Source organism: Pongo abelii, chromosome 15, assembly GCF_028885655.2.
Source record: "Pongo abelii isolate AG06213 chromosome 15, NHGRI_mPonAbe1-v2.0_pri, whole genome shotgun sequence".
Lineage (NCBI taxonomy): Eukaryota > Metazoa > Chordata > Mammalia > Primates > Hominidae > Pongo > Pongo abelii.
In genome coordinates, this window is record NC_072000.2 from 88,495,477 (window position 1) to 88,567,565 (window position 72,089).

Sequence of the window (72,089 nt, forward strand, 5' to 3'; positions counted from 1 at the left end):
AGATTGAAATCACTGAAAGAGAAGCAAACTGTGTGAAAAGTAGGTTAGTTCAGATTGGGGTAAGACTTTAACCTATAGAAAATAACTGAAGGCTTATAACCCTAAAATAAGAAGAAATGGTTGAGCATGTTCCCAGAGTAACACTAGCATTTAGATAAGATAAAGAAACCAAGTCAGAAAAGGGACTGTCAGTTAGGGATGCTGTAACAAATAACTTAGGTGGTTTATAAACAATAGAATTTTATTTCTCATTAACAGATACATATGTACGCAAAGGATTTTATTTTGAATTCTTAAGCAAGTGGTACAGTGTATCCATTTTATTGATGCATAACAAATTACCAAATATTTGGTAACATAAAACAAGTTCTGGAGGCTGGAAATGTGCCATCAGGGCACCAGCATGGTCGAGTTATGGTGAGGACCCTTTTCCAAGTGCAGACTTTTCCCCTTTCAGTCTAGGGTCCTTTTATATTGCACTAACCCCATTCCTGAGGGTTCTACCCTTATAACCTAGTTGCCTCTCAAAAGCTTCATCTCCTAATACCATCACATTGGGGGTTAATATTCAACCTATGAATTTTCCAAGGACACAAATATTCATACCATATAGCAAAGAATAAGAAGGGGCATTTGGAGAGAAGAGGATATCTACACACAATGATACCAGTGGATAATAGTGTTTTGAGAGAGAGAAAATATCAAAATTGTTTGTTATGACTGAGATATAAGTAAGACAATGAATGCAGAACCCATTGTTCTACCAATAAAGACATTTTACATATACTTGATTACTGCCAGTTTTTCTTAAGTTACAGCTCTTTGGCCCCAAGGGCCTTCTAAAGTTATTTATAAGTATAAAAAACTAATATTGCAAATTAGTTCTTTAAAGTGCTAGTTACATTCTACTACTTAAGATGAAAATCCACTTTAGGATAATTCCATCCAGCATTGAATCCTGAAGAAATACAATCTGCATTGGCTCTTTGAAAAGTAGTAAATGCTGCACAGCATTTTAGGAAACAGAACAATTGAAACAAATTATTTGTTCATTTAGAGATTTATTTGGGATTGAAACTGCCATTTGTTTTGTAGTGACATGGACATGTCTAGCATTTCTCTTCAGATTCTCTTGTGCGCTTTTATTTAAGCAATTGCAATCACAGTACAAGGGATTTCTAGAGATTAATGACTGCCTGGGAGGGCTTGCTCCTTAGTCCATTAACCCCAACCAGGCATTAATTTCCTTGAAAAGTGCTGCATGAAAGTTATTATTGCCAATATGAACTGAAAATGAAAGAAACATACAGTATGCATATGGATTTTACTCACTGCCCCAGAATGATGAAGTTAATTCATTTGTATGAGGATATTCAGGAAAAACGAAACCCTTGTATATAAACCACTCACTTTGCTTAGTCTTATTCTTGGCAGTCTAGTTTTGTCTATATTGAAACAATTAACTTACATGGACATTAGAAGAGCACGAGCACCCAGATTTAATCCAAAAACCTTGACCCAACCCATATATGTTAATCTTAAACACAATATGTTATACATAGTAGATTGTTAAAATTTTAGCCTACTTTATAATGAGAACTTTCCTAGTTTGACAGAAATAGTTCTGTAAGGTACAGATATTGGCACCTTATAGAGACATAAACTAATCATTTACTCAGCTTAAATACAGAAATATCGAATTAACCTACCAAGAACAAATACAGACTTTTCTTCCCAAATATATTTAAAATGCTTTCCAAGGTACTTATCACTAGGTTGATTTCTTAATACAGGCTGCTATTAACAGAATACTCTGGGCTGAGTAGTTTAAGCTATACAAATGTATTTCGCACGTTTCAGAGGCTGAAAAATTCAAAATCAAGGTGCTGGTGGTTTTAGTGTCTGGTGAGTTCATTCTTTGTGGTTTGCAGATGACTGTCTTCGTGTTTTGTCCCCACGTGGCAGACAGCAGAGAGAGAGGAAGCAAGCTCTCTTGTGTGTTTTGTATGTCATTGTGTGTCATTGAGTGCCCACACAATAAGGGCAGTGCTTCCATGTAGGATGATGCCACTCTCATGACCTAAGTAGCTCCAAAGGGCCTGATAAGTATATCATACAGTCAAATTGAGGTTTAGGATTACAACATATGAATATTGGAGACACAAATAGTCCACAGTAGTCTATCATGAGTAGAACAGTGCTTCCAGAAGACCCAGAATGTGATCACGAAGTTACGTCAAAACATACTTTACTTTTTGGACCAGGAAATATTTTAAGATTTATTATTTAAGACCCATGAGCAAAAAATTATTTTATCTCTTATACATATATTTGTGAGAATAAATAAGGTTGTTAAATCTTATTTTTTTCTAAATAGGTTTTTAAATATTTATTCAAATTATTGTCTTCATCTATTTCAATTTATAAAATGTTTTACACTTTTGACCATCTCTTTACAAAAAAAAAATACCATTATAGGCTACATCTACTCTCTTCCAGGCCAATAATTTTTAGCAGTATATGATTTTCTCTTCCATCAAATAGAATGAAAATTTGATTATGGGACTTCATAATAAAAATGGCAAATATATGTATATACACGCATATACATACAGGTACACATATGCACATGCATGCATATGTAGATAGGTAAAAATACACTCATGTGTCTGCATAAATTCATATGCATACACACTACACACATATGCATGCATATGTGTTTGTATGTGCATAAATATGTATACATGTACACATGTATGGTAATTAGTCCCCAAATGCCCAGAACATGCATAATACACATTTACCGAAAAAATATGCTTTACATCATACTTTCACCTCTTTAATAACTCACAACTATAGCTACACTTTCATTGACATTATAAATCAAATAAAAATAAATATATGTTCAGTAATTTATTATGAAATCTGAAACTAATTCTCTAACTTAAGTTGAATACTTTTCGTAATCTATATTATAAAATGTGTTGTGTGTATTTAAAAAAATGCTTATTCATGTGTTTATTTCAGTTGAAATATGGAATCAATTGTTCTTTAGGAGAAAAAGTAAGCCTGATTTGTCTGATCAGCTTGACCATAAAGATTTGCTTAAACATGTGGGTAATGTAATAATTATTCCTATATATGTACCGACCTAAATCTCAAACTTAAAAGTATTGGCAAAAATGAATTTAACATCTGTGATAAAAGTATTTTGTTAAAACATATCATGATAATAAAAATTTATTAAAATTAATATTTAGATTTTAAATGCTGAGTTTATTAGATTAAATGAGGTTCTTCAAAATAAAAGTGTCACATATATAATTAAACAGTCATTTGATAAATCTTGTTAAGCAATTTGGTAAAATTTCCAGACTCTGAGGAAATAAATGCTACTAAGGACTTGATAACAAATCATTTTGAAAATAATATGGTTAGCATTTCTTTTCTTTCAACACTATTAAAGGAGAATCTCATTACTTGTTGATAGATCATTACAAAGGATTTTTGATGATAAATCATTCATTATTTTAGCTTTTAACAGAAAAATTCAAAAACTTCATTGTCATTGTTATAATAACATTTATTCAAATTACGTCAGTGTTTTCTGATCATCTATAAAAATAAAAAATAATCTTATCAGAAAATATATTTCACAATCAGTGGACACATTGATAAATGAAGTCAAGAACACACACACGTACACAGAACAGCCCAACCTCATTGAAATGCATTTGAAAAAGTATCTTTTTTAGATTTAATCATAATTTGTTCATATTTGCATTATATGTTTTAAAATCAATTGTGAACTAGCAATATTATACTTAAAGGCCTTTTAAAAGTAGCACCATTATTTCACAAAATATTTTAAAAATTAATTTGTAATTTTTTGCAGTAAAATATGATATGTTGATTACAAGGGGCTTTTGATCATTAATTTGTGGAATAATAAGATAAAATTATATGTAAATATAAATATAATAATGTAAGCCAATAAAAGACATTTTAAATGTTCTTACTGCTTTAAAGAATTTGCATTTTTCTCACCATCACTGGCCATCAGAGAAATGCAAATCAAAACCACAATGAAATACCATCTCACACCAGTTAGAATGGCAATCATTAAAAAGTCAGGAAACAACAGGTGCTGGAGAGGATGTGGAGAAATAGGAACACTTTTACACTGTTGGTGGGACTGTAAACTAGTTCAACCCTTGTGGAAGTCAGTGTGGCGATTCCTCAGGGATCTAGAACTAGAAATTCCATTTGACCCAGCCATCCCATTACTGGGTATATACCCAAAGGACTATAAATCATGCTGCTATAAAGACACATGCACACGTATGTTTATTGCGGCATTATTCACAATAGCAAAGACTTGGAACCAACCCAAATGTCCAACAATGATAGACTGGATTAAGAAAATGTGGCACATATACACCATGGAATACTATGCAGCCATAAAAAATGATGAGTTCACGTCCTTTGTAGGGACATGGATGAAATTGGAAATCATCATTCTCAGTAAACTATCGCAAGAACAAAAAACCAAACACCGCATATTCTCACTCATAGGTGGGAATTGAACAATGAGAACACATGGACACAGGAAGGGGAACATCACACTCTGGGGACTGTTGTGGGGTGGGGGGAGGGGGGAGGGATAGCATTGGGAGATATACCTAATGCTAGATGACGAGTTGGTGGGTGCAGCGCACCAGCATGGCACATGTATACATATGTAACTAACCTGCACATTGTGCCCATGTACCATACAGTCTAAAGTATAATAAGAAGAAGAAGAAGAAGAAAAAGAAAAAAATAATAAAATAAATTATTTTGATTAAAAAAAATGGGACAACAGACACTAGGGAATACAAGAGGAGGCAGGGAGGGAGGGGAGTAAGGGTTGGAAAAAGCCATTTATTGGGTACTATGCTTACTACCTGAGGTGACATATTTATTTATGCTCCAAATCTCAGCATTGTGCAATACACCTCTGTAATAAACCTGCACATGTGTGCCCTGATTCTAAAATAAAAGTGAAGAAAAAAAAAAATTTGCATTTTTTTCTTGTTCACAGGTATAATGAGGATACTAAGCCCAAAATTTATCTTGTATGTGGGCAGGACTATTTTGCTTACAATTAAAAAACGGAGCTTTACTTTTTAGAACATTTTTAGATACAGAGAAAAATTAAGAAGATTGTACACAGAGTCTGATGTGCCCCACACTGAGTTTCCACTGTTCTTAACATCTTACATTAGTATAGCTCATGTATTACAATTAAGAAAACAGTATGGATCTATCACCATTAACTAAAGTTTACAGTTTAAACCAGTTTTTTTAAATTTCACTTAATGCCCTTTTTTTCTTCCAGGATTCTATCCAGGTTACTGTAATACATTTATTTGCCATGTCTCCTTATGCCCTTCTTGGCTGTGACAGTTTCTTCATTGCATTTGATAAACTTAACATCTTTGAGGGGTACTGGTTGAGTATTTTGTAGAATGTCTCTCTCTTGGAATTATTCTGATGCTTTTTATTTTTTTGTTGTTTATTTTGTGTTTTCCATGGTTAGAATGAGGTTAGGGGTTTCTGGCAAAAAGAGCATATAAAAGAAGTGCCATTTCCATCACATCACACCAAGGGCACTTTCATAGTCTGTGCTGCATTAAGAGACTGTCCCAGGCTGGGAATTTATAAAGAACAGAAATTTATCTCCCACAGCCCTGGAGGCTGGAAAGTCCAAGATCCAGGTGTCGGCATTTGGTCTGGTGAGGGTCTTCTTGCTGTGTCCTCACATGGCAGAAGGCAGAAGGGCAAGCTAGCCCAACACTGAATGAAGCCTCCTTTGTTAAAGTCCTTAACGTCATGAATGGGAGAGATCCCTCATAGTCCAATCACCTCTTAAAAGCCTCACCTCTTAATATTATCAATTGGCAACACCTGGATTTTGGAGAAGACACATTCAAACCATAGCAGGTACATACTACAAACATGATTTATGGCTGTTGATGCTGATCTTGTTCTTTGGCTGAAGTGTTTTGTCAGGTTTCTCTACTGTGTAGTTTCTGTCTTATTCCCATTTCCACGTTGTATCTTTAGAGGCAGTCACTATATCCATCTCACACTTAAAGAGTGAAGAGTTTTGTTTCATCTCCTTAAGAGCAGAGTTTTTTACATAAATTTTTTGGATTCCTACACAGGAGATTTGTCTCTTCTCTTCCATTTATTTTTGTATTCAACCACATTTAAGTCAAAGTAGACTTCAGTGGATATTTATTTTTTATGTTGGGTTATAATCAAATATCTCTTTATTTATACTACAGCTCAAATTTTTCTAGCTTTGACCAATGGGAGCTCTTTCAGTTGGCTTCTCCCTTTGATATATCCCCACCAATGTAAGAGTGTCTGTGTACTTTGAGTACTACTTTACCAGGCTGCTGTTGTATATTTTCTACCTTTATCCTGCTTGTCAGCCATTTTTCTTCCTTTTATTGCAGAATGGTATTAGTAATCAAGATCTGGGTGTTGGGTGTGTTCCTTGATACTGATTTCACTGCTTTTATATAAACAAAGCTGATGGAGGATGAAAATGTATGTGTGCATAATAATCCTGCGTACATATCTATTTTCCCAGTATTTTGGGATGTTGCCCTCTGTAGCTACATTGAACCAAATATTAGTTCATACTGATGTCTTCAGCTGTAATCCATTACCACATTGATCATTCTAGACTTCTCCCTACCTATCCCAACTCTATCTGTAAACTTTCTCTCCAACAATGAGAAACATGGCTCCATGTACCATGCATATGCTTAATTGCTCACTTTTAGTATACCAGTATGGCAGTATCAGAATTGTAAACCCACCCCAAATGGAAGCAAATATACCAACTTGAGTAGAGTGATTATGTACACTTTCTTTTGCCTTCACTCATACTGACTCCACTAATTTCCAAAGTTATTTAGGTTAGCATCTTTTCCCTGGACCCCTTCAGTGAAGTTGTTTTAATTATTTGTAATGCAATTAGAACATTTCCTCACAGTCTGCATTCAATCCTGAGGGCCTACAACCTCCTGAATAGTTTTTTCCCGCATTGTTTCTTTGTGCTGTAAAATTCTGCAGATTTTGACAAATGCATAAACTCATGCATTTGCCATTACCATATCACACCTAATACTCCTTCATTCTGAAAAATTCCATATGTCTCATTTATTTAACCCTTCCCCCTTTTCCTGGGATCCCTAGCATCCACTGGTCTTTTTAAGATCTCTATTTGTTTGCTCTTTCCAGAATGTCATATTATTTGAATCATACAATCTGTAGTCATTTCAGATTGCTTTTTTTCACTTAGAGATAGCTCTTTAATATTTATTCATGTCTTTTTAAGATATGAATTGGTGTATTCTAAAAATTGCTGAATAATATTTCATTGTATGGACACACCACAGCTTATCTATTTAAGGACACCTTGATTATTTTCTGTTTTTGATAATTATGAATAAAGCTGCTATAAACATTTGTGTGTAAGTTTTTGTGTGGACATAAGCTTTCAAATCAATCTGAGTACAATTTGCTGCATTGTGTGGCAGGACTATGTTTAGCTTTGTAGGAAATTGCCCAGCTGGCTTCCAATGCTACTCTCCCTTTTTGCATTCCCAGCAGCAATAAATGGGAGTTCCTGTTGCTCTGAATATTCACCAGCATTGCTACTGTCAGTTTGTTTATTTGTTTGTTTTCTAATTTTAGCCATTTGAATTGGTACGTGATAGCAGGTGCACTAAAATCACTGTGATCTTCCTTCTTGTTCTTTCTTTAAACCTAGATACAAAATTCCCATGTGAAATATGCACCATTTTGACATACAAGTAGGATACAACATATGTACACTGACCTGTAGATGAAGATATGAGGCCATCCAGATTGGAATCTGCCACCTCAGTGTGAATCACGCTACTTGATAAAGGTAACATTTTCTACTACTATGTATAATTTTTCATCCATATATATATGTATGTATATATATATATGGTACTTCTTAAAATTATATATATAGATATGGATGAAATTATGTGTATATATATAATATATATACATAAAATTATGTATAAACTAAAGTATGTATAATATGTATATACTATTATGTACATAGTATTATGTATATACTATGTATATATTAAAATACATAAAATTATATGTATACTAAAAAAATGTATATATATACTTAAAATTATGCATGTACATACTATATGTATATACTAAAATACATGAAATTATGTATATACTAAAATTATGTATAATATACACTTAAAATTACGTATATATATAATATACACTTAAAATTATAAGTTCATGAAGAAGAAAAGCCATTGAATTGTCTACAGTATTCACATCATAATAAAATATTTCTTTTTAAATGTATCGTTGCTATATTTCAAATTTTTTGATATGTAAAAGGCACTGTACTGGGCTCTCAGAATTGAATACTGTATGTTTGCTTCTCTGAAAGATTTTAAATTTTGAATAGAGCATTCGTATAAAATATAATTTCAAAAATTATATTTTTATATTGATTAATTCAATCAGAAGGCAATTACAGAACACTAACCAAGTGGCAGTGACTATGTTAAGGTTGAGGGTTAAAAAGAAAATTAAAATGTGGCTATTCAGATGCAAGAGTTAATACTCCAGCAGAGGAGATAAAAGTTAAGTCAATTCGCACAATAAGGGAAAAGGATATTTAAAAGCAACATTTTATCTCATTTAAAATATAGTATGTGCTCTACTTAATAAATTTGCCTATCAAAATTATACTTCTGGGTACCTTTAAGAACATGCATCTTTGTGCAAATAAAAATTGTATTCATTTTCAGTATATGAATAAAAGTCTGTAAGTACTACATAATCAATATTCTGCCTTATTGTGACAATTCTAAAATGCTTGAAAATAATATAAAGATAATTAATTGACATGTGTGAAGAAAAAGGAGGAAATAGTACATTGGAAAAAATTACTGGAATATTATCACTTTACCAATTTTTAAATATTTGGATAGGTTTATAAATTATAGATCATGCAATGTAACTTTCTGATAAACAAAGTAGAATGTTTGGAAGCAGAAAGCTCACCAAATTTCCTCTTTTTTAATATGTCCATTCTTTTATGTTTAATTATAATAAAATTTATACAGGCTAGGTATTCATTAAAAAGTACACTTATAACAACTATATTTTATTGTACCTAAGATTCCTTCTATTATGTACTACTAAGAAAGAAAAACAGGCTCTTACAACTCAGGAAGCTTGCTAGTTTTAAAGGTAGAGCTTCCATTAGTAGTCCTGTGATGTAAAGTAAATTATTTAACTTCTCTGAATCTTATTGTTCTTATTAATAAAGTAATGCAATAAAATAGGTTTCAATTAATATGTATTCTGCAGACCTATTAAACAGTGTGTTTTAATGTAGCCCAGACTAATGTTTCCCTCCTAAAACATCAACATCTAGGAAACTAGGGAGAGAAAATAAGATTCGGGAAAAAATAAACAAATAACTGGAAAAAAGAAAGACTGCTTTGAAATGCTGTCTGTGGTTGCTGTAATTGGAAGAGTGGCATGGGGGCCATTTTGGAGTGGTCTGAGTTTTTCCCTTTCCTTTATGCTCTACTTAGCTTAGGAAAAGAAATAGCTGTCTCCTCACTGCAAAAAACCAAGGCCAATGTCTCAACCACTGGTGTAGTTTTCTGCAGGGGTAATTTGTGCACAACACAAAGGCTTGAACTTATGAAGAGATGAAGAAACACCTGTCTATGACTAGCCTCTAGATTTAAATCACCCATTCTTCCATTATTAAACTCTTGATGCTGATATACTGCAAAGCCTTATAACACTTTCCCTACAGGCGAGAGGTTAAAAAACACACCTGAACAAAAAGAGATAAAAACGAAGTGTTTAGTTGCCTGGGGATCTACAACATGGGGACACCTCTTCTCATTCTTTGAGACCACCTGGGTTGACAAAGACTAGAATACAGCTTTTATTAGATACATTATCACACAAAAATACTGAGAGTTCCCAGGGAAATATGAGCTCAAGAGGACTTCACGGATTTAAAAAACTGGATATCATCAGAAGCAAAAGTATTAAAAATTTTGAGATATAGATTAAAAGCACAGTAAAAATACAGAAATATATTGGTAACATAAAATAAAAATGTATACCAAATAATTAAATAATTAAGTATGAAAATAAAAACTTAAATAAAGAACACAAAAGATGAGATAAATGATATGTAGAAAAAAGCTGGAGAGTACATAATTGATTGGAAAATCACATTTAGGAACTCTCCCAGAATGAAGTGGAAGAGAATATAAAAATTTATAAAAAGAAAGCTAAATTGTAAAAGATAGAATAGGAACAGTCAATATACAGATAACAGAGAAACCTAAAGGACAGACAAATGAAAATAGAGGCAATAAAATATTTGGAGATATAATGAAGATACATTTCTCAGAATTAAAGACAAAAACATTAAGTTGAAATGGAGTAAAAAATGCTAAACCAAACAGATAATAGCAACAAAAATAATAAATGAAACCTAGACAAATTCAAAACAATTTCCAAAAGCTTTTAAAGAATAATAATGAGCAGTCCAAAAGGGAAAAAAAAATAACTAGCTTGCTCTTCAATAGCAACCATGGATTAAAGAAGGTGATAGAATAATATTTTTTAAGTAAAAACGAAAATATGACTCTGAGCTTAGAACCTATTTAGCAAAAATTTATTCAGAACTATGGGTATAATTTCTGAAAAACTGTCTCAGGCACGTAAGTCCTTAGAATGTCTTCTCCTAAGTGTATGTTATAAAAACAAGTTTGTAGTCAAAGTTAAAAAAATTCTGCAAGACAATGCAAGAAAAGATGCTGCAAGACAAATAAGAACTTAGGATAATCTCATAGCATGCTCAAGGTAGTTATATTCTAAACAATCGCTAAGACCAAATAAAGAAATATATAAATTCTACTTATAGTTACTAAGAATTAAAATTCTAACTAGAACCTGTACATATGAAGGAAATTATTGTGAGAAGAACAAAACATGTTGACTGGACGGAAGTGAGACTATAAAAATAAATTTCTTAAAGTGAGATTGGATTGTAAGGGAAGGAAAATTTGGCAAATTGAAATTAAAAAGTAAAATGGAAAAAAATGCTGCTCAATTGTATTAACATAACAATAAACATAAAAGGACAAAATGCGGTTGCTAAAAACTAGATTTGGATTAGATTTTTGAAAGTAGAAAATGAGAAGATCCAATTATAAGATGTTAAGAAGATATGCCTAAACATAGAGGATAAAGTTATACAAAGCAAAATGAAAGACAAAAAAAAAATTCAGGATACTGTTAGGCAAGATAGTTCATGACACTAGCAGCCAAAATTGTTTTAAAAACAAAAATCATCAGCAAATATTAATATTTTATTATACTATGCCATTAGGCTTAATTTGTAAGAATACATAAAATTAATAGCATGCATGCACCTCATAAAACTGTCTTCAACTATATAAAGCAAAATTTGACATAATGACAGAGACATAAACAAACCCAGTGTCAGAGTGTCAGAGTAGGAGATTTTACTATGCCTCCTAATTATTATAGGTTGAATATGAAAGTTGTGAACAATAGATTTATTCAACTTAACTTGAGAGAGGGTGAGGAAAAGGAGAGAAAGAGTATGTGTTATGTAAAAAGCGGTGCATTCAGTAAATTAGAAATTATATATTCTCAGGTATGCACTAAATATTTAAATTAAATTATGTATTGTGCATTAAAAATTACAATAGTTCTCAAAGAACGATTTATAATTCCCATCAGCTACTTTATAATTCTGATTTCAACAGAATTAAATTAGAACTTAGTAGCAAAAAATAAATTTGAAATACGGCTATTTGAAAAGAGTAACAAAATAGACAACCTCCAAAAAGGGTCATAGAAATAAAACTAAAGAAAATGCAGACAAAAATTATTGCAAACAGAAATTGAGACATGATTACAGATTGACACTAGAAGTTTGTATTCAGTTAAATTGTTATCCAATATGAGGATACAATAAAAAACATTCTCAAGAATATAATTACAGATGAGGCAAAAAATGTAACCGGGTCATAATTACAGATAGCAAAGGTTAAAATATAACAGGTATTCTATATGTAAATTTATTCCCCAACTTTTTAACATTTACATATGATAAAATAAAAATAAAATCTTAGAAAAATGTAACTTACCAAAAGTGACAGAAGAAGAGACAGGATCTATCGATAGTACTATGCTTAAGAAATGAAAGCTGTACTTTAATATCTTCCCTCGAAGAGAACTCACAGTCCAGAGGTTTTACAGTTGAGTTTTGGCAATGTTCAAAAACTAATTCATACCTTATAAAAACTCATCCAGATTATACAAAAGGAAGAATTACTATTTATTTTATTCTGTGAAACAAATATAACATTGACACCCAAATAAGAAAATTTCAGAAAAAAAAGTCACAGATTCATTACACTTACAAAAATAGATGCAAAAACCCCAAAGAAGTATTAGCAAACATCCAACAATACATGTAAAGATTATACTCAATGATCAGTGACTTTCTTCTGAAAATATAAATATAATTTAGTATGATAAGTCTGCAGATATCATGTCCTACTTTAAATAGATAAAATTCTTGATTTAATAAATTCTAGTATATTAGAAATAGATAAAAATTCTTTGATCTAAAGGGTTTATCTACAAATATACAACAAACAACGACCTAAGTGGAAAAAGATATACATATTAGAATATTATTCTAAAATAAACATGCTTGTTATTTCTTTTATTAATCACTACCTGGGATTTCTTAGCAAGCCAAATAAAATAATGAGAAATAAATGCCATAACATTAGAGAACAATTTTTCTATGGCTGCTGTAAAAATTACCGCAAATGTGGTGGCTTAAAACAACACACATTTGTTCTCTTTCAGTTCTGGAGGCCAGAATTCTGAAATCATTTGCAGTTAGTCAAAATCAGAATGTCAGTAAGCCACATTCTCTCTAACTATTGCAGGGAAGATTCATTATTTGCCTCCTCCGGCAGCTGTCAGCATTCCTTGGCTTGTTACTTAAATTACTTGAATTATTGATCTTAACACCTTACTTTAATCTTTGCCTCTGTGATCACATCACCTTTTCCTCTTATATCTGTGTAAAATCCCCCTCTGCCTCTCTATCTTATAAGCACAATTGTGATTGCGTGTAAGACCCACTTTGATAATCCAGGATAATACTCCTATTTCAAGATCCTTAACCACATTTACAAAGACTTATTTTGCCATATAAGATATTATTCACAGACTGCAGAGATTAGAATGTGGATATTTTTTGTGCAACCATTGTACAGCCTAGGAGAAAGAAGAAGAAATATAAAACTTTAACTTTTTGTAAATAATATTACTATCTACTCATTACCAAAAAAATCACAGACAAATTATTATAAATAAGTGACTGGATCTGAGTTTAATATTCAACACTTTATTTCAATTATATAATATGGCAACAAATAACAAGAGAGCATCATTTAAAAAATATAATATATGGTATCAACAAAAATTATCTTAAGGTAAAATACTTAGTTGTAAACATAACCTGAATATCCAAGATTTACAAGGGATAAATGATAAATCTTTACTGAAAGAAATTAAAGAAGACAAAGGAAGAGATGTATAATGTTTATATATGGGAAGACTTAATAGAATTAATTTAGTAAAGATTACATTTAATAAATATATCAAGTTTCTTCAAATTTATCTTAAATTTTAGTGTAATTTTGATAAAAATCTTAAAATTATAGAACTTTTCTGAGGTGAATTTACAATTTACATGAATTACCCAATGGCCAAGTATAACCCAGATACGTCTGGAGGAAATTTTCTTTAAAAAGATTAAGGTAGGATATTTGCCCTGTATATAGCAATATTTATTATTAAGCGATGAATGGCACATAGAAGCACAAATTGATGAATGGCATAGAATTCCGAACCCAGAAACATATATATATATGTAAAATATTGCTTTATCAAGGAAGAGCCATGTTGTATCAGTGGAGAATGGAAAATCTATTCTAAAACTGAAGCAGGACAAAACAGCTACTCATATGAGAACACAAACAAAGAAATAAGATTTTTATCTTACAAAATATATCAATTCCAATTATACTACAATATAATTGTAAAAAGCAAAAATTTTAAGTACTTGGATTATTTTAATCCAAATATCTTTTTAGCTTTTGGGTAGGAAAAGCTATGTTAACAAAAAATTAATAAATGATAAAGAAAAGATAAATTTATCTATATTAAAGCACAATATTTGTGTTCATAAAAAGGCACCTCAAATAACTAAAAATATAGGTCATTGATATGGTTTGGCTATGTCCTCATCCAAATCTCACCTCGAATTGTAAAAATCCCCATGTATCAAGGGTGGGACCAGGTAGAGATAATTGAATCATGGGGGTGGGTTCCTCCATGCTATTCTCGTGATAGTGAGTAAGTTCTCACAAGATCTGGTCGTTTTATAAGGGGCTTCTGCCTTAGCTTAGCTCTCCTTTTTCTGTCTCTTGCTGCCATTTGAAGAAGGTTGTTTTCTTCCCCTTCTACAATGATTGTAAGTTCCTGAGGCCTCCCCAGCCATGTGGAACTGCAAGTCAATTAAACCTCTCTCCTTTATAAATTAACCAGTCTCGGAAATTCTTTATAACAGTATGAAAACGGACTAATGCAGTAAATTGATACCAGTAGAGTGGGGTGCTGCTATAAGGATATCTGAAAATGTGGAAACTACTTTAGTACTGGGTAACAGGCAGGTTTGGAACAGTGTGGAGGGCTCAGAAGACAGGAAGATGTGGAAAAGTTTGGAACTTCCTGGAGAATTGTTGAATGGCTTTGACCAAAATGCTGATAGTGATATGGACAATGAAGTCCAGGCTGAGGTGATCTCAGATGGAGAAGGGTAACTTCTTGGGAACTAGAGCAAAGGTCACTCTTCCTATGCTCTGACAAAGAGACTGGTGGCATTTTTCCCCTGCCCTAGAGACCTGTGGAATTTTGAACTTGAGAGAAATGATCTGAAATTGGAACCTATGTTTAAAAGAGAAGCAGAGCATGAAAGTTTGGACCATTTGCAGCTTGATGATGTGATAGAAAAGAAAAACTCATTTTCCGGAGAGAAATGCAAGTCCCCTGCAGAAATTTGCATAAGTAACGAGGAGCCAAATTTTAATCACCAAGGCCATGGGAAAAATGTCTCCAGGGCATGTCAGAGATCTTCAAGGCATCCCCTCTCATCACAGGCCCCGAGGCATAGGAGGGAAAAAAGGTTTTCTGGGCCAGGCCCAGGGATCCCCTGGTCCATGCAGCCTCAAGACATGGTGCCGTGTACTCCAGCTGTTTCAGCTCCAGCTGTGGCTAAAAAGGGGCTGAAGTACAGCTCAGGCCATTGCTTCAGAGGGTGCAAGCCCCAGACCTTGGTGGCTTAATGTGGGTTTGGCCTGCAGGTGCACAGAAGTCAAGAACTGAGGTTTAAGAACCTCTGCCTAAATTTCAGAAGATGTTTGAAAATGCCTGGATGTCCAAGCAGAGATGTGGTGCAGAGGTGAAGCCCTCATAGAGGACCTCTGCTAGAGCAGTGACAAAGGGAAATGTGAGTTCACAGCATCCACCCAGAGTCCCCATTGGGGCACTGCCTAGTGGAGCTAAGAGGGCCATTGTCCTCCAGAATCCGGAATGGTAGATCCATCAACAGCTTGCACCATGTGCCTGGAAAAACCACAGACACTAAACAGCAGCCATGAAAGCAGCCTGGACATGGGGGAGTTATAACCTGCCAAGCCATAGGGGCAGAGCAGCCCAAAGCCATGGGAGCCCACCTCTGGCCTCAACGTGACCTGGATGTGAGACATGGTGTCAAAGGAGATTATTTTGAAGCTTTAAGATTTGACTGCCCTGCTGGATTCTGGACTTGCATGGGCCCTGTAGCCCCTTCATTTTGGCCAGGTTCTCCCATTTGGAATGGGTGTATTTACTCAATGCCTGTACCCCCATTGTATCTAGGAAGTAACTAACTAACTAACTTGCTTTTGATTTTTCAGGCTCATAGGTGGAAGGGACTTGTGTTGCCTCAGATGAGACTTTGGACTTGGACTTTTGGGTTAATGCTGGAATAAGTTAAAACTGTGGGGGACTCTTAGAAGGGCATAATTATATTTTGAAATGTAAGAACATAAGATTTGGGAGGGGCCAGGATTGAAATTATATGGCTCTGTGTCCCCACCCAAATCTCACCTTGAATTGTAATAATCTCCATGTGTCAAGGGCAGGATCAGGTGAAGATAATTGAACCATGGGTGTAGTGTTCCCCAGGATATTCTCATGATAGAGAGTAAGTTCTCAGAAGATCTGATGGTTATATAAGGGGCTTCCCATTTTTCTCTGCTCTCCTTCTTCTCTCTTTTGCTGCAGTGTGAAGAAGGACATGTTTTCTTCCCTTTCTGCCATGATTGTAAGTTTCCTGAAGCTTCCCCAGCCATGTGGAACTGTGAGTCAATTAAACCCCTTTCCTTTATAAATTACCCAGTCTCAGGAGGTTCTTTATAGCAGTATGAAAATGGACTAATACAATTATAAACTGAGAGAAAATATTTGTAACATATATAACTAACACAAGTGTTAGAAGAAAAATTTAGATGAGATAGAGAAAGAGGAAAAAAAAAACAGGCAAATGCACTATTTCACAGAATACAAAACACAAGTGGCAAATAGGACTATAAGACTGTAAGATGTTCAGTCTTTATGAAGAAATGTTCAATCTTAGTAATCAGGGAAATGTAAATTAGGACCACAGTATGATACGCTTTTATAATTGTTCAACTAGCCTTGGCAAATATTAAATTTGACAAGATGAGAGTTGGAGAAATTGTGAATCAAAGGCCCTTTTCACAAAGCAGGTAGAAGGGCAATTCAATACAGGCATTTTGGAAAAGTATTTGACATTTTTTAAGCAAAGATCTATGACTATATGTCTTACAAGCTAGCAATTCCACTCAGAAAAAGTTTTGTAAGGTGCATATTAGGAGAATATTTCAGAAAGTTCACCAGAATGATACAAAATATGGAAAAAAAAAAGCACCCCATAAGAACACATTGGCAATGCAATGAATAAACAAACTGTGATATTTCAAACAAGTAGTACCCAACCTCTGGTGACTTTTGCTCCCAAGAGGACATTTGGAAATGTTTAGGGACATTTTTTAGTTGTCACCACTGAAGGGATGCTGCTGGCATCTTGTGGGTAGAGGCCAGAAGTACTGCTAAATATCCTATAATGAACAAGGACACTCAGCAAAGAATTGTCAGCCCCAAACCTCAATTATCCTATCAAGGTTGAGAAACTCTGTGTTAAAACAATGAAATATCTAGAAAAGAAATTAATGTGTACAACTATATGTCATAATATGGATGAATTGTAACAGTTTAGTATAAAGTGATAGTAATATGGTCCCAAAGATTATTTACAGCATCTTACCTTTAATGATAAAGTTAAAAACACCTAAAACTAAATAATATATGCGTACATATTGGCAAAATGTTTATGCCAAAGCTATATTAAGTAAAATCACAGGAATTATGAAAACAATAAAAAGACACATTACTTGGCAAAAGCAGAGATATGAGATGAGAGACAGGTTGATATAATCTATTGTGACTATTCTAGCTCTCATTTTCGACTGTTGGCTCACAGGTGTGTGTGGGTATGGGTATGGGATGTGTGTGTGTTTGTGTGTGTGTGTGTGAGAGACAGAGAGAGAGAGAGAGAGAAAGGGAGAGGCAGGGAGACAAAAAAAATGAACCATTTGTGGACCAGTTACGAAAGTGTATTATGAACCAAAGATTATGACTAAGTATAATTTTAATTTTGGTATTTCATTAATAAACTGCTATTTTCACAATAAATTTATACATTTATTCACCATCTTTGTTATCTTTGCTCACCATCAAAACACAAAAACCTTAACATCAAGAGTACTTTGCTACTTCAGAAACAAAATAAACATTAGTGAGATTTTAGATTCTTTCAGCCTCAAATGCTGCATCAATTAGCTTTTCTGATAATTGTCTACTGTAGTTTATTGTATGTAAGTTATTTTTGGAAGCAAACATACTAGCTAGTAAGCAGACTAGCCATATATAGAGATTTGTCTAGCATGTTTCCCTTTAATAATATATTTTCAAAACTGTATAATTTATAGTTTAAAACAGTATATAAAAATACACATTTTTAATGGCCAGGCGCGGTGGTTCACACCTGTAATCCCAGCACTTTGGGAGGCTCAGGCAGGCGGATCACGAGGTCAAGAGTTCAAGACCAGCCTGGCCAACATGGAGAAACCCTGTCTCTACTACAAATACAAAAATCAGCTGGGCATGGTGGCACATGCCTGTAATCCCAGCTACTCCAGAGGCTGAGGCAAGAGAACTGCTTGAACTAGGACCCGGGAGGTGGAGGTTGTAGTGAGCAGAGATCGCGCCACTGCACTCAAGTCTGGGCTACAGAGCGAGATTCTATCTCAAAACAAAACAAAACAAAACAAAACTTTTATATATATATATAAAATTATATATATAATTATATACATATAATTATATATTTTTTATATATTTATATAATATATATTTTTATATAAATTTTATATATAAATATATAATATATAATATATAAATATATGTAATATTTATATATATTTAGATTTATATTTATATATTTATATATAATATATTTATATATTATATATTTATATATTTATATATATTTATATAATACAAATATATTCTATATATTTATGTTATATAATATATATTGTATATAATTATATAATATATAATATTTATATATAATATATTATATATTTATATAATATATAGAAAATAATATATATTTTATATATATTCATATATAATACATATATTATATAACATATATTATATATTATATAAATATATATAATATTATATATAATATATAATATAACATATATTATATATTAATATATAATATATATAATATATATTAATATATAATATAAATAAATATAATATATATTATATTTAATATATTATATAGAATAATATATATTATATATAGTATATATATTATGTATTAGATAATATATAAGATATATAATATATAATATATAATATATAATATTATATATTATATACATATTATATTATATATTATATATATCATATATATGTATAATATATATGTATAATATAATGTATAATATATATTATATATTATATTATATATTATACATTATATAATATATAATATATATACTATATATAACACATATTATATATACTATATATACTATATATGTTATATATAATATATACTATATATAAAGATATAGTATATATTATATATAAATTTATATATATTATATATATATTTTATATATAAATTTATATATATTTATATATAATATATATTTATATGTTATATATAATTTATAATTATAAAAATTAAATATAATTTATAATTATAAAAATTAAATATAATTTGTAATTATAAAAATTAAATGTATAACTTATAATTAGAAAAATTAAATGTATAATTTATAATTATAAAAATTAAATGTATAATTTATAATTATAAAAATTATATATGTAATTTATAATTATAAAAATTATATATATAATTTATATAATATATAATATATATAAATTTTATATATATAAGTTTTTTTAAGATGAAAATATTAAAATTAGAACGACATTTTGGTTTTCCACCGAGCTAAACTGGTACTGTATCAGATAAGTTTTCTCACCAGAATTGATAATGAAAGATCTCTGCCGAAAGGGCAGTCATACAATTCACAAAATAAACATACCCTCCTTGGAGTGAACAGATCTAGCAGCACCAATGTTAGGATGCATAAAATAGATTGTTTGAATACAGCTCAGAAGAGAGGCCTGTTGGCCATTGAGAACAATCTTGGTAGGATTCAACATTCAATTTTATTTACTTAATGACACCCAAAGTATTAGTATATATTTAATCTTTTCCTATAACTAAAAGTGATGAGGTTCTCAAAATGAGACTAGAAGTGTGTTGTTTTCCCTGACTTTACTAATCTCCAGGTTTTATTTTTTTTGCTTGTCTTGCAGAGGAAGTGAGGTGTAGGGTATGGCAAAAGTTAGGAATAGTTACAAAATACTAAAACTACACAGATGAGAAATGCCAGCTAAATTCGTGTGTGTTCCAGATGTAGAATAAAAAACAAAGATACAAACAATGTCAGGATTGAGACAGAGATGGCCTTCTTCTTAGAACAGGGTGAGAAGTCTCTGATGTTGAAATACATTCAGAGGCAAACTCTTCCAATTCTATTTCATCGAGGAGGTGGAATGAGTGGGCTGCCTACCTTATTGCATTTGACTAGTTCTACTCAATGACTCTAGTAACAGAACTAGGATCAGAGAATAATGCTACCTAATCCTTCCACATTTGAGTCAACAACTAAAATATCTCAGAAGTTGTTTCCTTGAGACACCAAACTTGCTATTTTCTTTATAAGCATATGTACAACAAACCTATTTTTCTTAATATTTATAGATCATGATTTTTCTTTCTATTGAAAGGTAAAACATGGTCTTAAAGTTTACATATAAATTGTTCAAAACACACTTTAGTGGAAAATAATTACTCCCAGTAAAGCAATTTTTCAGTGACTTGGAGAAACGTAAGTAATTTTTGAATTATCGTGGACATGAAGTCATGTCTTCATAAAATTTATTTATAATTGAAATAGGAGTCTATCACTTAATCCATTTATTTTATTCTGAGATTCCCCCCACAAACAATGGAAAAGGCAACATATAACTGGGTTTTATTTGATCTCCACTTTTATTATGGTACACAGAAGAAAAATATCAACTCAAAATTGGAGTGAGAGAGGCACTAAGGGGACCTATGTGCTGAGACCATAAACACAAGGATTCTTATATTTGTGAATTATCATGGTCATGCTGCCAAAGGCATGTGTCCTTAATATGGTAAGCTTAGGTTCTGAGTCACCGGAAGGGAAGTTTTCAGCTCTGATAGGGAACTTTCAAGATGTCTATCCAAGGAAGAGTTAATTCACATATTTTCTCAAATTGTTGTAGAGGAAAATCAAGTTGTTAAAGAAAAATTCTGAGGCTCTCTTCCTTGATTCGCACCTACAGTTTAATTTTCTTTATCATGAAAACCAAATGGGATTTAGAGACTACCATCTGCAATGGTCTATTAAGCGAAGCACAACATCATCAAGATCTTACCTAAATAAGATGTGTATCTACTTAAGCGATATCTGTAAACTTTCTATTAAATGGCCTTCTTCGGTTAGAGCTCTAAGTTTGAATTTTGTTGTTGCATTTTCTGTTGCCATAAGTCAAGAAAGATTCATGTTCTTGCATGTGCTCAATCAGGTAACAGAGTTTTGACTAGATGTGCCCCTGGGTCTGGACATTCTTCCCTATGGAAGGAAATTCGTAGAGCGGAGAAGTCTCCACACAAATACAAAATGACAGTCCCCACAAGTTTGGTCCAGGCTTCTGGCAAAATCATCAATGTTCATCTTATCCAGATCCAGATAATCTCTTGATTTCATTATTGCTTAAAATATTTTTAAAAACCTGTCCTTGGCGGAGGGCTGTAGGCCTTAAATTTGGTGAGGCAATAGCACACATCCCCAGTATGGGCTATGCCAACTCATAAATGAGATGCTTTTACTCTAAGAAAAAAACATGTTATTAACTATACAAAGACAAAAGTTATTAACCTTTTCACATATCAAAGAGAGATACTTAGTCACCTTGAATCTTTCAGATTATGGAAGTCCATAAATCCTTTAATTTCTGAAACTTCTAAACTAATTTTATCATTTTGTTATAAATTGTATTAGTTTCCTATTGCTGTGATTATCACAAATTTAGCTCAAAACAACATGCATTTATTCTTTTACAGTCCTGGGGGTGAAAAGTCTAAAATGGGTCCAAAGGGTTGTGTTGCATTTAGAGGCTCCGGGAGGGAAACTTTCTCTTTTCCATTTTGGCTTCTAGAGGATGCCTGCATTTCTTAGTTCCTACCTCCCTCTTCTCTATGTTCACAGCCAGCAGCATAGAATTTTTCCCCCTTTCTAGTCTCTGCTTCAGTTTTCTTTTATTCTCTGTTTTGTTTTTGTTCTTGTTTTGAGACAGTTTCGCTTGCTGTTGGCTAGGCTCCAGTGCAGTGGTGCAATCGCGGCTCACTGCAGCCTTGATCTCTCAGGCTCAATCTGTTTCCATCTTCTATCTAGGAGTTTCTTTATTATAAGAGCCCTTGTGAATACATTGGGCATACTCAGATAATCTAGGATAATCTCCCCATCTCAAGATACTTAATCACATCTGCAAAGTCCCTTTTACTGTGTATAAAGTACATATTTACAGGTTCTAGGGATTAAGAAGTAGATATCTTTGGGAAGGGGCATCATTCTGCTTACCACATAACCATATTAGAAAGCTATTCTTTTCAAAACTCATCTTTAAACAATGCAAAATAAAAAGAGCTAACAACATTGTTAGATTACATGTGGTCAAGATGTTTTTACAGATGTAAAGTGTGTCCTCAATGTAACTGAACTGTATTTCTGAGTGAGAAAACAAAATATCAGTGACTCTAAATATAGCAGCCTGGAAAACTCTTTAGGGGAATATAAGTAATCCACTTGGGGAGGGTACACGGCATGAAGGAAAATGATTCTAAAAAGAAGGAGCTAGATTTAAGTTGCTGAGTGCAAAGCATTGTAGGAAAACTTGGAAAACAACAATTTCATGGTGAGGCCACCATATCACAATTGCCTTTAGGTGCTGTTCAGCTAGTTATCTGTAAAAGGGTGGTGGGGGAAGGGAGAAAACAGACTTGAAAATTGCACAAAATAAGTGAATAAATAAATAAAACTTAGATAAAATGCGTAAAGGAGTAAAGTCATGCCTGTCACTATGAGCCCCTTTAGCATTTTATGTAACTGTTCCCTTGCTTCTTAGTTATCCAGGATTTTGCAGAAAATGTTTATATTAATGTTTTTATTTAACCCATGACAGACACATGGACAGATATGACAATAGTGCAATGCCATATAAAGGAAATTTGTGCCTAATGCTTATATTGCACTTTTAATTTCTTTCCCCTTGAAACCTTTTTACAAGATGGGTCCATTTACCACCCCTGGCTATTAAGCAGATATGGATATTAAACATCAGTAAGAAAAGAAACATTATTGTAACATCTCACATATGTTTTTACCAGGGTAAAATGTGTTCCCCCGGTAGTTACCGGTTTCCTAAAACCAGCTGCTCTGAGTATCAAAGCCACAATAACTATTCGTGGTTTAGTAGTTCCAAGCAATTTGTAGGATGTTTTATATCTTGACAGTGGTCTCGAATCAGAGAATAAAGTAGTGTATTAGCTGTCTATGTTGCATAACTAATTACCACGGACTTGGAAGCTTAAAAAAAAAAACACTCATTTATTTTCTCACAGCTTCTGTGGGTCAGGAGCCCAGACACAGTTTGGGTGGGTCGTCTGTTTAAGATATCACAGGGCAATCCAGGTGGCAGCCAGGACTGGGTCCTCCTCAGGATCTCAAGTCAGTGAGGTTACAGATTGCCCTTGAATTGCTTGCAGAATTCATTTATTTGTGTCTGTGGAATTCATGGCAGTTTTTTTGGTTGTTTTTGTTGTTGTTGTTTTTGTTGTTGTTTTTATTTTATCTGTGAAGGAGAGAAAGAAAGAGAGAGACTGGGGCAAGTCTGCTGTCAAGACAGAGTCATGTGTAATGGAATGAAATTCCTGGAATGCCATCCTATAGCTTGTGACATGTTCAATTAGTGGGAAACAGGTCACTAGGCCCACCCACACTCAAGAGGAGGTAGAAAGTGGGTGCAGACATACCAGGAGCTGGGATAATATGGCCACTTAAAGTCTGACCTTCACAGGGAGAAAAATTCAGAAAGAATGAAAAACAAGATCCTAGTAGCATGGCTCATGTATCCAATTGGAGACCTCATATAATTTGTATAACATGTAAAAAACATTGTTAAAAATGCAAATTATGATTGCGTATTGTGGTTAGTCTATACCAGAACTAAACCTTCCCTAAGGCTACCCTTATATATTAAGAAGTATAGATATACACCTAGAAGGAAGAATTCCAGGAATGATGAGAAGGCCCAGCTATTCTTAAAAAAATCATTAAAAGTGCATATTATGATTGCATATTGTGATTAGTCTATACCAGAACTAAACCTTTCCTAAGGCTACCCTTACATATTAGGAAGTATATGTATGCTCCTAGAAGGAAGGATTCCAGGAATGATGAGAAGGCCCAGGTATTCTTCAAATGATGTCTCTTGGGTAGATTCTGATGATCTAACTATAATAAATTAATTCAATTTGAAAGGTTTTGACTCAGTCTAACACACTTCCAGAGACTAGTATGATCTTCAGTTGCTCTTATTCTTTTATACATTGATATGAATGGTGGATTTGATTAACAAGTTCCAGTTAACCTGGACTGAACCAGCAAGACAGCCTGAGGCATAAGAAAGAGTAAAGAGGAAAAATAAGGAGTTTCAAAATGTCATGATGTTTTTCAGCTTTTTTTGGTCTTCATATAGAAGATTATGATGCATATGGGTAGTTACTTCTGATTATCTCTAGGCAAAATTCCAGGCCGCATAAAATATGATTATCTATGTATTAATTTACACAACAAATGAGTTTAATGGTGGGATGGGGAGTATAGTAAAGAAACAAGCATATTAAACATAACATCTGATTTAAGTACCATGAGGTAATTCCTATCGCTTCTAGCGTCCTTAATGTGGACAATGGGATCAAAATGGCAAAGTGTCTAAATCCTAATGAGGGAATCAGGAAAGGCCTCAGAAGGTGAGGACATGAAGAATGGTCCAGCTGTTCATTCAGACGAATACAAACAAAATGAACCAATAGTAAGTTTACACTTAGTCTTTACTAACTTTGTACTTACAAGTCTGTTTTTCTGGACTGGGAAATAGCTCTCTATCCTGAGCACTCGAGGTACTTTGTATGAAAAGCTCATAGTGTCAGGTTCAGATGAAACTTTTCAGTGGAGCAAGCGATGGAAAACTTTATAGAGCTAGGAATCTGGAATAAATGGAATCTTACAACTAGAGTTCCACTGTGCTGCTCCATTCATCAAGTTCTTAAATACTTGAGGCAAGGTCAGGGAAGCATGTATAATATTTTTGGTCAGTTAACATAACTTGAACATCATTTCTTTCAACTGTATAAAATTATTTCTGCTAATTATCATGTCCTCTGGGATTAGTCTTAAGACTAATAGTTGAACAACTGATAGTAGCCATCTCTAGGATTTATCCAGACAATATAATAGTTATAAAGGCATTGGAGCTATTTGTTTAAGGTTTTGCTTTAAAAAAAAAAAATTATTTATTTATTTTTTGAGACGGAGTCTTGCTCTGTTGCCCAGGCTGCAGTGCAGTGGTGTGATCTTGCCTCGCTGCAACCTCCACCTCCTGAATTCAAGCAATTCTCTTGGCTCAGCCTGCCTAGTAGCTGGGATTACAGGCACCTGCCACCATGCCCAGCTAAGTTTTGTGTTTTGAGTAGAGATTGGGTTTCGCCATGTTGGCCAGGCTGGTCTCAAACTCCTGACCTCAGGTGATCTGCCTGTCTCAGCCTCCCAAAGTGCTGGGATTGTAGGCATGAGCTACTGTGCTCTACCTAGGTTTTGCATTATTTATCAGAAAAAATAAAACACCTGATTTTCACAATTTTGTAAAAAACTTCTATTATTTAATATAACGATATATATTTGTAATAGAAAGTAACATTTGAAATGGTAGTTTCCATCAGTACGAAAGGTTATTTTTCAAAGTGTGATTCAGCAGAAACAGTTGATGACATTGAAACAATTGTCTCAACAAATTAAAGTAAGTTATACATTTTATCAAGGGTTAATTGGCATATTCATCATGAGAAATAAAAAAACAACATAAATGCATACACACATGCACACATTTAACTAAAATGTTATACAAACTATCCTTTCAAAGCATTAGTTTTGGTTTAACCACTCACGTTGTATTTTCACTAACCTGAACTTTTAAATTTCCGAGAAAACTATATCACCTTTTGATGTAGGCGGCCAGACAAGACATGGCCCTGATATTGGCTGGTGATTGTTTGGTGAATTGAGAAATTTTATTTACTTATTTGATCAGATAAGCTAAAACTATCAAAATTGGGAAAAGTAGTCATACTTCAACGGTTAAAAATTTACCTATAGCATTTTACTATTGAATAGTGAATTTGTTTACCTTAATTGTGGCCATAAAAATGTTTTAGGAAAACCTCAAAGGCAGAGAAGAGGAATTATTTTATTTCCTGCTTCATTTTCTTTATCCCATTCCTTGCCTACTACAATTACCATTACTGACATAGTTCTGTTTGGAACTTAGCCATGTAGGGAACAATAAATCTGTGATTGGAACAGAATCTTTGGAAGAAAACATGAGCAATATTTGTAAATATATTAGGACAGGGATAAAGTGAACAGCATCTTAAAATACTTAGGAAATGACCCAGGTATATTACTAAAGGGGAACGAGAGAACAAGAATGAAACTTGGGTAAGCAGAGAACCTGATAAATCAGATAAGATAGCTCTGTGCTTTTATCCCTGGATCCATATGTTCTTTCCAAAGGAAAACAATGTGTGACAATTTAGCATTATTTTACACAGCTCAAAGAGGGCCTGAGAATTCCCTATAACAGCTAAATAAAAGCATTTACGAAATTAATGTTGATACATTTGGGTTTTGTTTTCAAGTTTTGTTCAATTTTATTTAAAAACTAATTTATTTTAAATTTTTTTCAAGAAATATTCTGATATTGAGGATCAGGGGTAAGAAATATTAAAATGTTTTATCTATCAGAAACAAATTATTTTAGTGTTTTTTGAAATACCCTCTTTCAGTAAACTGCAAGGACCTTGAGGACAAAGAAGAGTAAATTTTCTTTTTACAGTGTGCTATATCCCTCTGCCTTATCTGCTCAGTAATTATATTATACATATATAATTACGATATTATATAGTATATAATTATATATTATATAGTATATATAATTATATTACATATACTATATAATTATTTGTATTATATATTTCACATAAATCTCATGAACATGTTTAAGAATATTCGTAACACATCTTTCAACATCATCTGTCACATGCTAAGCAACTCAAGCCATCAGATCCAATTGTTAATTACTCACATTCATCACTAATATTTCTGTTTTTTCTTCTTCTAAGTACAGGATAGAATTAGATTTTTTTCACTCACTTGAAGTTAAACTTGGTCATGGTCCTTGCTTTGGGCAATGATATGAGAGCAAAAATAGCACGTGGTACTTATGGACAGAAATGATTGAACAAGCATGTGATTCTCCATGTGCTCTTTCCCCGACTATAACAATCAATGACATTTAAGATGGCAGAGGCTTTGTTAGCTCGTCCTTGGGTAAAGAAGACATTGATCAGAGCCCCTGCCAATCTGAGATCAATTGGTAACAAAATTGATAATTATTATACCCTTTTCACTTTAAACCTCTGAAATGTTGGCTTTGTTACTGCATCACTCCATAAACCATCCTGACCAATAGTCCAATGATTAGTACATGCAAAAAATACCTAACTAACCAGGTTTACAAATATATGAACTTAATTTTGTTAGATTCCATAGACATTACTTGATTATCCATTTTCAATCTACTATTATTTTCTGAAAGCTATTAAGGTTAAAGCAAAGGGCATAAAGACAATTTTGAGGGTTAATATCTAGAAATGTTTACCAATACCAATAGTCAACAATGTTTCTGGTGAACTTACTATATGTGACTAGTAGTTTGATACATTTATTCGTTCTTTATTCATTCACTCAATATATAATTTTCCAATGTCTATCATTTACCAGACTCTATTCAAAATACTTGGAATATCTCAGTGAACAAAAGATCCTTGCTTTCATGGGCCTGCCTCTACCTAAGGGAGGCAGATTTCCAAGAACAAATGGGTGAGTAAACAATATTATTAAAGATAATATGTGCTATGGGAAAAAATGTGGGGCAGGATGAAAGGATCGAGGACGCTGGGACAGAAGGCATTGGTTTGCAATCTTTTAAAAGGTCACTTGGATGGGTTTTCATTTAGAATCTGGTCAGAAAAGGTACACTCATGTAGGCTTCTTTTTTTTTTTTTTTTTTTTTGAGATGGAGTCTTGCTCTGTCGCCCAGGCTGGAGTGCAGTAGCACGATCTTGGCTCACTGCAAGCTCCACCTCCCGGGTTCACACCATTCTCCTGCCTCAGCCTCCCGAGTAGCTGGGACTACAGGCGTCTGCCACCACACCAGGCTAATTTTTTTGTATTTTTAGTGGAGACGGGGTTTCACCGTGTCAGCCAGGATGGTCTCGATCTCCTGAGCTCGTGATCTGCCCGCCTCGACCTCCCAAAGTGCTGGGATTACAGGCATGAGCCATCGTGCCCGGCCACACTCATGTAGGCTTCTAGAGGGAGTAGGATGAAGGAGCTATTTGCAGAAATGTAAGCAAGGTTAAGGAACATTAGAGCACTTGGTGTATAGCAACAGCAGAAAACTGGCACTATCCTAAGGCCTGAAGGTAACAGGTCAAAATATTGTTAACTAGAGCCTTGGGAGGGCTGGAGCCATGTAAAAAGAGTCAAGCTGCAGGAATTGTAGTTAGAGGAATACACTATCAAAACTACAGGTAGAAAAGCAAGGGAGAGAGAGGAAGAAATGCCCCAATATCTCTCTCCTGATCCCCAAGCCATAAAACAAGCAGTAAAGGGCAAAGGACATATCCGAGAGCTGGAAGTGATAGAAAATAACTAGCATTGTGGGCTTTATGGAGAAGGTGACATTTGAGGAAGATTCGAATGAAGTGAAATAATAAACCATGTTTATATCTGGGGGACAGAGTATTCTAGGAAGTGGAATTAGTCCATGTAGAGATCCTAAAGGGGAAATAGTTTTGACAAGTTTGAGGAACAACAAAATGAGGATGAAACAGAGAACATAAAGAGGAAGGAAATAAGAAGCAAGGTGAGAGAAGTAGCAGCAGTCCAAATCATTTGTGGCCTGATTGGATTTTAGGATCCACTCCAATGAAATCAAGAAAGAGTTTGCCTGGCCCAGAAATGGGGAGAGACTGATCACAGCTTGCAGAGTCTGGGAATGAAGGACTCTAAAACTTGATTGACTAACGTGCTGATGACTTGAAACAACATTTGATTAAAATACTAGAAACTCAACCAACATGTAAATGGCAACAGATAAATGACACTGTAAATTCCTACTGTCTGCCTCATGTCCCAGCACCATATTCTATTATCAAACGTTTTACTTTTGGGTTTTTTTTTTTTTTTTTTTTTTTTGGTTCATAACGTGGCTTTTTGTTCAACGGTGTCAGTCCCTTGAAGTTAGTTTAAGTTCTGTCCTTTAGGGTGTCATTCTCATCATTGAGGTTGTGTTGACTGAGTATGAATTCCTAATTAATTGATTTTTCCTAGTCATCTAGATCATCTATACCTAGTCAAACACTGAAGTTAACATGACTAAAATAGTATTTAGTCCCTAAATTTATCTATTTATTTATTTTTATTTTTTTAATTTATTTTATTTTGAGATGAAGTCTTGCTCTGTGGCCCAGGCTGGAGTGCAGTGGCGCAATCTCGACTCACTGCAAGCTCCGCCTCCCGGGTTCATGCCATTCTCCTGCCTCAGCCTCCTGAGTAGCTGGGACTACAGGCACCCACCACCACGCCCGGCTAATTTTTTGTATTTTTAGTAGAGACAGGGTTTCACCGTGTTAGCCAGGATGGTCTTGATCTCCTGACCTTGTGATCTGCCCGCCTCGGCCTCCCAAAGTGCTGGGATTACAGGCTTAAGCTACCACGCCCAGCCCTATTTATTTATTTTTATTAAACGTACATGTCCTATTCCATTGTACACAGGCAAGAGGAAAGCCGGAAGTACAGATTTTATCAGAAGATGTGATACTAACTACTTTCCCAAACTTACTTCCTTTCTTCCTTCTTCCTTCCTTCCTTCCTTCTCTTCTCTCTTTCCCTCTGTCTCCCTTCCTCCCTTTCTCTCATCCTCCCTTCCTCCCTTCCCCCTTTTCTCCCTTCCTTCATTTCTTCCTTTCTTCCTCCTTTCTTAAATACTTTAGAACATTTTCATCGTGCCAGCATAGCGTTAATAGCTGACACACTCTGTACCCTAACGGTACCACCTGGGGAAACGGCGCAAGTTATTTTAGCATGATCATTCTCTTACTCTCTTATCAATGTTTTATTAGTAATCTTCAAGAATATAACTACTCTTTCTCTAAGTCAGCCAGCCAGGTAAATGGCTCTAACATTGCTATTATTAGGCTTGAGGTAGACCCTCTAAATTGTCTGGAGATGCCAGAAATATTTCTTATCTCCATCTGCCACTCCAATTACAGTTGTCTCCTCAAAAGCAGGGGCTGCATATCTCAGAAGCCCGTCTTATGTAATTAAGAATAAAGTGAAGAGAGTCAGAAGTCAGATTTCTTATCCTAACTGGGTGTATTAGTCTTCTGGAGCTGCCATAAGAAAATACCACAGACTGGGTGGCTTAAAAAATAGAAATTTATTTCTCACAGTTCTAGAGGCTAGAAGTCCAAGATTAAGGTGTTGCCAACGTTGGCTTTTAGTGAGTTCCCTCCTCCTGGCTTGTAGATGACCACCTTCTTGCTGTGTACTCACAATAGGCTTTGTTTTGTGTGCGTGGAGAGAGACTCTGTTGTCTTTTCCCTTTCTTATAAGGACATCAGTCCTGGGGTCCCACCCTGATGACCTCTGACCACCATAAACCTTAATTACCACTATAAAGGCCCCATTTTTTAATACAGTTACATGGCAGGTTAGGGTTTCAACACATAAATGTATTGAGGGGAACACAGTTTAGTCTATAGCATTGAGCCTCAAGCTAGTCTTTCATTTTATTTTCTCCTGCATAGCCTTTTAACATTAACACAGTTGGAAGCTCAGGTAGGTGAGTTAGCTGGAACCTCACCAATACACCATGTCTAGTGGAGGCTCCTGGATTTGGTGGTGGACCTGATGTAAACATGACATACTGCTCACATTCCAAGCTCTGAGTGCTGGGTTGTTCACTCTGTAGAGGTTTTATAGCTTTTCAAAACCTTTTTTTGTTTTACTAGTCTCTATTTTTAGTATATTTTCTTCTGATCTTGAATCCTGACAAGAACTCATTCAAACTACTAAGCCATATATACAATGGAGGTTTAGAAACGTTGGCTTCAGAGAGCTTCGTTATTATTGTCACTTGATCTCACATGTCTTCCCTCAGGCTTGACTATCTGTAACATGATAGGGGCTTTAGGATCCTCTCACCACTATTGCCATTATTTCCTTCAACAGCTACCATTTTATTGTATCCTACTTTTCTATTTTGTCTTTTTGCATTCCTCAGCTTTTTGCTTTCAATAAGCTCTTCACTTATTAAAATTTCCTTAAACCTCACTGTCACATCCACTCTGCCTTCTCTTTCATCCTGTTTATGATTATACAGAAATTCAAAGGATAATCTAATTTTACCAGATCACCTGAGAGGGTAATTATTGTAGACAATTGTAACTTATAAGAGAGAGTAAACTCTGATGCCATACTAAATCTTATGATAGTCCAAAAAAAAAAAAAAGAGAGAGAGAGAGAGAAAACAAAAATCCAAGGACACATAAAGAAATTTAAACATCCATAAATTGGTTCAGTATCATGAAATTTCTGGAATTTCCTCTTCTCCCTAAACTGTCTGGAATTGTGAGTTACTCACAATGTCTTTGATGGTATTAATCATGTGATACAAGGATTTCAAAATGTTAAAAAATTGGGAGAGCCACAGGAGATGGTCAGTTGCCAGAAGGAAACTTCTGAGGAATAAAATAAGAAAACCTAAGGTGACCATAGCAAGTATATCAAGATAGAAGATACAGATATTTGAGTCAAAAGATCAAAGACTTAGATAAGAATGTGATTAAGAAACATTGACCCCCCAGTGCCACTGAAGTTGTTGGAGGTGTGGAGAGAGAAATGGTTTTGTTTTCTTGACTTATAGTAAGCAAATTGGAACTTATTTTTTCCATGCCTGAAAATAGGTCCAAGGTCCTCTAAAAAGGAGTAGCTATGGGGTGAAGGAGAAGTTTCTAAATGAAGTTTACACAAGAGGGATTATTTTATCTAAATTTCTGTGTTTGTTGAACTATCTTTGCTGTTGCCATTGGAAAAATAAGCAAACAAAAAATAAATGCATTTCATTCTGCAGAAAGAGCTCTGAAGTGCTTCCCTCATCAAGTAATTTAAAAAATGTTTTCCAGGCCAGGCATGGTGGCTCACGCCTGTAATCCCACCACTTTAGGAGGCCGAGGCAGGTGGATCATGAGGTCAGGAGATCCAGACCATCCTGACCAACATGGTGAAACCCCGTCTCTACTAAAACTACAAAAAAGTTAGCTGGGCCTGGTGGCAGGTGCCTGTAGTCCCAGCTACTTGGGAGGCTGAGGCAGGAGAATCGCTTGAACCTGGGAGGCAGAGGTTGCAGTGAGCGGAGATCATGCCACTACACTCTAGCCTGGAGACAGAGTGAGACTCTGTCTCAAAGAAAAATAAATAAAATAAAAATAAATAAGAAAAGAAAAGAAAAAAAATGTTTTCCATTAGCTCAGGGCTCACTCCCATTAATAATAGTAATTTGGTTTGAAATAGTGCCTCTTACTCAAGGAGGTCAAAATTTTTATACATATGAGTTAGTTCATCCCAGGGCTTTGCATATAACCACTGAAAATGAATGTCTACTGGAAAGAGAGAAGTCACCATCTCTTGTGACCTAATTACAGAACTGACAGTCCCTCGATGTTGCCACATTCTCTGGATTAGTAACAGATTATTTGAGGATAGGAAATTATACAAGGCTGTTCATACCAGGAGGCAAGGTCATTGAACACAATCTTACAAGACTGCCAGAGGTCGTCTTTAAAGTCATTCATGATTATTTCTCACAAGTAACATAATCTGATGTCTCGGTGAGACATTGGTAAGGCTTTCTTTCTTCCTGTTTTTATTTTTCCCTATTGCAATTAGCCAGTTTGTGGAAAAAAAGAGAGAGAGAAAACCAGGGAAGAAAAAGAAGACAGGGAGAAAGAATAGAAAGAGAAAAGGAAATACGGAGAAAAAAAGTTAATGAAAAAATATTAATTTCTGGCCAGGCGTGGTGGCTCGCGCCTCTAATCCCAGCACTTTGGGAGGCTGAGGTGGGCAGAACTCCAGGTCAGGTGTTCGAGACCAGCCTGGCCAACATAGTGAAACCCTGTCTCTACTAAAAATACAAAAATTAGCCAGATGTAATGGCATGTGCCTGTAGTCACAGCTGCTTGGGAGGCTGAGGCGGGAGAATCACTTGAACCTGGGAGGCGGAGGTTGCAGTGAGCCAAGACCATGCATGCCATTGCACTCCAGCCGAGGTGACAGAATGAGACTCTGTCTCAAAAAAATAAATTAATTTCTATGTATTTCAGTTTTCATAACCTGATTGTGTCTATTTGAATGAGCAACATAATAGTTACTATGTGGATGTCAAAGCCCTGAGAGGGGATGACAGGGCAGAGCTGGCTTAGAAAGCTGGAAGATTTATAATGTGAATGTTTACATTGAGAGTTATAAATAGCTATGAAGAGAATAAGAAGTGGCACTTTAGTAGCAATCGAACAGAATGTGAGTGAACTATTTAGGAGTATAGTAACAATACATCAGATCCTGAGAGTATTAGTATACGATCTTGTCAAATTATTATGTGATTTTTTAAATTGCTCTAATAAATCTCACTTGATGTCAACCTATTCTAATGATGAGGTCTGATGTGTGTGAAATAGCAATGCCTAAAATTTATACAGAATTTTATAAACTTCTTTCATATGAAGGATCTTATTTGATTTTCATAAACTACCCCCTTTTCAAGATATACAGATTCTTCATGTAACCCCACTATTAAAATCTTCCTTGGCTGGAGGATAAAGTCTAGACTCCTTAGCCTAACCATAAAGCTATTTATGAGTGATATAGAACAGCCTCACCATTCTCCTTCCTCCCACTCAATCCCACATCTAGCCTCCTGAAACTACCTGTCCCCTGTACATGCTGGTTCAGGCATTTGTATGTGCTCTAGATTAGAGTTTCTCAATATGAGCACTACTGACATTTTTTTATGGTAATCTCTTGTTGCAAAGTCTGTCCTGTGCATTGGAGGACATAGAGCAGCATCCCTGGCCACTACCCACTAGATGCTAGTAGCAACCTCTCATAGTTATGACAGGTAAAAATGCCTCCAGACATCACCGAATGCCCCCAGTGGGTGGGCATCATCCCCCCTTGAGAAACAATGCTCTATGTATTTTTAAAATTCTGTTTTCTTGGTCTGAAAAACCATACTCTAGTTTCTACTATTGACTAACTCTGACATATTCTTTAGAAGTTACCACTGTTGCAAAGTGTTATGGACTTTGTGCACCCCTCCTCAAATTCATATGTTGTAATCCTAACCCCAATGTAATGATATTAGGAGGTGGTGCCTTTGAGAGGTAATTATGAAACAGTAGCATTGCCTGGCTCGCAGGACATGCGACAGGAGTGTGGCTTGCCTGTTTGGTCACCCCCCCACCGCAGCTCAAACCTTTATGGGAAGCATGTAGATGGGCAGGTGCAGATGCTGGGGCAAGTGCTTTGGGCTCTTGGCCCTGTGGTAGTGTCTAGGGGTGGGTACCTGCAACCCTAGTGTTAGCAAGCTCTTTCAGCTTTGATGTCTGCAGATGACTTGTGGGTTAATCAGCTAGATGGACACTGGGCCTTATTGCAAGGGCAGAGGGCCAGTGTGACAGCCTTCTGTATCCCAAGCTCTTGCCCAGTGTCACAAAAGAATTAAATCACATGCAGACTCAAAGGATGAGTGCAATGTTTTGTTGAGTGGTGGAAGTGGCTCTCAGCAAGATGGATGGGGAGCTAAAAGGGGGGATGGAATGGGAAGGTGGTCTTCACCTGGAGTCAGGCCACTCAGCAGCCAGATTCTTCTCTGACCACCCCCAGCAGAACTCCCCTCAGCGTCCAGACATCACTCCTCTGTTTCTCTACTGTGTCATTCCACCATTGCTGGTCTGCTGAACTGCTGGTCTGCAGCCTGGGGCTTGGGATTTATATGGTGGCAGGATGGGGTGTGTGGCAGGCCAAAAGGCAACATTTTGGGCATGAAAACAGGAACGCTTGTTCTCATTTAGGGCCACGGGTATCCAGGCTTGAGAGTTGGGCCTTTGCTGGGGAACCACCCTCTTCTACTCAGCATTTTCCAGTCTCCTGTCCATATCAATTAGGCCAAGAGGGTGGAACTCTCATGAATGGGATTGGAACCTTAGAAGAAGAGACACAGAGCTTGCTTCCTTTGTGTCTCTCTGCTCTTCACCATATGAAAATACAACTAGAAGACAGCCATCTGCAAACCAGAAAGCAGGCCCTCATTAGATACTGGATCTGCTGGCACTTTGGTAGTGTATTTTCCAGCCTCCAGACCTGTGAAGAATAAATTTCTGTTGTTTAAGCAATCCAGTCCACGGTATTCTGTTTAGCACTCCAAACAGACTAAGACATAAATGGGTACCAAGAGGTGTGTTAATGATGTAAAAAATGGCTAGGAATATGGAAGAGGCGTTGGAACTGGATAATGGGGTAGAAGCTGGAAGAGATTTGATGCACATGTTAGCAAATGCTGATTTGGCCATGAAGAGGTTTATAAATTCTGATTCTGATTCTGGTGAGTGCTCCAAAAGAAAAGTTTGGTTGAATTGCATTTGCGTTCCTAGTGTTGTGTGGAAAGTAGAATTTGTGAGTAATGAAATTGTATATTTATCTGAGATTTGTAAACCAAGTACACGTAGGGCGTTTTGCTTTCTCCTAACTTCTTATGGTAAAATGTAGAGGAGAGAACTGAACAGAAGATAGAGCTGTTAGGCAAAATGACACAAGAACTTAAGGATTTGGAAATGTATCAGCCTGTCCACATTACAAAAAATAAAAATGAGAAGGTGCATTTGAAAAAGAATACTAAGGCTGTGGTAGAGTGACCATTTAATAAGATTAGTGTGGATGTGAACCACAACCTAATCAGCCATCTCAGCAGAAACCAGGCATAGAGATGGCATTACAGCCGAAGAAACATTTCTAGCTGGGACTTAAGAACAGAGAAAACAGGACAAAATGGAGAAAGACTGTTGGAAGACCCGACGCGAATGGATCATAAGGGCTATTCACCTGCAAACATACAACTTTCTTCAAGATAAAGGAAGAAGGACCCTGCATATAATGCCAATATCTTAGGACTGCCACTTCCACTGCTCATCCAGAGTGCCTGGGGGTGGGGGGTGCAGGGCCGTCTCCACCTCAGTTTCAAAGAGTAGGACCAACACCCAGAAAAGCCTTGGGGGCAAGGCCACCTGACAGATCCACAGAAGCACAACCTCTACCTGGCAGAGTCACAACATGTGATCCTTGCCTGGAGAGCCACAGATGAAGAACTGCTGCCATAGTGGGTCTTGGAGGAGGCTGGACTGATGTCCTGGTGAGTCTGGAAGGAAAAGCATTGAGTCAAAGGGAATTATTCTCAAGATTTATAATCTCTTAGCCTTTCTAGGTTTTTGGCATTCTTGGGACTTGTGACCTCTCATCCCTTCCTTCTTTTTCATTTCTCCCTTTTGGAATAGGGGGGTCTATTCTATGCCTATTCCACCATTGTGTTGTGGAAGTATGTAACTTGTTTGGTTTCACAAGTTCACAGCTGAAGATAAATTTTACTCCAGAATGAGTCATATTTGAAGTCTCACCCATATCTAACTTAGAAAATATTTACATGAGAATTTGGCAGCCCTAATAATATCCACATCACCTTCAGGGCCCTTCTTTCCTTGTCTTGAAGACAAGTGTGTGTTCTTTAGAGTTGTTGCTGAAATAAGTTAGGACTTTGAGGGCTTTTAGATAAAAGAAATATTTTCCCTTCATCTGAGAAAAACATGAATTTGGGAGGCTGGGGTGGAACGTTATGGACCGAATATCTATGTTCCCAAATTCCTATGTTGAAATCCTCACCCTTACTGTGATGATTTTAGGAGGTGGGGCATTTGGAAGGTAATTAGATCGTGCGGGTGGGGCCTTCATGAATGGGATTAGTGCCTTTAGAAGAAAACACAGAAGGAAGCTTGCTACTTCTCTTTCTCTGCTTCCTGTCATGTGAGGATGTAACTAGAATATGACCATCTGCAAACCAGACACCAGATCCTCACCAGACACTGGATTTACTGGTGCCTTGATCTTAGATTTCCTAGTCTCTTGAATTTTGAGAAAGAAAAGTATACTGTTTAAGCCACCAGTCTATGGTATTTTCTTTTAGCACCCCAAACTGACTTAGACAGAAGTCTTCTCTTTATTTCATACAGACTCAAAGGGATGACTTTCTTGGTTCCTCTCTCTATCTGTGCACCAGGCAGAGTGCTCAGGATTGTTTAGATCTTGGTTTCTGCAGACATTAGCTGTATGAACACTGGTGTTTTACTTAGTCTGTACACACCTACTTTTTCTTATGTATTGAATAGGGCTGATAATATTTACATAATTTACACTATCTGGAAGATACTCAGTACTCAATATATGCTAGTTAATATTATTACAATTGTGACTTCATCAATTTTTTGAATTGAAACATGATGATTTCTAGTTCATTAGATATGATACTATAAATTTGTAAATTCAAAGTTGATATAATATTGTACAGACAAATCTACATAATAACTGAATTCTTCACTATTTTAAAGGATGATTTTTGTTTAGTTGGATAGAGATAGCTAATGAGTCACACTGGGGCTAAATTTGACCCATAAAGATAAAATATCTACTGAAAAATGGATTTCATTTCTCTAATCATCAACCAATTTTGTAAGGAGGGTTTAATATGGAATTCTTGAGTGCAAAATATTTATATCAAACAGTAGAAAGACTACAAATGTCAGAACACACATTAAAAAATCTGTAAATCAGCATCTTGTGTTAACATGCTAACCAAATTAGTGAAAACACATGCATAGAGTAGCAAAACTGGGAAGCATTCACACAGACAAATTCCTGAAAAAGTATGAGTAATTTGTAAAATATATTCTTATTTAAAGGAGGTTTGAAGATATAGAGTAACTTTTCTTCGATAATTCAATTGAGAGTAGCCTTTGAGAATAAGCAGCTTTCAATTTACTTAAAAATTCACCTTCAAAATTAGATAGATTGACGGATGAAAAGAGATCAATGGGAGGCATAATAATGGACATCAATGATGTCCACATCCTTATTCCTGGAAGCTTTGAATACATTACATTACATGGCAAAGGAGACTTTGCAGATGTCAATAATTTAAGGATTTTAAACTAAGGAAACTATTCTGGGTTATTCTGGGTTCAACATTATCAGAAAGGGCCTTAAAAGATGGAAGAATAAGGCAGAAGAGTCAGAGAAGGAGATCTGGCAAGAGAAGCAAGGGTCAGAGTCAGAAAAGATTTGAAGATGCTACACTGCTAGATTTCAAGATACAGGAAGACACCACAAGCCAAGGAATGTGAGTGGCCTCTAGAGCCTGGAAAAGACAAGGAAATGAATTCTCTCTCAGGGCCTACAAAAAGGCCTGCCAAAGAAATGCAGACCTGCCAACATCTTGATTTTAGCCCACTGAAATCCATTTTGAACTTTTGACCTCTAGAACTGTAAATTAATAAATTTGTGCTGTTTTAAGCTGTGGTGATTTGTTATAGCGGTGATAGAAAAAAATGCAGACTTAAATGATACTCAAATGTTAATTATAGAATAAAAGTTATGGGCATATGGGTAATCACTGTATAATTCTAATTTAGCTGTATGTTTAAAAATTGTATAATAAAACATCTAGAAAATAAATATGAGATTATATCAAAATATATTTTTAAAATAGTGCATTGTGAAAAAATGTATTAAAATTGGGTTAATTGACAATACTTGATAAAAATTGTTTCATGAATAAATTTCTGCATAGGTAACTCATTTGTGTTACAGAGAGCAACATCTCGCTCTCAAATCAATTTTTCTTCTTCTTTTTTTTTTTTTTTTTTTGAGATGGACTCTTGCTCTGTCACCCAGGCTGGAGTGCAGTGGCTCGATCTTGGCTCACTACAACATCCGCCTCCAAAGTTCAAGCAATTCTCCTGCCTTAGTCTCCCAAGTAGCTGGAATTACAGGTGCCCACCACCATACCTGGCTATTTTTTTTGTATTTTTAGTGAAGATGGGGTTTCACCGTGTCAGCCAGGCTGGCTTCGATCTCCTGATCTCAAGTGATCTACCACCTTGGCATCCCAAAGTGCGGGAATTACAGATGTGAGCCACCACACCCAATCTTCAAATTAATTTTTCTAAGTAGCTAAAGTCATATGCATATTTCAGATGGTTAACACTCAATAAATGCTAAATAGAATATAATGCAATAGAATATACACTCAAAATGGAATTAAATTGCATATTTTATCTGAATTCAGGTGAATTAACTTATGATTATGGATAGTAAAGTTATCATCAGAAGCATGATGTAAGTATGATTCCTTCTGACTTCCAAATACTAGGTTGAAATTATGAAATCCTACTCCTTTATTACTTCCTGAAAGATTCTCATAGCATTGTCAGTACTAATCACTAGTCATTGTATAGCTAGTCACTCTGAGAAACAGAAAGAAGAAATCAAGTTCAGTATCTTTTATTATCTTGATATGGATTTGAGAATTAAGGACACAAACCAAAATAAATAGGCTTAATTTGTTGTTTCTATTTTAATAGATGTTAGCATGTTTTATATACCAATTAGTGCAGTGGGCTTTTTTACATTTTGATATAAAAAATGCACAAAAAGCTTTGCCCTGATTTCTCCCTGTAAAAATGGAAACGTTAATAGATCTCTTTAGCAGATACTTCCAGTGTCCTGCTCATCCCCTTTGGCATATAACCTGACTTTCAGCTACCAAAATGAACAATGAGAACACATGGACACAGAGGGAAGCATCACACACCGGGGCCAGTTGGGGGATGGGGGGGCAAGGGGAGGGAGAGCATTAAGACAAATACCTAATGCATATGGGGCTTAAAACCTAGATGATGGGTTGATAGGTGCAGCAAACCACCATGGCACATGTACACCTATATAACAAACCTGCGCATTCTGCACATATATCCCAGAACTTAAAGTAAAAAAAAAAAAAAAAAAAAAGTACAGGTTTTATGCCTGAGGGCTTCCTTTAGCCACCACTTGGCTTAGATCAGGACTGACTGGGAAGTGCTGGGAACTGAAACTCCCAAGACAAATCATTAACCAGTAACATTAGAAGTTGGTGGATAATAGCCTAGCTCCCTGATCCCTCAAATGGGATAACTGCAACTTGGTTGGTTCAGAATATCTAAATTTCCCATTGAGTTGAAGCTCCAACTATCTGCAGTGGTAATGTCCTTGAGAAAGCCTCCTTGATTGGCTTCATCTCATTCTCTGTCTCATTTCTCCAAACCCCTACTGGTGATTTTCTTGGATTACCTCCCAAATAAATTCAGAATCCCCCTGCTTTGAGAAAATTCAAACTAAAAAGTTCCCCACCCTCGGAAAGGGAATAAAGAAATACAAACCATATTTATAAAAGTTCTAAAAAGTTTTTTAATATACTAATACACTCTTTTGGAAAAGCTTTTCCAATTGCCTAACATTTTACTGTCTGCAAAACCAAATATCACACAAATACTTATATTTTGATCCAATGAAAATGAATTCTAAAGCCACCATTTTGTGTGGGTGTTCAAACATCTGTCATCAGCAAAACAAAACAAAACAAACAAAAATTTAAAACCTTTTTAATGTCTACCTTCATTTGGACACTTGAGCACATGGTTTTAGGCATAGTTCAGTGGGAGAGTTAACTGTGACAACCCATGCATCTTATCTGAGTGATTACAGGTAACAGTGTTAGAAATTTCACACCCACCATCTACCACATCAGTGAGGTTTTTTTTTTTTTTTTTTTTTCTCTATGCACCTTGGCTTGGCACAGATGACAGAAAGTGGGACTGACAGATTTGGTCCTGCTGAGACTGATTCTCCTAAGTAGTGTTTAATGCAGCGCAGATGGGAATTCTGATGTGTCTGTGTCTCTGCTGCATAGTCTGTTTCATATAGATGGAAACTGAAGAATCGGGATAATTGAACTGCATGGCTCTTTTCAGCTTCTGTGATATAGGAGAGGAGGGAAGGAAGGAAGAAAGGAAGGAAGGAAAGAAGGGAAGGAGGGAGGGAGGAAGCAAGGAAGGAAGGAAGGGAGGGAGGGAAGAAAGAAAAGAGGGAGGGAGACAGGGAGGGAGGGAGGAAAGAAAGATATAAAAAACTTGAAAATATACTTAATTTTTATATTACTTTCTATTATCTTAGAAAGCTTTCAGCAGTAGGAAATAAAAGCTTAAAAAGTATTGAATTTCATCAATGGTTAATATGAACCTAGAAATGACTTTTTCCTATATCACAGATTACAGAGGCTTGTCCATGAATGGAGAACAGTCCTATCCTTTATTAGAGGGTGAGAGGGCTCCTGATACAGTGTTCTGTCAGAAAAATGCTGAAGTGGATAGACACACAGGTCATGCAGTCAGCTTATTTTTATATACAGGAATTAGTCGTTAGGCCTGAAGGATGTCACTCATTGACCCGTTATATTTCTTCAGATACGTCTTTGACTTACTTTCTGGCTTTGAACACATGAGAGTGACACAGTACCAGGCTTTAGAGTCTTAATAAACATTGATTATTTTGGCCTTGCTAGGCATTCCCTTTTTCTCTGATAAGAGGAAACCAGCTTTCATTTGGGAGATTTTTCTAATTTCCTTATATCATTATTGTGTGCTGAACTGATGGAATTTGCAGTTTAAAAGCATTCATTCACCTGTGGTTGGACAACGTAGGCTGATTCCATATTCGCAGTAGCCAAGATATGGAATCAACCTAAGTGCCCAACTACGGATAAAGAAAATGTGCTATATATACACAGTAGAATACTATTTAATCATAAAAAGAATGAAATCCTGTCACCTCCAACAACATGGATGAAACTGCAGGACATTATGTGAAGTGAAATAAGTCACGCATAGAAAGGCAAACATCACGTGATCTCACTGCATATGTGGAATCTTAAAAAATCAACCTCATAGAAGTAGCAAATAGAAAGGTGGTTACCAGAGGCTGGGGAAAGGAGGGGAGGGCCATGGCAAGTCAGTCAATGGGTACAAAGTTACAGTTAGAAAGGAAGAATAAGTTCTGGTGTTTATTGCACAGTAGGGTGACTGTAATTAACAATAAGGTATGGTATCTCTCAAAATAGCTAGAAGAGAATTTTCAATGTTCCCATCACACACAAAAAAAGATAAATGTTTGAGGTGATGGATATGCCTATTGACCTGATTTGATCATTACATAGTGTATACATGTTGAACATCACATCATACTTCATAAGTATGTATCATTATGTGCCAATTAAAAATAAAAATTAAAAACATGCTTAAAAGTGCATATTTTAAAAAATTCATCCTCCTCTTTCCTCTCTACCCTTCCCTAGCCAAGTGCATGACCCAAACAAGATCACCAATGGATTCCACTGAAGTAATGTCTTCACCAGTCTTCACTAGCTAATGTCCTAGCCCCTGCTACATGCTTTTGTAATTCCCATGCCTGTTTTACTTCAATTTTGCAAGTTAACCATTATTCTTCCCACACATTGATCAGATCAGCAGAGTCTATTTATGTCTCTTGAAAACGGTAAGTCCTATCTCTCATTAAGCTGGGTTTTTTTTCTAATAGGGGACCTGATGTTTCCTTTTATTTGGCCAGTAATTTGGTTTTAAAAACATTTTTTACTTTATTCTTGTTTTTGTGTTACAGGTAAAAATCTTCTAATTTTTCCTCATATTTAAAAAAAAGATGAAAAGTAAATTAATAGTTGCTCTTTGCCAAGAGCTGTAGTTAGTCATTTATTTATATATGTTATTTATATACATTTATATACATTAAGTTTTAATATAAAATATATATTAATATGAAATATTTTAATTTATATATTTATGTATTTCAATATGAAATATTTTTAATACAAAAATATATAATATATGTTACATATATGAAATATATATATAATTTCCTTTGGTCTTCTCCAAACCTAAATTGATGTATAATATTGTATTAACATGTTTTTCTTATTTTATTTTTATTTCTTATTTTATTCTTATTATTCTCTTAATAAAAAGCTAAGTACAAAGCATAAACTAGAGAAATAGTTAAAGGCACAGAAAATACATAAGGTATAATCAACATATATATTTGTATTTATATTTATTTATTTCAATACTTTCTGTGTTCTGAACATTCAAACATGGCAAAAACTAAAGATATTGTCTGCATTACTTAAATTAATATGAATTTACCTTACTCTCCAGATCAATAAACTGATACTCAGATACAGTATGTAGTTTGTCTAAGGCCATCTATATCAATATAGAGACCAAATAGCAGTACCTTTGGATTTGCTTATGAGACATATTAAAATATGTCTAATTTTCATTATAGAACAATTTAAGCTTAAGAAAAACAGGAAAGAAAAAAACTGTTTATAAATTCTCAATGACCTTTAAAGCAGAAACAGCTGCTGGGTTACATTGATCTTGAGTGACTATAGGCAGCTCTCTCAGTTGGATGGACATTAGATTGCACATGCATTGCCATCTCACCCTTTGAAAGAGCATGAAGAAAGCTGTAGGAAATAATTTATTTCATTTTTAATACAAATAAATGTCATAATGCAATATTTAATGACAGCCTTGATTGCATTCACTGATAAACCTGGTTCCTAAATTTCTATTAATAGTTACAAATGACTCCAATGAAACTTTGTCCAGGTCCTCACCTTTGAATACTGTTTTTGAAATAATACATGGATACATTTTGAGGAGATCTACCCATATACCCCTAATGTTGATTTAAATCGTTTTAATATACTGTTATACAAACAAATGTAGAGATGGATCTAGTTTTAAATGTCTTATGCTTATCATTCTTATATAACCAAAAAGCAAAGAAAAATATAAACATTAACTCCAAGCCAACCTATAAAATCAACACTTTTCAAATTAATAACATTAATGTAATTCAAGGGATCGTATAGTTTTAGAGAATTTAAATTGCTGCCCATGTGTGACTATGATAACATTGTAGTTAGAGGGAATTTTGAATTTGTTTTGTGTTTACCACTCAGCACTGTGTGGGCATAACAGATTTTTCATCACTTCAAAGAAAATTAAATTTCTGGGAAACTTCAATTCAAATATGGTATGAAGTCATATATTCTATTGCTTTTCAGGATATATCATGAATATAAGTCTGCTTTTAAATTGATTAATTAATTAATTTGCCTTCTATAATTTGATGAAACCATTTGGCACCAACAATATCTTCAATAATAAGGAGATTCAATGTGTTAGTTTCAGTTTTCCCAAAGCAGACTGATAAAGGCTAATATGTTAATGGCTTATTCAGAAATATGATTTCAGGGAACCAGATTAAAGGGTGTTGGAGTAAACTGGACAAGACAAGAAGTTCATTTAAAAATGTGTTACTGATTGGCCACCTCAAGAGAAGATAATTTGATTAGCCCAAGAAAGTTTCTAAGAAGCCTTCTGTTATGTCTCAGAACCACCCACCACAGAAGTAAAAAGGAAAATCATTTATCTGTTGGTTCAGTCTCCAACACATAAGTGCTGTACATGCATGATTGCCAAATTCTTCATGAGGAACACCCTGTGTCAGAGGAGCTCTGGGCAGCAAGTCAGAGGACCTGCTGTGCATTGTCAAGACACTGTCAGATCACACTTGTGCCAAGCTGCACAAAGCCTCCGTGGAATTATTCATAACAGCAATGGCTGAAATAAGATATAAGACCAAGAAGATTTGAAGCCATACACAACAGAGTTTCCCATTCACCCAGTCACTGAAACATTAAATAACCTGTAATATTATATGTTTATATAATTAAATCGGTCAGGAGACATTAAATTTTTTTTTTTCAGACAGCACACAGGGACACCCTGTTGAGAAACATTCATGGTATAGCTTATTCATGGGTGTTTCAGATGATCACTCTATCATTTTAACCGTAATTCTAGGATTATCTGTACTACAGTTACTTTGTAGACATTTTTCAATGCAAACTCTCAAAAATTACAAAATTTTTTTCTAAGTAGCTCATTCTTTTAACTCAATTTCATGTATTTTGTCAAATTATCTTTTGTGTGTTGTGCTATACTCTGAGAATTCAAGAAATGATCAAGTAACAAACAATAGAGTGTCCCACAATTTTGTTGGAAAGACAAGCACCTACATCAAAAATTATAATTCGAACTAATAGGATTCTATAGTTGACACATATTCAAAGTTGTTATGAGACCATAATATTTGTTTTCTACATATAAAGAGTCTATTTCAGATATATAATTGGCCTTAAAAGATAAGTGGGTTAATTTCAAATATATTACAACAACAACCCAGATGTGCTACCCTTGGGAAAATAATATAAATTTGCATGGTTAATCAAGGTTGAAATTTTTATTTGTGGCCCCAGAAGTAGTGAGAGGGAGAAAGTATTCCCTTGACCTAATTAGCATAATAAGTCCAGGCATGCTACATATGGTTAGGACAAGGAAACCTCTTCTTAGCTCATGATTTAGTCCACTTGGTGTTGCTATAACAAAATGGCACCAACTTGACAATTTACAGAGAAAAGAAATGTACTTTTTATAGTTTGGGAGGGTGGTAAATTCCGTTATCAAGGTACCAGCATCTGGTGAGGGCCTTCTTGCTGTGTCATCCCACTGCAGAAGGTAGAAGGGCAGGAGGGAGAGCAAAAGTTAAAGAGGCTAAACTCATTTTTATAACAAGCCCATCCTGAAGATAACTAACTCATTTCCACAATGATGACATTAATTTAATCATGAGGGTGGAATCCTTATGACCTAATCACCTCTTTTTAGGCCCCACCCATTGACACTGCTGCATTGGGGATTAACTTTTCTATGCATGAATTTTGAGAGACACATTCAAACCATCACAGCTCAATGCAAGCTGAATTAGATCACAAGAAACGGCATTGTAAGCTTTTAAACTCATGCTTTATCCATATTTTCCATATAAAATTAGATGAGCTTGAAAAAAGAGACTCTGAATTTTTGCCAGAATCATTGTTTTCTGACATTTTTAACCAGATAAGTGTCATTCTAGATTTCTAGTATTAAAACCACTTTCAGTAAAATGAGTTAATAATATTGCTTCTCTACCAAATTAAAAAGATATTTTCTACCATAGTTATGTTTGACCTTGCCAAAATTTAAATAAATACATACACACACACACACAATAATACAAATACATATGTATAGCTATATGTATAAATATATATGGATGCAGGGAAGTATTTCCAAGCAGTAATGAGTATTAAGAATAAAAGTGCTTTTTGGGATCTAATATTTTGCAATAATTTCAAAAAAAAAATCGACAAAACATTCTGCCTCCTGGCAACATTAAAGACTAAATCCAAAGCCTAATGAAGCATAATATTATTGAATAAATTACTTCTGTTTGTGTTTTCTTTAATATGGCTCTGACAGCCAACTGCTTTCAAATATAGCCATTTGTTCTCACTATGTTACTTTCTACAAATAATAGGGTGTTATTGCTATCACTCTTGTGCTTCTTTGGTGGCATTTTTCATGCATGTAAAATAGTCTTGATCAGAATAAACTTCTAAGACATATGTCTTAATTATAGAAATATTAAACTCATTAAATTGCAGAACATTTTATGATTTCTGAGGTGAGAATACTGAGGCCATTGAAATGTGGCTTTATATGTCAATGTTGCCCATCTCTGTTTCAATAGTTTAAAGGCTACAATGATTTAACTTATTTTCAGGTAATGCAATTTATTTGTGTATTCACTTCTGTCTTTGCCTAAATTGGAACAAAACAAAACAAACATAAAACAAAAATAATTACCCTTTAATGCATCCTGTCTTAGTCTGTTGGGCTGGCATAACAAAATCCCATTAGGCTCGGTGGCTTAAGCAACAGAAATTTACTTTCTCACACTTCTGAGAGCTGGAAAGTCCACGATTAAAGTACCAGCTGATTTTATTTCTGGCCAGGGTTCTCCTACTGGCTTGCAGATGGCTGCCTTCTTGTGTACTCACATGCCAGAGAGGGAGAGGTCTGGTGACTCTTCTGATTCTTACAAGGGCACCAGCTTCATCAAGTTGGGACCTGACCTTTATGACCTCATTTAACCCTTATCACTTCCTCCCTTTCTCCAAACACAATCACACCTGGGGTTAGGGCTTCAACATAAAAATTTCAGAGGGCATAATTCAGTCTCTAGAACTTTCTTAAGTCTGAAATTTATTTTTAATAAACTCTGCAATGCTTACCTCCTATTCCACATAGTCCATGGCCATTGTGACCTCTTCCCTATTCTCTAGAAAACTTTGTTTTAATAATAATTCATCTTGTGGAAGATAAAGATTTTGATAATAGTTAGGAAAATGCACCTGAATAGCTACCATTTATTTAGCAACTATATATACTATGGCAATTACCCTGTATCCATTTCCTCATTCAAACCTCATTGCTTCTCTGTGACATATATTTTATTCTGTACATTTTCCAAATGAAGGACCTGAGGCATATAGAGTTTATTGACTTTTGCATAATCTGAATCACTCTTCCAGTGATCTTTCCTCATTATTTATTTCTAACATGTTAAAAACAACAAGAGCTCTCAAAAATGTTTACAACTCTCTTGGGGGAAATTATCTGCCATATTGTTACGTTTTTCACTTTCAAACTGATGCTACCAGTCTGATCATAGTCCATTTTAAAGATGCGAATATGTATTATATCTTCAATATGGAAGTTTTAGAGATCCTTTTTTGTATTATTTTAGTTATTTAGTATATGTAAAGAAAGTGAGAGAGGTGGGTGATATTTGACCAAGTCTCCTATTAAAACATATGTTCTATGTCTAAAGTTCAAAAACTCTGACCTTGAACTTTCTCCCAAGAGGCTTTGGTTTCCAGGAATATGCTTCTGATGGTTCCCCTTATGATGTGGTGAAGTTGAATCATTTTCAGCATCAGTATGTGCCCTGAGATAAACTGCTTTTCTTTGTTTTAAGACAGTAGAACATGGCTTGTTGGTTATTACTTCTTTGGTGAGATTTTTCTTTTGCTATTCACTGGCACTTCTCCAGTGATTCATCCTTCAGGAAAAGAAAACTTGCCCACTCATTTTTCATCCCTGTAGTTTCTACTTTCACTCCCAAATATAACAGTTGACAACTTACATTGGACAATTGCACATCCATAGGATACTGAGGCTTGGAACCCACACCTCAGTAGAAAAATCAAGCAAAAACTTTTCAGTGTAGGTGGGATTAATCACAGATGAAAATGCAAGGTTTGAAATGAGTCACCACGACATTTAGACCCATATTGGTACAAAATAAGGTAAAAATAAAAATGCAATAATTTTAGAACCAAAAAAAGAAAAAATAGATGCTACCTACTAATTTATAAACATTGACCACTTTTCTCATTTTCCAGAATTCAATTATCTTGAAACTTTAGGGCTCTTTTCCTCTCAACATAAATCTTGTGATACACTATGAAAATCCTGTAATGAGTTGAAATACAATTTTCTAAAAAGCTGGATGCATAAAGTTATGTATTTTCTAGTGCAACGATTAGACTTGGTTCCTAGTAACGAAGTGAACTTGCCTATTGGCTTTGGTCTACATGCCCAGGACAAAACAACAACAACAACAGAAACAAAACAAGGAAACATAAATAGAATAGAAACCTGTGTATCTCAATAGCCGCATCAATCTGCTCGAACTGATATAACAAAATTCTTCAGACTGAGTGGCTGAGACAACCGAAATGTATTTTCTCACAGTCCCAGAGACTAGAAGTCCAAGATCAAGGCGCCCGCCTGGTTAATGTCTGGGGAGGGCTCTTCTACAGGGTTGCAGATGGCTGCCTTCTTGCTGTGTGCTCCTGTGACCTCTTCTTTGTGCTGTAAAAGAGAGCAAGCAAGTGAGCTCTCTGGTATCTCTTCCTACAAGGACTGTAATTCTATCAGATCACAGTCCTGCCCTTATGACCCCACTTAACATTAATTACATCATTAGAGGCGCCCTCTCCAAATACAGTCACACTAGGAGTTAGAATCTGAACATATAAATTTGCGGGGAAACAAATATTGAGTCTGCTGCAACAATCAATGATAAAATGAGTATGTCCTTCATTTAGGAGCCATTCACTTTGTCTATTGTATCCGCATGCAATGTTCTGTGCTCACCATGTATACTTAGGTGCACGTGTGCAATCAATTCACCTTCCTACGGGACAGGAGAACAAAAATGATTTTATGTCATATGTACAACCACTTGATAATTTATAGACAAAACTACCTTTGTAATCCTAGCCTCTCCAAGAACCCTCAGGGATTTTAAACAGCTGTCTCTGTCTCTAACTTTGTGAAGGTGTGGACAGCTATATTTGTCCTCTTAAGAAGTAAAGAAAATCATCATTTTTTTAAAGTGTTTACAGCACAGATGCTTCTAATAAAGAGGTTTATGTTTACACTTGGCCTGATGGCAGGCTAATATTTGGTTTGTTAAGGAAACAGAAAGATGGCTCAAGTCCTGAGCAGGGGAAGGAATTTAAAGTAATGATGGGAGGCATCTTTTCTGAGAAAGTACAGTTAGATTCAAATCCTACCATTTTTCTAATTAATTGGGGAAACATTTCTTTAGTTTTCGTGATTCCTCTTTTGTTCCTATACATGCTATTCTCTATACAGCAGCTTGAGCAATCCTTGAAAAATGGACATCAGACCATGCCATTCACCTGCTCAGTGGCCTCCAATGTCTCCCCATCACTCTATTACTAAAATCATTATTACTGTCCTTTGCTCCTGCTCTGGTCTGGTTTTTGCCTTTCTCTCAACCATGTCCACTACCACTTTTACCCTTCCTAAGTTTAATGTTGACACATGCTGCCCTGCTATTTCTTGAATATGTGAAGCTTCTTCTAATCTCAATCTTATCTGTCTTCCTTCTTAGAATATAAATAGCTAATTCCCTAGCACCTACTAATATTCAGCCACCATGTATTAAATGAATGGTGAAATAGCAGTATTACAAATGAAAAATATTGAAACCAAAGATGCTATCCAAATGTTACTATCATTATAATGCTTTAATTAGAAAATTTCATTTAGGAGCCATTCACTTTGTCTATTGTAGCACAGACACTTTGTTAACCTTCAGCTGAAATAAATATGTATTTAAAGAAAGTGTTTTATTTGCCTTCTATTATACTTTAAGTAGAAAATGAATAGGAGAAGACATAGATTCTATTATTCTTTAAGTAGAACATGAATGGGAGAAGACATAGAATGAATCACTTCCTATATATATTGTATTTTATCCTCAGAAAATTAGATAAGAATACCTCAAGAGAGATTGGAACTTGTTTACATATGAATCTATATTTACTTCAAAGAACCTGCTGAGAACTGGAGGTTGCTTGCTAATAAATGACAGTCCAGATCATTACTCATGGCCAAATCTTTTCAGTCGTGCTTCCAGAAGAATAAATCAGTATTAGGAAACAGGACATTTTGATTCCATCTTGTAGATGCCATGCACAAAAATCTTAGTTAACATTGATATCAGCCTGGATAGCCATGACAACACATCTAACCGAATCTATGTGCTTTTCGACACTTGTGTGAGCCTACTTTTGGGATGTGCAGCCTAAGCCTTCCTTCCACTGGGTAAAAAGAAACTTTCCTGACTGGCTGGTGTTTATGGTTATCTTCCTTTGGCTGCTTTGATTCCAACTGATTTCTTCTCCATCTCCTTAACTACTGGCTAGCTTTTTTTGGAAAAGTTGCCTTACTCTCCTATATCCTATTTCCCCTCCTGATTTTGTCTCTACCCTTTTCTAACCTACTCTCTGTCCTGACTGTGTGGACTACAACCCTGGGGTCTTTTATCCTTTGGTTCCCTGTTGGGTTCAGCTCACTGGAGGAAGGGACGAGAATAAGAACTTGACCTGTGTTTTCCCACACCCTCCCTGCAGGCCACTGGTTCTGGTGCTTTTCTTCGCCAGAGGCTACAGTGTTGGTCAGACCATCCCCTTCACACATCTTTTGTAATTTCCAGTAACCCCATGGCCCACTTAACTTCTTTAGCCCTGTGAATAGAAGTAGCCATGTATGGTGTTAGAGCCTGTTTCCATCTAATTGACTTATTAAATTATGCTCAAATTACTCAATTCTAGTGTGTCTACAGTTTTCTACTAGGATTATGATTACACATTTGTTCATCACCAAGGAAAAAAAGGTAATTCGCATATATCTGCTCCAAAAGGGCATATAAATTTGGAAAAAAGCATGATGGCCTCACAAAGTAATATAGCAAAAAGGTTAATAGTGTACTTTCAAATCTTTGTTCGGTCTTTTGTCAGTCATTTAAATTTATGCACATTGTTTTCCCCTCTAATGTCAGTTTCCTCACCTGTAAAATGTAGAAAGTAATAATATCTAATTATTCTATCTAGCCTAATATCTAGATAGAATAATTCTATATCATGAAATTATTCTGAAATATGACCTATATAAAATATATAGCGAAATGTTTGGCAAATACTAATTGTATAATGATAACTACAGCTTTAAATTTTCCTGATCTTACTTTGCATTAGAAGCTCAAAAAGCTAAAAAGTTACTTCAAATTTTACCAAAAAAAAAAAAAAAATGCTGACTTGGAATTTGTGAGCTCAGGGTACAGGGAACTATATTTTAAAAATGACCTTCCAGCTGGGTATGGTGGCTCACACCTGTATTCCCGCTTTGGGAGACCAAGGTGGGAGGATTGCTGGAGTGCAAGAGTTTGAGATCTAAGCACAATAAGCTATTTGATCTTACATTTGTCACCTCTTCATAGCAAGATAATGGCCCCAGTTCCAAGCATGCCAATTACATTTGAATAATAAAAAAGCAGAGTCAAGGCAAAGATATAGAACTTCTACTATAAGTTACCCTCTCCTTTTATCAGCCTAAGAAAACACTTCAAAAAGTCTCTTTGTTGACTTCCCCTAAAGTCTCATTGCCTAAAATCAGTCTCATGGCCTTCTCTCATTGCAAGGCAGTCTGGAGAAGAAATTTCCAAGCCATAAGAAATGGGAAGATTATGACAGGCTTAGAAAATTCTTTATTCAGCAATGCATCTTCTGGGGCTATCCACATTGATACCGTGAGCAAATCAAGACTCTATAGTAGAAAGAAGAAAGGAGATGGAGAGAAATAATATCTAGTAGGTAATGAATCATGCTTTCCACAGTCATGTTTTGAAAAATAAATGTGATTTTATACAATGTGCACAGCATGGTACCCTTTAAACAAGAAAATAATAAAAAAAAATCAAGAATCCATGCTTTGTAAATGAGATTGGTCATTGAAAAAACACTTCTGAGAAGTAAAGTAATATACATTATTAAATAAATAAACAATGACAATATCACCAAATGTGTTCCATTTACCAAATGCACTTAGCAAAGAATGAGCACATGGTAAGTACAAAATACAAAGCACTGTGCTAGGCCTTTAAGATATTTGAGCCGATTTATCCTCACAATGCTGCTATGGCATGGGATGCTGTTAACTCCTTTTACAGAGGAGGAAATTGGGAACAGTGAGATTAAGTAACTTGCCCAAAACTGTAGAGCCAGTCAGTAATGGAGCTGGGATTCAAACTCAGCCTGATCTCAGAATCTATGTTCATACTTCTTCTACTGATGTGTCGTCAATAGTACTCTATGTTGAAATGAACAAAGACAGTAGAAATAGATATGAACAGAAGAGCATAATAACCATAACGGAATTTAGGAAAATGAAAGTTGCTAGACAAGTCTTTCTCACATCTACAGCAGTCATTTCTGGAGATAGCGCCCTGAAGCAAGGTGATTACCCATTTTGTCACTCTAAGGAACACTAGGTAGTGGGATCTAACAAGTATCACTACTCCATCTCTATATTTATAAGCCCTCAGATTTTTATTTTGTTTTCCCTGGAATTATATCTCCAGAAAAAACATGGTAGCTTATGGTCATTCTGCACATAGGCCAGTTATATAACTAATTGAAAAAGCGTTTTCATATTTATGGATTAAATTACGTTGTTCTCAGCAAGGTGTCTAAGTTCTCCAGAGATTGGGCTGATGGGATGCTCTATCGCCTAGAACTCCCCTCAAAAATTCTTCCTTATCACCCATGACAGGCTACCTTGTCATTTTTTTTAACGTCTCATTCCACATTTCTTCTTTCTTTTTCTTTTCTTTTTTCTTTTTTTTTTTTTGAGATGTATTCTCACTCTGTTGCCCAGGCTAGAGTGCAGTGGTGCAATCTCGGCTCACTGCAACCTCCACCTCCTGTGTTCAAGCAATTCTCTTGCCTCAGCCTCCCGAGTAGCTGGGACTACAGATGCCTGCCACCACACCTGGCTAATTTTTTGTATTTTTAGTAGTGATGGGATTTCACCCTGTTAGCCAGGATGGTCTCAATTTCCTGACTTCGTGATCCTCCCGCCCCAGCCTTCTAAAGTGCTGGAATTACAGGCATGAGCCACCGTGCCTGGCCTCCACATTTCTTTTGACCCATACAGTTAGAGTAATTTCAAAGTCGTAATTCTGACTTATCGAGTCCTCTTTTTCCAGTTGGAGTACATGACCGCATTGTCCACAGCATAAGCATCTCTGCATTTCATTACACAATGTGTGGGCTGGGCTGGAAGTCAAGTGTTTCCAAATCATCATGAAGTATGTCATTATGAATTTACAAGTCATGGGTTTTGATACTTTTCCAATAAACTTGCTTTTGCCTGTGTAAATGTTAAAACTTGGAATGAAAGTGCATCCTAGAGCTTATACTTTACTAACGCTCAATCAAATCTGCATATTTGGGACTGAGATCATCTAATCAGATGCTTCCCTAGTGTCATAGTTACATAAATACACATCAATTAGAAAACCACAGTCTTTATTCATCTATATCTCAACATTTTCAATATTACTTCCCACTTTTCTGGAGTCTGTGAAATATATTTTTTGGTTCCCATACTCACTACATTGGCAACTTTGGAGGGTGGTTATGTCTAATTGCTTTGCTTAACATTGTTGGCCAAAGTTTTAACAAGAAAATCTGGCACATCTTGAGAAATCATCTCCTTTTATGGTACAAGCTTTCATGGTGCAGCTGGACAACACTTTTCCAGCTGCTGCTTCCCACTGCAGAATTCAGTAGTGAATAAAATGCTTCCTAAGGGCAGTGTCCTTTAAGCATCCTTTAGTAGGAAAATACCTTCATCATCATTACTATTAAAGCAAATCTATGTGAAAACTGAGTGAAACTCACAGAAAACACAGCTGGCTCAAAAGTATCAATTGTTTTTATTGTTTTTTTTTTCTGATTGTGCACATTGTCAGTGATTTGTTTTCTAATTCAACAAGATTTACAAAAATCTGTTTCATCATAAACCTATCTGCTTTGAAGTAAGTAGAAGATAGTATTGTCCTCCTATTAAACCCCATTTCTTTCTTCTTTTCTCTATCCAGGTCAACTTTACCCAGACTGATAAAGTGAATACTGTAAACAGAGAGCCAGGAATACATCCTGGAGCTGCTCACTCTCATCTCCATAGTCCTTTTGGGTCCTTCTCTCTCAGAATTATTTGATTACTGATGAAATCCTTTATAAATGGCAAGTTCTCTCCAATGATAGTTTCCATTAAGTGCTGAGCCTTCAAGTCAAATCCAGTAACAAAATTTTATAAGTGTAGTTTTCTATCAGTTTTAATTTTAATTGATAATAGCAAAATAGACTACCTTTTTAAAAAATTAAAAACTATATGTAATTTTAAAGTTATTCCATTTTTAAGGTCACACCTGTATGTTTTAACAGCATTGATTCTGGCATGACCATTTTGTCATATTTTGGAGAACCATAGACATGGCTCCTGCATATGTATACTATAGAAGCTTAAAACATTGAACTGTCTGTGCTGAGAGAACATTTGGACAGCTACTCTCTTCCCATTTTAATTGTCAATTTATTCAAGTATATACCAATTAATATTATTTTTAAAATATATTGTAAAACATATGGATATTTGTTTTAAAAAGTATTGATGAGCAGAGGAGGGTATTGTAGAGATAGAATCATCACTTAACCTCTGGCTTAAATAAAAAACTATCATTTAGTTTTTCCAAAGACTTTAACTAACTTGAAAAAAGAACCAATTACAGAAGTCCTGAAATCCCTTACAGTTTTTATTGGGTTTTACAAAAACATCTGTAAACCCAACAATTGTTCTAAGAAAATAGAAGGTTCATATATAGATTTTGTAGTCAGATAATCAAAATTCTAATCCAAAGAAGTGTTTCTAATGCTCTCCGGGTGGACTTTGGCAGGATACGTGACCCTAAAAATTGCAAATATTTTGATATTTCAGTCAGATAAAGTGTGTCAACTTTATCTGTCATTTTATGTGTCAACTTGACTGAGTTGAGAGTTGCCCAAATAGATGTTACGGGGTCTTGTTTGCTGTGTCTATGAGGATGTTTCCAGGAGAGATTAGCATTTGAATCAGTAGACTGAGTAAAGAAGTTTCACCCTCACCAGTACAGGCCTGCATCATCCAACCTGTTGCGGGCTTGAATAGAAAAAAAAAGGCAGAAGAAGGGTGAATTATTATCTCTTCTAAAAAGGAGACATCCATCTTCCCCCTCAGCTATCAGAAACCCACATTCTCTGACCTCTGCACACAGACTGAATTACGCCACTGCCTTTCCTGGTACTCCAGCTTGCAAACAGCAGATTGTGGGATTTCTTAGCTTCCATAATGACATAGATTTCCATAAGTTTCCATGTAAGTTCCCTCTTATATCTCTATCTATCCGTCTATATATACAGTCATCTCTTGGAATTTGTAGATTGCTTCCAGGAATATCCCATGGATAACAAAATCCAAGGATGCTCAAGCCCCTTATATAAAATGGTGTAACATTTTTATATAACCCATGCACAACCTTCCGTGTACTTTAAATCATCTCTAGATTTTTTTTTTTTTTCAGAGACCCAGTCTCGCCCTGTTGCCCAGGCTGCTCTCAAACTCCTGGGCTCAGGCAGTCCTTCTGCCTGGACTCCCTAAGTACTGGGATTATAAGCCTGATGTATCACACTCATCCAGATTAATTATTCAACTGAATACAATGCCTACATGTTATTTCTTTTGTGTGATATTTAGCACATGACAAATTCAAGTTTTGCCTTTTGGAAATTTGTGGAATTTTTTTTTCTGGATATTTTTTATAGCCTGTTAGTTGAATCTATGGATGTGAAACCTATGTGTATGTTTGTGTGTGTGTGTGTGTGTGTGTGTGTGTATTTGTGTGTGTATCCTATTGGTTCTGTTTCTCTGGAAAACCCTGACGGACACAAAGTGTATAAAGTACCTAGCATAGTTCCCAACAAAAAGTAGGTACTCAGAATGAGTATTTTCTCTGTCTTCCTTCTAAATTAGGACAAAACAAGCAGAACTAACCCTAACCAATGTTATCTGAAAGTTGCTAAGTACATCAGTTATCAAAGATATGAATGAAAATTTACAAGCATCATCATCCATGAAAAATGGGCACTCTCTCCATTTGCTGTGAGTCATTGTAACAGAGACAAAGCCCTCTAAATCTCAACGTCTCAGGCAGCAGGTCCCTTTGCATCCTGGATCATAGGGAAATGTAGAAATAGTCATCTAAATTACCAAAACGTAAACATGTCCTAAAACTGCTGGATTAGTTTTGCCACTCAATGAAATTTCATCTTTTTAACTCACAGCTACTTAGAAAAGTTTTTCATTGCTGTTTTTATTATTTTGGTGGGAGACGGTGTTTGTTATTTTTGTTTATTTGTTCTCAGGTAAAAAGAAAAACTGAGTTAAATAATATTATAAATTCAGGACTAGAGGAGTGATATGACATATGTCTGCATCTGTGGTTTCTTGGTGGTCCCAATCTTGGAAAAAAACATTTTTATAAATAAAAATAATCTGAAACTGATTATAGGGAAGTACATCAGAAAAATAAATACAGAGTGTCTTGTATGATTTGAGGATGTTCATTAGTGGAGCTGTACTGAAAATATGGTGGGAGAATTGTTTGTTTTTATGTAATTTTACACAGTTGTGTTTTTGTCTAGTTTGATCAATGCTAGTCTTGTATCCTATGTCTCTGTTTCTTTGCTTATCAAGTGAGTCATTGACCATATGGCTTCAGCTCCTAGTTTGGCTGCTGAGGAGTAGGAAAAAAAAATAGTCTTAATAAACATGCAGACCATTTAGAACATAAGGTTGACATAGCTGATCCCTCCAGCACAGTTTCAAGAGAACTGGAACTTTGAATCTATTTTATTGAAAGCCAAATGTACCCTTTCCTCACTATGTGCCTAGTTCATCTGCAGGGCCCTTCAGTGCCAAATTAAAATTGCTTACTATTTTGTCTGCATTGTTTATATAAGTGTTGCAATGATTTGTTGTGTTGGGAGAAGACATCTGTGTATCTAGGGGATCTATGCCTTTCTGTCTTTACTCTGCCCAATAATTCTACTGGGCCTTAAACACTTTTCTCAATATCTTTGTAGTTATTGTTCTGGTAATTTTGCAAGGCATATTGTATGTATTGCATTACTTCTTCCTTCTTTGGGATTTCTGACTGGCTTCATAACAATATCATCCTATTTTAAGGATTACATTTTAGATCTAAATGTTAGAAAGGCATTAAAATTCTTGCTTTTTAAAGAGGTGGTAAAATATAACATTGGTATTATGGAAACTACTGTCTTCCTTCATGAGGTTTCTACTCACATCTTTGCTGCTGTTTGTAGTTTAGTACATTTAAGTAACTAAATTTATATTATTATTAATATTATTTTTATTTAATTTAATTTTATTTTTTTGAGACAGAGTCTCGCTTTATTGCCAGGCTAGAGTGCAGTGGCACGATCTCGGCTCACTGCAACCTCCGCCTCCCAGGTTCAAGTGATTCTCCTGACTCAGCCTCCCAAGTAGCTAGGACTATAGGTGTGCGCCACCATGCTCAGCTAATTTTTTTTTGCATTTTTTGTAGAGAGGGGTTTCACCATGTTGGCCAGGATGATCTTCATCTCCTGACCTTGTGATCCTCCTGCTGGGAGGATCCCAAAGTGCTGGGATTACAGGCACGAGCCACCATGCCTGGTCTATTATAATTATTTTAAGATTAGTGATTTTTAGTTGATTAAAATGATAAACATTGACCAAATTAGAGGGTGATTCTGCTTCTGGAAAACTAATTGTTGAATTGGCAGAGCAGAAAATTAAAAAAAAAAAAAGTTTTCTATTAACTCTTTCACTGAGCTTTTCTTAACTTTGAAATAACCAAAGAGGACTAATCACATTTTAAAGACAAAAGAGGCACCTATTGTTTCCTGACTTTTTAATGATTGCCATTCTAACTGGTGTGAGATGGTATCTCATTGTGGTTTTGATTTGCATTTCTCTGATGGCCAGTGATGGTGAGCATTTTTTCATGTGTTTTTTGGCTGCACAAATGTCTTCTTTTGAGAAGTGTCTGTTCATGTCCTTCGCCCACTTTTTGATGGGGTTGTTTGTTTTTTTCTTGTAAATTTGTTGGAGTTCATTGTAGATTCTGGATATTAGCCCTTTGTCAGATGAGTAGGTTGCGAAAATTTTCTCCCATTTTGTAGGTTGCCTGTTCACTCTGATGGTAGTTTCTTTTGCTGTGCAGAAGCTCTTGAGTTTAATTAGATCCCATTTGTCAATTTTGGCTTTTGTTGCCATTGCTTTTGGTGTTTTAGACATGAAGTCCTTGCCCATGCCTATGTCCTGAATGGTAATGCCTAGGTTTTCTTCTAGGGTTTTTATGGTTTTAGGTCTAACATTTAAGTCTTTAATCCATCTTGAATTGATTTTTGTATAAGGTGTAAGGAAGGGATCCAGTTTCAGCTTTCTACATATGGCTAGCCAGTTTTCCCAGCACCATTTATTAAATAGGGAATCCTTTCCCCATTTCTTGTTTTTCTCAGGTTTGTCAAAGATCAGATACTTGTAGATATGTGGCATTATTTCTGACGGCTCTGTTCTGTTCCATTGATCTATATCTCTGTTTTGGTACCAGTACCATGCTGTTTTGGTTACTGTAGCCTTGTAGTATAGTTTGAAGTCAGGTAGTGTGATGCCTCCAGCTTTGTTCTTTTGGCTTAGGATTGACTTGGCGATGCGGGCTCTTTTTTGGTTCCATATGAACTTTAAAGTAGTTTTTTCCAATTCTGTGAAGAAAGTCATTGTTAGCTTGATGGGGATGGCATTGAATCTGTAAATTACCTTGGGAAGGATGGCCATTTTCATGTGGAGAAATAGGAGCACTTTTACACTGTTGGTGGGACTGTAAACTAGTTCAACCCTTGTGGAAGTCAGTGTGGCGATTCCTCAGGGATCTAGAACTAGAAATTCCATTCGACCCAGCCATCCCATTACTGGGTATATACCCAAAGGACTGTAAATCATGCTGCTATAAAGACACATGCACACGTATGTTTATTGCGGCATTATTCACAATAGCAAAGACTTGGAACCAACCCAAATGTCCAACAATGATAGACTGGATTAAGAAAATGTGGCACATATACACCATGGAATACTATGCAGCCATAAAAAATGATGAGTTCACGTCCTTTGTAGGGACATGGATGAAATTGGAAATCATCATTCTCAGTAAACTATCGCAAGAACAAAAAACCAAACACCGCATATTCTCACTCATAGGTGGGAATTGAACAATGAGAACACATGGACACAGGAAGGGGAACATCACACTCTGGGGACTGTTGTGGGGTGGGGGGAGGGGGGAGGGATAGCATTGGGAGATATACCTAATGCTAGATGACGAGTTGGTGGGTGCAGCGCACCAGCATGGCACATGTATACATATGTAACTTACCTGCACATTGCGCACATGTACCATAAAACCTAAAGTATAATAATAATAATAATAATAATAAAAGAAAAAAATAAAGTAAAAAAAGAAAAAAATAAAAATAAAATAAAAAATAAAGACAAAAGAGGCAATAGCTCCCTGAATTCAAATATTTTCATTTTTTTCTACCAGATCATACTTCATTTGTTGAACATTTTTGAGTGTAGCTGATTTTTTTACTTTGCCTATAGTAAACCTCTATATGAAAAATAATGTTTTATTATCTTTGTATAGTAAACTATCAAATTTTGTAGTTGTATCTTTGAGTCACAATTAGGAAATACCTCATTCCTATGTTACAAAAGAATATGCCATGCTTTCTTTGACTATTTTTTTGAGGTTTTGGTTTGTTTGTTGTTATTGTCAGATATCTGATACATTGGAATTTATCCTGACATGTTATTTGAAATTTGAACCTAGTTTTATCGTTTTTCAAGTTAATATTTGGACACCACTTAATACGGTTTGGTTGTGTCCCCCCCCACATATGATTTGAAAATGTAGTTCCCATAATCCCCACATGTCATGGGAGGGACCAGTGGGAGGTAATTGAGTCATGGGGGTGGTTACCCCCATGCTGCTGTTCTTGTGATAGTAAGTGAGTTCTCAGGAGATCTGATGGTTTTATAAGGGACTTTTCCCCTTTGCTCAACACGTCTCCTTCCTGCTATCATGTGAAGAAGGACATGTTTGCTTCCCCTTCCACCATGATTCTAAGTTTCCTGAGGCCTCCCCAGGCTGAATTGTGAGTCAATTAAACATCTTTCTTTTATAAATTACCCGGTCTCGGGCAGTTCTTTAGAGCAGCATGAGAATGGACTAATACACCATTTATATACTAAAAAACTAGCCCAATACTACCCTTTGGTTTGAGATTCTAATTTTAAAATATCTTAAATTGCCATATACACTTGGATCCACATCTGGACTCTTTGTTGTGTACCATTGGTCTGTTCATGATCCAGTAAAATCACTTAGTGAATTGGATTTGATGACTCATTCTTGTAATCCCAGCACTTTGGGATGCCAAGTCCAGCAGATCACTTGATGTCAGGAGTTCAAGATCAGCTTGGCCTACAAGGTGAACCCTCATGTTTTCTAAAATTACAAAAATTAGCCGGGTGTGGTGGCATGTGCCTGTAACCTCCGCTGCTTAGCTACTTAGGAGGTTAAGGCAGGAGAATCACTTGAATCTGGGAGGCACAGACTGCAGTGATCCAACATCATGCCACTGCACTATAGCCTGGATGACAGAGCAAGACTCCATCTCAGAAAAAAAAAAACAAAAAAAAAACATTTAGTGAAGCAAGCAGTTGCTCTAAGTCCCACTGTTACCATCATGAAACATTTAGCCAATACAGGTATATAAATTAATCATCAATTAAATCTTTGACGAATGCCAGAATTATATAAGAAAGGTAATATTCTAAATCCTTTAAATTACAAAGGTACTTATATAAGTCACAAAACAGAAATATGAAAATTAATGCTTCCAGAATATCCTAATACATTGAAATTTATTAAAATAAATGCTGAATCCAGTTTATTTGGTCCCATCCAATTATCTCCCCAAATTTCACAATTAAGGAAATATACATAATCTGTCTACATTCTTTTGTATGCATATGTACTCAACAATGCCTATAGCGTGTTTTTTAGAAATAATTTAACATATTTTTAAATTTCTATAATTCATATATTTAAACTGCATTGAATGTACACAACGAATTTTGTGAGATGGTTTTTAAAATAACAAATCTGATTTTTGTGTACATAGCTTCTGGAATTCATCACATTTCCCATTTCTTATTTGTTGATTTAATATTACCATTATCCCCTTCAACATTTTTCTATTTTTAATTTTATTTGGTTAAAAAAAAAATACAGCCATAGGAGATAGCACCTACCAAAAACCACCTATCAGCTGTAGGAGATAGCACCTACCAAACACCACTCATCAAACTTAGTTATATGTGATAATATATGTGTGCACATATATATTATATACACATATATAATCACATATAATCACATAACATATCACACATATCACATAACACAATATACACATATATAATCACATAGAACTATATATAATATATTTAATATATAATTTATATAATACATATGCATATACTATGTATATAAAGTATATATGTATATATATTAGTATACACATATTTATATATAAAAATATATATGTGATACATAAAATATATAGCACCTAGTGTTTTCTAATATACTAGTGCTGCACATGGGTAGATATGAGTCACCCTTCCAGCTCTTATCTCTAGGTTTGTTCTGCCTTCCCTTGTTTGACTCAATTGTAGGCGATAGGAGTCAGTGATTTTAGGTTACTTCCCTGGTCCCCCCCCCCGACACACACACACACACATACACACCCCTTACCCTCTGCACCAGATTCTGAACTATATAAAATAAAACCTATTATACGTTGGGAATACTAACTTTAAGAGAAGAAGCCTGCTGTCGCCACTCTATGCCTTCTGAGATACAATGTTGTGTATATTTCTTCTCACTCCTCTCTATCTACACTTTAACCAGGATTTATGTCCTGTGAGCCAGAGGGCAGAACTGGCAGGCTGATCTACTTAATTTCAATGGCTCTGTACTTTATTGGGTTTATGATCCCCTTAATTTTAAACTTTGAATGTCTTTAGGTAGGGCATAGTCTTTCCATTCCTTGTCTTATGTCAGTCTTCTTCACATATTTATTTAACTACTCTGACCTTAATGTCATCTGCATTTTTTAAATTTCTGCTGAAGCTTGTTTCCTCCTGTCTGTATTTTGTAGTTTTAATCTATTTCCCTTTAAGTGTGTGGTCAAGTAGGATGACTATCTTCATCCACCAAATATACTTACAAACATACATACAGTGTACTTTTTTTTTTGAAGCTGTATTCTATCCCAGCAATCCTTGCTTTAATGCAGAACTATGACTTCAGGCACAACTGACACCCAGATCTTCCTAAAAGCCTTAACACTGTGGCCCATTCCATTATGTGGACCAGTCCCCCCAGTCTCATCTTCAGAGGCTGTCTAGGTCTTTGGGATTTGAACACCACTTTGCACACTGTTGGTCACTGGTACTGTTTTGATGGTAATGATAATCTCTTCTGTTCTGATTGCTAAACCTTAATCATTTTAGTTTAGTTGTGACGCTCAGACAAGCCACCTCCAGAGTGCATTGCTTTTAGGACAATGTGTAATGAACAGATAATTGGGTTTAAAGTGAGAAAAATGAAAATTAAAAAAGTTTATCTTATGATTTTCATAAATTGCTGTATTAGTCTATTGTCACACTGTTATGAAGAAATATCTGAGGATGTGTAATTTATAATGAAAACAGTTTTAATTGACTCAGAGTTCAGCATAGCTTGGGAGGCCTCAGGAAACTTACAATCATGGTGAAATGCTAAACAAACATGTCCTTCTTCACATGACAACAGGAAGGAGAAGTGCTGAGCAAAGCAGGCAAAGCCCCTTATAAAATCATCAGATCTCGTGAAAACTCACTCACTATCATGAGAATAGCAGTATGGGGGTAACCATAATTCTATTATCTCCTGTTGGGTCCCTCCTATAACACATGGGGATTATGGGAACTACAATTCAAGGTGAGATTTGTTTGGGGACACAGCCAAACCATATCATTCTGCCCCAACCCCTCCAAAATCTTATGTTCTCACTTTTTAAAACACAATCATGCCTTTCCAACAGTCCCCCAAAATCTTAACTCAGTCAAGCACTAACCTGAAAGTCCAAGTTCAAAGTCTCATCTGAGACAAGGCAAATCCCTTCCATCTATGAACATGTAAAATCAAAAGAATGTTAGTCATGTCTAGATACAATGCATATATAGGCATTGGGTAAATGCACACATTCCAAATGGGAGGAATTGGACCAAACAAAGGACCTAGAAGCCCCATGCAAGTCTGAAATCTGATAGGGCAGATATTAGACATTAAAGTTCCACAATGATCTCCTTTGACTCCATGTCTCACATCAAGGTCATGCTGATGCAAGAGATGGGCTCCCATGGTCTTAGGCAGCTCTGATCCTTGGCTTTACAGGTTACGGCCTCTCTCCCAGCTGCTTTCACGGCTGGCATTGAGTGTCTGCAGCTTTTCCAGGTGCACAGTGCAAACTGTCAGTGGATCTAAAATTCTGGGGTCTGGAAGATGGTGGTCCTCTTCTCACAGCTCCACTAGGCAGTGCCCCAGTAGGAACTCTGTGTGGGGGTTCTGATCCCATATTTCCTTTCTGCATTGCCCTAGCAGAGGTTCTCCATGAAGGTCCCACTCCTGCAGCAAACTTCTGCCTGGACATCCAGGCATTTCCATACATCCTCTGAAAGCTAGGTAGAGGTTCCCATACCTCAATTCTTGACTTCTGTGAACCTACAGGCTCAAAACCACATGTAAGCTGCCAAGTCTTGGGGGCTTGCACCCTCTGAAGCAATGGCCTGAGTTGTACATTGGCCCCTTTTGGTCTGGGCTGGAACACAAGGCACCAAGCCTCAAAACGCACAAAGTCGCAAGGCCCTAGGCCTGGCCCACAAAACCATTTTTTCCTCTTAGGCCACCAGGCCTGTGATGGGAGGGTCTGCCATGAAGTCTTCTGACATGCCCTGGAGACATTTTCCCCATTGGCTTGGTGATTAACATTTAGCCCCTCATTACCTATGCAAATTTCTGCAGCCAGCCTGAATTTCTCCTAAGAAAATGGGTTTTTCCTTTTTATAGTGTCAGGCTACAAATTTTCCAAACTTTTATGCTCTGCTTCCTTTTTAAACATAAGATATAAATTCAGATCATCTCTCTCAAGTTCCAAGTCCCACAGATCTCTAGGGCAAGAGCAAAACACCACCGGTCTCTATGCTAAAGCATAGCAAGAGTCACTTTTATTCCAGTTTCCATTAATACCTCATCTCTATCTGAGACCACCTCAGCCTGGACTTCACTGTTCATATCACCATCGGCATTAGATCAAAGCCATTCAACAAGTATCTAGGAAGTTCCAAACTTTCCCATATCTTTTTGTCTTCTTCTGGGCACTCCAAACTGTTCCAACTTCTGCCTGTTACCAAGTTCCAAAGTAGTTTCCACATTTTGGGGTAAAAAAGCAGCACCCTACTGTCTGTGGAACCTATTTACTGTATTAGTCAGTTCTCATGCTACTGTGAAGAAATACTCAAGACTGGGCAATTTATAAAGAAGAGAGTTTTAATTGACTCACAATTCCGTATGGCTGGGGAGGCATCAGGAAACTTACAATCATGGCAGAAGGCACCTCTTCACAGGGTGGTAGCAGTGAGAATGAGTGCAAGCAGGGGAAATGCCAGATGCTTATACAACCATCAGATCTCATGTGACTCACTCATTATTATGAGAAGATCATGGTGGAAACTGCCCCCATGACTCAATTACCTCCACCTGGTCCTCCCCTTGACCCATGAGAATTATGGCGATTACAATTCAAGGTGATATTTGGGTGGGGGCACAGAGCCAAACCATATCAATTGGAAAGATTATTTAAATTTATTCTGCCTTAGTTTCTTTCTCTGTTTAGTGGAAATAATGCCCATATGTTCTAATTTTGTTGAGAATTAAATGACACTGAGCAGTCATATAATAATATAAAAATAACAACCATTTATATTATACACCATTATGTTACAGTTGCTTTACATTTTCTCCAGGCCTAACAACAATAATAAAAGCCATTTTTTAGATTACATATTTTTGCAAATGCAGCTCAGGAAATCTAACCAACATTTTCCAGTCTCCCATCAGTACTTAATGCCAAAATAAGGATTTAAACTAGAATACCTGGCTTCAATGTCCACAGGCTACTATACATCATATCATCCTGTCTTTAAAAGCTGGGACTTGTCACATATAAAATGCTCAATAAATGTACATTTTTATTCCCATTATATAATATGAATATCATAGTCACAAAAATTTTTAAATGTCTGCATACTATCAAAATTATGAATTCTTTGAAAGCAGGTATCTTGACTTATTCATAATTACATCTCCCAGAAAATTAAACACAATATCTTCCATATAGGTGATGTTCAAGAAAAATGTTTTGAATTGTTCTCAGATTCTGATGTTCAATTTTGATTGGACAATAACATTTAATCCATTAGTGTGTGATTTTACATGCATAAATTCAGAAGAATGCTTGAAGAAGACCATTTTAATAAAGAGTATATAATCATGATAATCTGGATGAACTTAATTTGTCAACTGTTGTTAAATAATTATTTATAAGGAGTAATTAGTAATACAACCAAAATGTAATTGAATTTTTTTCAACAACATCATTAACATTAAATCCCAAATAAATATAAAATTCATGTAAGTTGTGGTTAGAGTAACTATTTTTTATTCTCTATCACTTTCTTTCAAAGAAATTCAGTAGTTAACTTGATGAGATGTAGAAGATGCTGTGTGGGAGCATGGAAAAGTGGGACCTGCTGTTCTGCTTTATTTTTATAACATTCATATACCTTTGGAAGAAGATAACCTCACATATGGCTTCTTTCTATGATAAATGGCTGTCACAATAATGACAGCCAACGAGCCAAAATTCCAGCCACAGCCAAAGTCTGTGTAGATGTGTTGCTGAACCAGTCCTCCTTGGGACGAGTCAGTGAATGACTTCATAGACAGGGCAGTCTTACTGCAGAAGTCATTTCTTCACGAAAAGCTATCCATTCACAGTGGGCTGAAGATGATGACTATTAATCACCTCAATGAGCTGCTATCACAGAGGCAAATTTCTACCCAAGTAATGACACATACATATTCATTCTCAGATAAATGTAATTGTGATTCTTTGCCTAGTTATTATGGAGGTAAAATCCCTTGGTGATACAAAACACATTTAAAAACATAAATCTTAAAATCAACAGCAGTTCCCCCAAAACATCCCTACTGTATATTTGCACAACCTTGAAAGACAGTGAGATGATGGTGGCTTTTCTTAAAATCAACATTTTTTGCTGTTTTTATTCCTTTAATGCACATACTCATCATTTACTTGTATATCTGGTAAAGATATCTGCATTGAATAGGATGACAACATTAATTTCATCCTCTTTAATTAGTCTGATTAAACAAAAGAAACTACCAACCAGTCTGTTAGATGGAATGTGTTGATTAATAGAATTTTAATTAGTATAAATAACACTTTAAAGAAGAAAAAGAGAAATAAAATGTTTTGGATTTACAGAATCCTTTTCAATCATAAAGGCATTTTCCAATCAGTAAATCCATCCACAAATGTTTGTAGAGACAGTATATATGATGCTCAAGACAACACGATAGATGATGCAAGGAATACAAATAATTACACTCTGTGTTACTATATATGATGTGGTCACTAACCTAAGGACAATATAATATAGTTTGTCTATGGTTAGAGAGTAGCTGATAGTATGGAAGGAGTAATTTAGATTTTGAGTATCTAATATATATATATATATATATATATATATATATATATCCATATACTCATATTTTATTTCTTTTTCACAGTAAATCTTGCCCAATGTACATAATTTCTGTTTTTGAGATGAGGAAACTCAGACATAGAAAACATTAATGCCTTGTCTAAACTTGCACACTGGTCATAGATGGAACCAATACTTTAATGCAGAATTTTATTATTTTAAACTCCACATTCTTGCTTCTACTGTATCTCATTTTGTGGTTGTAAAACACAATGGATGAAAATATTAGTGTACCCAAAAGTCAATGTACCATGATATTCCATGTTAGGAGGAAAAATGAAGAAATGTATTTTTTCCTGGCTAAAATAAACTCCCGGTGAATCATAACATTCACCAAAGCATTCCCTTCTCCCAATTTTTTGCCTCTTTGCTTCCAGAAAATTCTTCTAAAGTCTGACAGGCAAACCTGTTTAGTATGTCACGCCTATAAATGGAAATATCAGCTACTGTCTGTGAAATTTTAGAGTTAATAGAGATCCCCTGCCATATTCAACTTTGTAGACTCTACAAACTGCATCAGGATATTCGCAAAGATACTGAAAAGCAATTAATATTTTATTATAAGTTTACATTTCAACTTAGAAAAGTTAAACTGGATAAGTTAAAAAATGAAAGACAAAAAATATAATCACCCATAATCCTTTCATTCTTCTTCGTACAATCACTTTTACATTATGCTGGGATATCTGATATGTTTTTATTTTTGTAGATCTGGAACATTCCAATGGATCAGCAGTTGTTTAGCCTGTGCTTTATTTTTTCCATTTTTTTGTATTATAAATAATGCTGTTAGAAACATCCACACACAAACTCCTCACCCCATCATAGCTTCATGTATTGGAGCATTTCTTAGTGAAGTTTCAGAAAAATAATTATTGAGGCAAATGGACTTATAAAGAACTGGAAACTTATTTAGCCTCATGGTTACTTAAAAGAATTACACAATTTTATCAACAATGTATGAAGGAATCAATTTTATCATACCATCCCTATGAAACAAATTATTGGTGTTATAAGCACTGTTCTTCTACTTATATTTTGTCATCATGTATTTTTTCTCCAACTCTCTTTTCTTTTTATGTAGATCTGAGTGTCTACTCTGAATCACTTTCTTTCTCCCTGAATCACTTCTTTTAACCACTTTGAAGTGCAAATTTGCTAGCTAAGCATTCCTATTACTTTTTGCTTGTCTGAGATTGTATTTATTTCTCCTGTACTTTTGAAATATAATTTCACTGGATATCATATTCTAGGTTGTTGAATATTTTCCTTCAATACTTTACATGTTTCACTTTATTTTCTCCTCACTTCTGAAGTTTCTGAGACAGCTAATTTAATTCTCATCTTTGCTCCTGTAAAGGTGAAGCGTACGTTTTTCACCTCCTCTGTTTTTCTTTCAGGCGTTCTGTTTGTCCTTGGTTTTCTGCAGTTTGAATATGATATGCCTAGGTGCAGTTTTTTGGTAATCATCCTGCCTTGTACTCTCTGAGCTTCCCCAATCTGTTGTTTAGTGTCTGTCATTAATTTTGGAAAGTGCTTGAATAATGTTACTTCTAACTTTTCTTTGGTTCTTTTATCTGTTCTTCTGGTGTTTTAATAATGTATTTATTACACCTTTTGAAATTGTCCCACAGTCTCACAGTTCTTGGATATTTTGTTTTTTAGTTTAGTGTTTTCTTTTTAATCTCATTGCATATAAGTTTGGTAAGTTTCTATTGACATTTCTTCAAGCTTACTGATTCTTTTCTTGGCCATATTGAGTCTATCAATGAGCCTATCAAGGGCATTCCTCATTTCTGTTTCAAAGTTTATTTAACATATTAATCATAGTTATTTTACATTCTTTTCCTGATAATTCCAACATCCATATCATATTTGAGTCAGATTTGGTTCCTTCTTTGGTTATGTAGAGTATATTTTGGCTTACCTCACTCAAATTCCTTATTTTTATTTATTTGTTTGTTTGTTCATTTAAGAACTAGGCATATTATTTCAGATAATGGTAACTTAGATTTAGACAAATAATCCTTTATTGATAGAGTTTACTCTAATCTGGCTAGCAGTTGGGCTATCTTTAATGTTAGTTGTAGCTTCAGGTGCTAGAAGTTTTAAATTTATTTTGTGTTTTTGTGTTTTCTCCTCTATCAGTTTTGGACTTCCTTTAGCACTCCTTCTTATAATCTTGAAGGTATTTCAGCTATATTCCATTATCATTATATTAGGTCCTTTTTGGTGTAGTGGTGATAAGGTATGAGGGAGAGAAATTTATTATTAATTTCATTCTTTTAGTAGGCTTGTGTTTCTAGGCTACGGTCTTTACAAGTTTTGGTTTTTTTGTTTGTTTTGTTTTTGTTTTTGTTTTTGTATTTAAGCTCTCTCTCCCCTCCCTTATGTGAGGCAGGATGGCCAAAAGGTCTTGACTGGATAAAATGATATATATAGAGAAGAAAATTGCAACGGTAAGATTGATAACAGAGGTGAACAAAACACAAAGCCGTTGACCTCAAGGATCTGCCATTATGGATTAGTATATTTACATACAGTTAGTATATTTTGTTCACATAAAAACCATTAGCTATTTGATTGCTAGATAAAGGCATCAACTAATACTGACATTGGTTCTAAGAATAAATGTTATCTTCTTGGTTGGTTGAAGGGCAGTTATTATTTTCCTACCTTCTTTCCCCAAGCATAAGTCTTCAAAGCTTTAGAATAAATCAGAGCCATATGATAGGAGGTCGAGTCTTGAATTGTCATATGAAAGGACCACTCACCAAGGAGTATCACCTATGGGACTGTGACCTGAGGAAAAAGTACACTTAAGCTGTTGAAACTTGGAGATGTTTGTTTCAACAGCTAATGTTACCCTAAAAAAATACGATGTGTTGAACAAATTGCTGTCATCAGCTTTATATTTAATTTTACATGGATAAATTTTCCAAATTTTCAATACAGGTAGTCACTTTTCAAGACCTATGTACTAGCATTCAATGTATCAATGAAGCATGCTTCTGTGTAAATTTTAACCTGGCTGTCTTTCTTTGAGGCAATCTTTGGTGACAAAGAAAATGGAAATGCTATACGGGAAAGCATGCTACAATCAAGAGACAAGATTTCTGGCCTAGGCTTTGTACTTACTGTTTGTGTGACATGGATGAACTAATTGTGTCACTGGATTCAGTATTCTTAATTAGGAAATAAGAATTCCAATGTCCAAAAATACAATTATCTGTTAAAGAATTTTTAGAAACTATAGAAATAGAAGGTATTCTTGAGATATTAATAACCTAGGCATATGAGTATAGGCTTCACCTAGAATCCTTGTTTCCCACATTGTGAGTCTAATATAAATATGACCTAATTATATATTTTAGGAGACAGAAGCATTAATAGAAAAAAAAAGTCTTATTTTTTTCACTTTTTTGGATTCTGTGCCTGTCTGCCTGAATATTTAGGTCATTCTGATGGACAATTTCATCCAAAGACTATTTGCATTTAATAGATCATGTAGGAGTTAATCAGGTTTGGAGGCAGAGCTCTTAGGAAGGAATTTTGGTAGTAGAAAAGGCAATAAAACTCTATTAAAAATCCAAGTCTATTTTCTAGGGAATACATATTTAGCAATGATCACTTATTTATATCTCAGCTGCAAACATCAGGTACATATCAGGTGAGTGCCAGTAGCCAAACTGGATCCGGAGGGAATGGGGCTAAGAACGGGTTTGTTTCATAGTCCATGGCATGAAAGATCAAGGTACCACGTAAACAGACTTTGTGTCTTTTAATTATTATGTTTTCTTATCCAAACGTAGCATTGGGAAACATTTTGTGTATTTTCATTTGGTTTAAAAGCCCCAGCGAAGTGTTTCTAACACACTGCTCTGTGAATCTTCTTAGTCATTTGGTGTAAAATAACTATTTTTCT